The sequence below is a fragment of the Erpetoichthys calabaricus genome, chromosome 1, assembly GCF_900747795.2.
Source record: "Erpetoichthys calabaricus chromosome 1, fErpCal1.3, whole genome shotgun sequence".
In the NCBI taxonomy this organism is placed as follows: Eukaryota; Metazoa; Chordata; class Cladistia; order Polypteriformes; family Polypteridae; genus Erpetoichthys; species Erpetoichthys calabaricus.
Window position 1 is genome coordinate 102,127,046 of NC_041394.2, and position 64,639 is coordinate 102,191,684.

General features: G+C 38.3%; 1 protein-coding gene across 1 annotated transcript; it reads left to right on the top strand.

Annotated features, from left to right (window-relative positions):
• Positions 1-21,903: 21,903 nt before the first annotated feature.
• Positions 21,904-47,265, top strand: prdx5 (peroxiredoxin 5). Its single transcript, XM_028804478.2, has 6 exons — positions 21,904-22,144; positions 27,761-27,895; positions 33,861-33,992; positions 38,396-38,434; positions 40,791-40,855; positions 47,110-47,265. Exons 1-6 carry the CDS (start codon positions 22,052-22,054, stop codon positions 47,213-47,215), a joined length of 570 nt encoding a protein of 189 aa, XP_028660311.1. The 5' UTR covers positions 21,904-22,051; the 3' UTR covers positions 47,216-47,265.
• Positions 47,266-64,639: the final 17,374 nt, after the last annotated feature.

The following is a 64,639-nucleotide window of genomic DNA, read 5'->3' on the forward strand; positions in this document are numbered from 1 at the left end:
GTGTTTTATTATGTTCCTTGTGTTTTGTGGATGGTTCCCTAAGAAGCAGAGCCACCTGTCCAACTTCATTTAGGAGTTGTCCCCAGTTCTATAAAGGCAGTGGAGACTAGTAATTCAGTGGGAAGACTAAAGACTGAATGTCAGTGAAGTGGAAGCATTATTGCATCTTCAGTGGAGTGGATCGCATTAGCTGTATTGTGACTGAAGTTTGAATATGGTTGGTAACTCAGATGAGGTGGGTGATGATGGGATCGAATGGAAACTGGTAGTAGTAAAAGGAAAAAGTGCTATGAGGGCTCAGGATCAGAAGCAGATGGGTGTCCGATAAGGCATCCCATACTTAATCAGATGGAGAGCCTGTGTTAAAGGTAATGATTTATTTTTTAAATAGTACTGATAAGAATTTTAATCTGATAAAACTGACCAAAGCAATTCATAAAGAAATTGGCAAAGTAATATCAGCAATGTGCCCCAGTAACAAAAAAAGTATTGATAATGTGTATCAATGAAAAACAAAGAGAGCAAATATTAAGACTGAAGACTCTTAATGGGAGCAAGGTCATGTGTCCAGCACCTGGAGAGGTGACTACAACAGCTAGAGGGGTTATTTTCAGTGTTCCACCATGTGGGTCTAAGGAAGAACTTGCAGATAGTTTAAAGGGTACAAAAATAGTTTAATCTAAACATCAACAAACTTGGAGGGATGGGACAAAATGTGATAGACCCTCTGTGCTACTAAATTTTGTGGGACAAGTATTCCCATCAAAAGTTTATTTAGGATGTGTATGCTTTTCTGTGTGACAGTATAAGCCATCTCCTCTGAGGTGTTTTACATTTCAGCATGTAGGACGTGCAGTGGCATACTGGAAAGATAAACTAAGGTTCAAAATGTGGAGGGAATTATGATCATGAGAATTGTAAAATGGGAGCAATGACGAAATGTTGCAATTTTGGGGGTGTCTGTAGTGCAGCTTATTTTGGTTGTCCTGTTTTGCAAAAGGCTTGAAAAATCCAAAATCTGAAAAGATCTTAAAATATTACATACCAGTAGTGGCATACTGCACGATAATGTGCAGTGAATACACTTGACTTGTGTATTCCTATTTTTCAAACTCTTTCTCTGTACGTTTAGCATTCGTTTGCTCAGAGGTTGATGTGCTTGCTGCTTCCTGAGCAGCTCTTCTTTTCTCCACCCTAGAGGCCCGCTTCTTCTCTTCTTTTCGCGTTAAAACTGATTAAGTCAGTGTTTGTGTTGCAATTACTTAGTACGTTTTCCTTAATTTTTCACTTAAGCTGACACTTAAGTGTTCAATCTGCCTCAAGAAAAATTTAAGATATGAAGGGGAAGTGACTGCGAAGGTGGTAGGGATGAGAACAGCACATGCAGGGGAAGTGACTGCGAAGGTGGTAGGGATGAGAACAGCGCCCGTACACATACGCTGTACAGCCGCCCTGCTGATAGCTGCCAGGAGTTGATTCTACAATAAAATAAAAATAAAAAGAGGAATAACCTTGGAGGTCAATCATCACCCCGAAAGTGGAAAGTAGACGTCACGTACTATATGTGTACGAAATTTCAGGTCAATAGTTCAAACGGTTTGCAAGCTACAGGTGATTTAAAATCCTGGACAGACAAACGAACAGCCACAGAAGCGTATTATATAAGAAGATACAGAGGCCATGTGCAGACTTGCTCCATAAATGGATATCAGAATAAGTCAGACAACTCAATAAATAAAGATATTTTGACAGGAAATCATGAATTGACTGACAAACTAGTGGTTAAAAACTGGATGTCTTGGCATTTATGTGTACAGTGCTAAATGAACTGCTCAAGTTAAACAAAAAACTGAAAAGATAAAAATAAAAGTGGTACAAATTCTTAAGAAAAGGAGATAGCTAGCAATGATAAAAGGATGGTTGTTGGTGTCTAGCAATAGTAAGGGGATCATTAATGGATGAAGACTGAGTTGTAAGGAAGTGAATAGACTTAAACAACAATTTTCAGTCTAACAATGGAATGAAAGGAGTTTATTGGCGAATGGACAAGAGTTTAAAAAATATGTTTTAAGTGTAGTGGATTCCGCAGAAATTATATGTGTTCAGGATTATGAGTTATGAAACAGTGAGATGTTTGTAACAATGCGAAGATTGTAAACAGTTGTTGGTTCTTTTATTGTTCCTTTGAATGTTTGATTGAAAGAAAAGAGGAATAAATATCTTGATTGCTTGATTGCTACACAGCGAACAGCCCATGCGGTTCTAATTCTCCTGCCTGGAAAAGGACATTAAAATATTCTTATGTGTATATATGTTGAAATGAAGAGGATGATTGGAATATTTATGTTCATGCAGTGAAGATGTATCCACTCTTGTATATCATTATAGCACAACTGAATGTACAAAGAAACATTAGCCTGATGCAAGAGTATCTGGCACTCCAAAACTGACATGGAGCTCCACACTTTACAGTGGCTATGGCCTGCAATACAGTCTAGCTACAGAGCTCCAAAGCTGCACTCCCTTGAGGTGGTTGTTGCTGTGTATTAAAATGTGTGATTCTATTGGCTGTGATGCGGCCAGACCTTCCTTAAATCATGAGAGATATAGGCACGCATGTTGATCAGGTAACCATGCTATGTGCTGATATGTTTCGCCAATACTTTTTTTTTTATTATCTGTACTACTAACATACAATTTTTTCAAAAATTATTTAATGTGCAGGACGGATTGCTCATAACTCTTCTATCGTATTGTGTAAGTGCATTAGTAGATGAAATATAATGTGTAATGATGATGACAATGGCAGGTAAGATTAAAGTTGTGAATTTTTTTTTTTTTTGACCATATCGGGTACTATGTGTGGAGGGATTGGGGAAACTGATTGGTATTATCAAGCACAAAGTCATTATATATGGCGACTTTAATGCTCATTATGACTTATGGTGTAGTGCAGATACAGATGCTAGTGGAACTACTGGAGAAGAATTTACTGAAAAGTATGATTTAGTTTGATTAGTTTAGTTTGAATAATGAACAAATGACTAGAGCTGATGTTGGTAGAAAATGTATGTTCTGCTTGAATTTGACTTTAGCAGTAAGCACCGGAAATACTCAAGGTAGAGTTGTAAGCCCCATTTTATTACATTTAATGATAAATGGTATTTATGAGGGAACTTGACTAGGTTTTAGTTTGGCATTGTATGCTAAAGATGGAGTAATATGGAAAATGGTGATTCAGTCAATGCAAAGAGCTTGAAAGTTGTGAAAGAATGGTCTTTAAGTAAGGGTTACACATTTTCCATTTCTAAATCAAAATGTGTTTTTTTTACAGTATATGGAAAAAGAAAATGGCTGCTGATTCTCTTGTTTTATATGGACAATCATTATCTAGAGTTCCAGTATTCAAATACTTGGGATAGCGGATGGATGAAAGCCTGACTTGGAGGACACCTGTTAAATATGTGGAAGATAAATGTAAAAAGGTCATTAATTTTATGTCCCTTAGCTGGATATGACTGTGTGTTTCTAATGGTAGCTTGTTGATGGTATGTAAGACTTTACAGCAATTTACTCTGGATTATGGGTTTATAGTTTATGGTGAAGCTGCTAGCTCAGTATTAAACCAATTAGAAATCCAGTGCTTTGAGAATTTGTTATGGAGCATCCAGGACTACACCAGTGGAGGCATTAGGGGTTGAAATGGAGGAAATGCCTTTAAACTTAAGGAGAAAAAATGTAGTCTAACATATTGGATTTAAAAGGGTGAAATTATCAGCATTGAACTAAAGCTGTTTTAGAGGATCATTGGGAATATGCATGGTATGCATGAGGGAGTTTTGGAGTATTTGTGGCAAAATTATTTCTCATCTTTATATATACAGATTGTTCTTAGGACCCATTAACTAATCCTGTGAATTTGCTGGTCTTTGTTCCACCTTATAATATTAAACTTGGAAAGAGAATGTCAGATGTTTGTCTGTTTTTTCAGATAAATTTGTAGTGGTTTGTAGTGGGTTAAAGAAGTATCATTATAAGTAAAATCCTTTTAAAATCTTTTTGATCTTGTAGGCAGGATTTACTAATGGAAATATATTCTAAACCGTATGAGTATGTAAGATTGGGAATGGAGATTCAGTTTTGCTGGATCCCATTTCATGTGGTGGTATATGGAAATGAAGGGGCTGATGCAGCTGCAAATGAAGATCTTAAAAATTTGGAAGTGGACAAAACATTGGACATTGGTAAAGAAAAGGTAAAATTCATAATTAAGAAGGTAGGAATTATAAAATGGCAGGAGGTGTAGAACAGATGCACACTTGGCATTAGATATTATAGGCTATGCAAATCTGTTCTGGTTAGACACTTTACAGGAAAATCCAGAAAGGAGTGGATGGCACGATTCCGGTTTGGTCACACTAATTTAAACTCTACCTTGTGTAATCAGTAAGTGGTGTCACCAACCCCCAAACTCCAGACACAATAATGCTCAGCCTAGTCACAGGTTCAAATACTGGATTTTTTAAATCCTCCAAGCACCTTGTACAATAAAGTGCAGCCAATTACCATACAAAATCAATGAAGCTCTTTCCTCTCCTTCCGCCTTCAGTTTAGTGTTTAGTCCTTTTATGTCTGAGCCTGGTGATCTGGTATGACTTGTGTGGAGCACTTTTGGTTTGTTTGGGAACCAGGGCAGTCCTCCCCCAACAGCAATCCCTTGCAAGCACCCAGGGAGCCCAACAGGGCTTCACTTTCCCATGAACCCCTGCGGGTGTCCAAGCTAGGATGTCTCCAGTGGTCCACTCCCACCTGCTCCTGACCTCCGGCTTCTGCTCATTCTTCCCCTGGATGATGGTATCTGCAAACAGTGAATGGTTCTAGAAATAGTAGAATGTGATAATGGAATGTAGTAAATATTCTGCAGAGTGAGAGAGGTTGTTCAGGAAAATAACAGGAAGACAAGGAGACGTCAATATTAGGGATATTCTAGAAGCAAAGGAGGGAAGGTGAAATTGTGTGTAACATTAGTAGAATTTTTAATTAGTACAGGTTTAAATAGAAGTGCCTGTTCAGCCTCACACACCCATACAGTAGGTGGCGATAATGCACCTTCAAGTTAGGTGCGATCCACTATAAAATCAAAGAGGAGGTTCAATAGGAATCATTTGTGATTGTGAGTTAGAGTTGTCAGTATTACTGTTTATTGCTGGATTTCTGATTATTTTTGCTTTGTCTTAGGTTACTGATTACTGGACTGTGTATTATGAGACTTCTCGCTGTGGATTGCGTTTTTCCCAACTCCTTTAATGCCTCTGTTTGCTCTGTGGAGCTTTTGCTCTATTTTTGGTATTTCAGAAACACATCTTCTTTTCATAAGGATTTTTTCATTTGGCCATTTGTGCAAAAGCCAAGGTTAATGGTCACCTTTGTGGTGTTTTTGTGATATTTACTGACAGTCAAGGTTATTTTGGGACTAACATCCCTTTCAGGCCTGCAAATTCTAAGGCAGGCCACTTGAGTTGGGATTGGCCCAGCAGGGTAACATATGTTTCAGACAGGCAGTAAAGGTCTGGCCTGGCCAGTGAGGCCTCTTGTAGAGCATTATAGAGGCCCTTTTTACATTCATGGATGTTCCAAGTCATAATAAGGTGGTGTTGCAGGCAGAGAAGAAGTGACAAATCCATGGTCACCTTCGGGGGTTTTCTTCTAAGAAGGTTGAAGCAGAAAATGAGTTAGCTATTGTGTAATATCCATTCCTTTACCCTTTGCACTGAATAAAATTAGTCCCCATATGAGACTTGCCAAGCCCAAACATGTAACACCTTGATAGATTTTAATTGTTGAATTAATTTCTTCACCACTCTATGCCAAAAATAAAGGCTCACACCAAAGACAGATGAATTAGAAAATAGGTCACATTGCTGAAATGTGAGAATTATTGGAATAACTGAGGGTGCTACGTGGAGGAGTCTGATAACATTTTTTCATCCTTCTTCACTGGTTTTTGGAGAAGGCTCCTTCGACGACTAACCTCAGAAATAGACTGGGAAAATTGTCCTCTTGTTCCAAAGTAATGAAATAGCAGCACACTGAAGCCCACTAGGACAACTAAATAATTTCCAGATTAAGGAGCGAATTCATTGTCTCTCTTGCCAAAAGAGAAACTGCTTTTTTGAAACTTGCAGATTTTAATTTTTTTAGATTTTAGTGCAGAATTATTCATTGTACAAACAGCTAGCATTAAATATGTTTTGGTAGGTCTCATGTACCTCTATGTTACATTTAGTGGAACCGACTTTTCTCTCTATTATAAAAGAAAATCCTGCAACGAGACATGATCTTGAAGTGAGACAGAGAGACACTTCAGAGAGGCAGAGACACTTTAACTTCCCGCTACACGGTCAAGGCACGTCATACTGACATCCATGGGAAACATGTTCCCGTCAAACAAGATCACGGTCATGTATCCTCTCAGTTGTTGCCCCGCCCTACTTACAACCATTTGCCCTACTTACAACCATTTTTAAACAAGATCACGGTCATCTAAAAAGCAAAGAAGAAAGAGCAGCATCGCAAAGGACAGTAATAATCAGCCCGGAACAAGTGGGATTGAAAACCTTGCAGGTCCAATCAGGGTCAGAAATAAAAGACAAAGAGTACAAGACACAGTAGAACTTCATAAAGACGTTCAAAAACGTTGGCTCCATACACATGCAGAGCATGTTACAGATTATGACAGCAGTGGAATTCGAAAGACTCAAAAAAAAAAAAAACGTTGCCGCCATACACACACAGAGTATGCTCAGAAAAACGTGTAACACCCAAAAAATATTTCGGGTCAAAATTAATGATATGTTCCCATGTATTTAACCCACTTCTATCATCTCAACATCTATCGCAACATTACATTATTAATGCGTATCGAAGCTAATCATCTTTTATTAAATCGAATCAAGCTAAACTTAGAATGGAACATATGCAAGGGCTTATTGATCACATTCAAAATTCAAATATCAATAGTTCACACAAATTCAAAATAGGTAAAGCAGTAATATTACCTTCATCATATAAAGGTAGTCCAAGAGCATTGCAACATTTAGATAATGATGCAATGGCAATATCCAGAACTATTGGTCGGCCAGATTTATTTATTACAATGAAGTGCAATTCACAATGGGCAGAAATCCAGAGATTCTTGAGAACAATGCCACCGGCTACATCAGCTCTGGATATTATGACTTTCATAAGTAGATTGTTTTATCAGAAAGTCTTATTTTTATTGAATGAACTCTAAACGGTGTTCGGGCAAATCAAAGCATACATTTACATCATCGAATTTCAAACACGAGGTTTGCCTCGTTGGTTACTTTGCAAACTACATTATTAACTGCTGATGATGTAGATCGGTTTGTCTATACTGAGATTCCAAACAGAGAAACCTGTTCTGAATTATGGTACAAAGTCATTAAGCACATGTCTCATGGACCTCATTTAAAACATACAGTATGTTGGAACTCAAAAGAACAAAAGTGTTTAAAGACATTTTTATGGAAGTTTTAAAATAAAAAGTGAACATAATGCATATGTAACAATTCCCATGAAAACAAAATAAATAAATAATTGTATTTCCATTGGACCAAACTGTGGGGCTGACGAGCAAAGTGAGCAGGGGGCAGAGCCCCCTAGTTTGATATAATAAAAGAAGCTGCCTTCTATGAAAAGAAGATGCTTTCTATCTTAAATCCTTGTTTTTTAACTACTGAGCAGATGAATTGTTTAATCCCTAGTGCTTTATTTATTTATGGCCAACTAGTCATTTCTAAATCCATTGATATGTATTTGTATGTTTCTGGTTCTTGCTTCTTATTTTAGTTACAGGTTTTAGACAGTATTACTACTGTTTTTAAGCATTATATACTGTAGCACTGAACATTTAGCATTGTGTGAAACATATTCATTGATAGAGTTTATTCTATTATCTGGTTGTTTTTATCATTGTGAATTAATTTTTATTATGTATATGATCCCCATTCATGCAAATATGTTTTTGTAATTGGAGTTTACAATTTAATAACCACTTAATTGTTTATGATAAATATAACATTTAATTAGGACCTGTTTGATTGTTGAATAACCTGAGATTGACCTTTTATATTAATACTCATCTGTTGCTTGTGCTTTCATACTTGTTTGCAGAGTCATGTAGGTTTAAGTAGCTGTGTATGGATTCTTTTCAAATTCCTATTTTTTGTTTTTCTTATGTAGGGAGATAAAGAGGACCTGAATGAGACATATTGTGTATGCTGTGTATTGTGAGTTATCCCCCATTATATGATTCTGTTCCATTGCTCAAAATGGGTCAGACAATGAAAAAACTAATATTTAAAAACAAATTTACCTTTATTTCAAGTAAAAGAAATAATATTTTCCCCACACATTAGAAAACCTGTAACCAATCTCCCCAAATATCACTAAAACACTCTTATACTCCTTATAAAACCATCACCCCTTGATTCCTCCATGATATAAACAGTTCATTCATAAGTTACCTGATTAAAAAACTATTTAATAAGAATGTTTCTGCACGTTAACTTGTGTAATAGATGAGAGGGAGAGAGAAAGAAACCCTGTCTTCACTGCTCTAGTGCAGAGGCTCCTGCTGGCACGGTGGACTTGACTCACAGCAATATATTGAAGCAATTCCACTTTTGGGTTCTTTTTACTGTTGTGACATTTCATAATTTGTTAAACAATTGACAGTTGGTTCCCTTACCTTCATATCTTTTCTGTAAAGATGTTAGAAACAAGCTTCTCCATCTTCACATCTAATATGGGTTTGGGGTGTCACAGTTGTCCTTAATCTTAAGAAAATCAGATTCTCTGTGCTGAGCAATTTGAAGAAATTCTATTTTATATGGCAGTCTTTTCTGATTTTTTTTTCAATAGCTATTACTACCTCTTAGTGCTCTTTTTCTATTATTTAAACCTTGCTGTTCTTCCTTCTCTTTTTCTTCTTCATGCTCTTCCTAGGGCGGCACGGTGGTGCAGTGGTAGTGCTGCTGCCTCGCAGTTAGGAGACCCGGGTTCACTTACCGGGTCCTCCCTGTGTGGAGTTTGCATGTTCTCCCCGTGATGCGTGGGTTTCCTCCAGGTGCTCCAGTTTCCTCCCACAGTCCAAAGACATGCAGGTTAGGTGGATTGGCGACTCTAAATTGGCCCTAGTGTGTGCTTTGTGTGTGGGTGTGTTTGTGTGTGTCCTGTGGTGGGTTGGCACCCTGCCCAGGATTGGTTCTTGCCTTGTGCCCTGTGTTGGCTGGGATTGGCTCCAGCAGACCCCCGTGACCCTATGTTCGGATTCAGCGGGTTGGAAAATGGATGGATGGATGTTCTTCCTATTTAATTGGAGAGAACCATTGCCAAAATATGTGTTCATATATGTATATATCAAATTAATAAATCTATAAATAAAGTTAAAAAGTATCAATGCCCTACTGAACTTTAAACTTTTGACAATGGAGAATTGGAAAATACAGGTCTCAGTAGTAGAGAGCAACTCACTTGTTTATCAAAATCTACAAGACTTAGAGTCTCTGAAGATATACTGTGGTAAGATAGCCACTGTAAAATCATTGCTCTGGGATGTTTCCATCAAAATATAAGGGTTTCTTAGTCATTGCAACCTTGATATATTTCTAATTTGACTTAAATACAGCATTGACACATGTAACAAATAAGAACCTTATTTCACTACACATAATAGGGAAGTGTGGTTAAGTGATAGATAGATAGATAGATAGATAGATAGATAGATAGATAGATAGATAGATAGATAGATAGATAGATAGATAGATAGATAGATAGATAGATAGATAGATAGATAGATAGATAGAAGGAATAAACATCATTTGACCCCAGGAGAAATGTACCCTTTTCAGAAGGCTATTCAATAAATACATAGATAGATACACACACTCATACACCCACACACCCTATGGTCTGAACACACACCAGAATAACTAAAAAGCAAGGAAAAAAAACTTCTGACTTGGCTGTCACAGTGAGCAGATGTATTGCTGTTGGTATAAAGGAGCCCCAGTAGCATTTCTTGACACACTTTTGCTGAATAATTTGTTGGCTGAAAGTCCTCAGTGTTAGTGTGTCAGAGAGAGGATGTGCAGCATTGTTCATAATGGCACTCAGTTTTGCTGTATCTCTCTCCTTTGCTACTACCTCTAGTCCAGAGTGCATCCCATAACTGAGCCTGCCCTTGTAATTAGTTTGCTAATTCGGTGGGCCTCTCTTGAAGTGATGTTACCAGCCCAGCACAGCACAGCATAGAAAATCCTCACAGTGCTGCCAGCTTTGTCCAGGTGAGAATAAGCCTTGTGGAGTAGATAAAGACATCCTCCTCCCCAGTCTTTGTCCAATAAGCAAACTGCAGTGGGTCCAGGTGGTCTTCCACAAGAGGACTCATATAGTCCAAGACCAGCCTCTCAAAGGTGAGTACAGTATCTTACAAGCTTTGTGTGTACTTTGTTACTTTTATATAGAGCCTTCTTTTGATTTGATTTTTATACTGTGGCAGATGGCCAGGGCCCATGCCCGACCGGGACACCTCCACTCTGGGAGGATCAGGGGAGCAAGTGTGGCCAGAGCATTACCTCCCTCGGAGCACTAGATGGCAGCCCCCCTGGGTTGCAGTGGTGCCTAGGTCTCTCGCAGGGCTCCATGGGAGTTGGAGTTTGGTACAGCCCTGTTGGGGTCCATGGGCGCCGCCAGAGGGTGCTGCAGCAACTGCTGAGCCCTCATGGACAGTTCTTCCGCCACACCCGGAAGTAAGTCATCAAACACCTGGAGCACTTCTGGGTGCCTTATATAAGGGGCCAGCAGACACTACTTTGTGAACCCGAGTTGAGAGGAGGGAGACGAAGCTTGCCAGGAGGAGTGGAGAAGAAGAGAAGAAAGAAAGAGATAGAGAAAGAAGAAAAATTGTGTATTGTGCTGTGCTTGAAACTTGTTATATTTGTGGGGAACAGGGAAGGCGTTTTCCACAACGGAAAGAGAAAATAAAAAGCCCTGTGTGCTTTGGAGTTAGTTGTGCCTCCATGTCAGTCTGTGCCTGGTTGGGGCAGCAGTGCCCACCTTGGAGGTCCACAATACCCATACTTTATGTGTTACACGTAATGCTACTGGTAAGCCTTCCCAACTGTTTAAATATAATAAATGGGTTTAGGAAATTAATGGATGATTGGATTAAAATGCTTAAGCAAAATGCTGCACACTGCAAATTACTTAGAAAATGGGAGTGAGGGATAAAATTAATTGTTTCTGGAGTTTTGTACATTACAGTGGTAATCATGGCAATAGAGAGTGGTGATGTGTAGCATTATGATTTGCACATAAAAGTAAGGGTTTCACTGTACTCTATAAACCTGTTAGCTATCAGGTTACCTGTAGCAGCTTGCAACTTGCTAGGTTTTCATTTCAATTAAAAATGTGTACAATGAGTATGTTTAACAAAAGAAATGTCTTCATGTTCCCATTGTTCCCTGACACTACAGCCCATCCATTATGCCCTGCCTGCCCTGCATGTCATTAACCTTACCAGTACTCCCTAGTTTTATTACTGGAAATGCATTGTCTTTTTCTGTGGTTCTGTAATTTAAAACCTGTTTAATGTACATTAGTAAATGAAATGTCACACCTTTAAAATTCACTGATGTGCACTTGTGCATATTTGTGGCCAGTAAAGTTATTCCAGTAATTGTTACCTGTTCTTTGAATTCATAAAACGTCCTTCTTTGACAAATGCCAAAAGTAAGGAGGTCTTTTTCCTCATTGTTTCTTTGTTTTTGCAAATCACCATGATTTTAACATATTCCTGGTAATCCCCAAATAGACATGTAAGCACAAGATAGTGACTCAGTCTTACAGTTCAGCAGCTTAATAATAATAATCTAACTTCCTTAAAGATAAAAAAAAGAAATGAAAAAACCTTGCTGCTATGTATGACAGCTCTAATTCATGTCATAATATTCTACAAGTGTTTTTAGTGATGTCCCAAGGTCTTTTGGTAATTGAGACTACTTGCTACGACCTTTGGGACCATAAACATTGCTTATGGTACATTTGATTTACCACACTTCTTTTGTGTAACTTTAAAGGTATAGATTCTCAAAACAGTCTATATTACCATGTATCTTAGTTTTCTTTTTTTTTGTTTTTTGCAAATCATCAGTAGTAAATGATATTGGACATTTTACTGCTGTAGTACTCTTATTAATCTGAACAGACATTAAAGCACCTCTACTCACCAAGTCAGACGTTTTCTTTCATTTTAACATTCTTGCTTTATAGTCATTCTGGTGTGTGTTCAGACCCAAGTGTGTGTGTATATTTATTTATTTTCCTATTTATTTATTTAAAGAGCTTCTGTAAAAAGCCAAATTTCCCACCTGGGGGACAAATAAAGTTCTATCTATCTATTTATCTATCTATCTATTTATTGATCGATCGATTGATTGATCAAACAAATGTGTCATAAAAAGGAGGTGAAACATGAAGTGGTTTTAGGTAATTTGACAGCGAGCATATGGACTTATCATTCCACCTAACAAACAGGAGTTCAATAGCCATTTGGCATGGTGCTTTTTAGTACTTTGCGTCATCCCTTGTTAGAGTTATTTTTGTAACACACAAATCATATTTGTGAGTCTTTCTGTTGTGGTATGGGTGGCTGTCATGAGGCTCTGGGGTATAATGCTACTCTAGATATTCAGTTTTAAAGTGATCTACCAAAGATCCAGTGCTGGAAGAGCTGGAAAATCCAAGTTTCCCCCGATTCCTTAACTAACTTTTTCCTGAGTACCTCTTTGTAAGAGGTGAATTGACATTAAATAAACACATAATTTACATGAAAAAAATTAAGTGTTCACTTGCCTCAAAATATTATTACCCCCATACTTTAGAATAGCCTCAAAATACAATAAAATCAATTGAATTAAGGTCTCTGGATTATTGGGGACCAAACTTTATGTTCATTTGAAAACAAAATTGATCCAGAAGGCAAAAATTCTTGTTTAGCTTTATAAAAAAGGCGAAGAACCCAACTTTAACCCAAGTTTAATCTATTAATTTTACATAAAGTTAACGTACAGTACATAAAAATCAGAATTTGATTTATTAACTTTTACCAGGTATTGTACCTTTAAAACTTATTTTTAATGTATTTAATATGAAGAGCATTGCATAAAATATAGACAAGACTGCCTAATGAGTTGTGAATTTCCCCTTGGGATTAATAAAGTATCTATCTATCTATCTATCTATCTATCTATCTATCTATCTATCTATCTATCTATCTATCTATCTATCTATCTATCTATCTATCTATCTATCTATCTATCTATCTGTGTAATGGATGGAATAGTGGCTAAATCGTTAATACTGCCAGGTCAGAGCACTCAGACACTAATTTGATTCTTGGCTATTGTTCCTTCTTGGAAAGTGGGCATGTTTCCATATGTTTTCACCACCACAGTCTAAAGACTATGCATGGACTGGCAAATCAAGAAATATAAATTCAGAATGAACTGATATCAAGATTTTATAATGTCTTTCATCCACTGCTAGCAAAACAGACCTCATCCCTTTACAACCATCTACTACATTCAGAAAATGGATGTCTGGATGAAAGATTCCATAATTGGTCAAAAGCAACCAAATAACTTGTATGTCTAAGTCAGGTTGCAACATGATGATTTTATATAGAATGTGCAAGTGATTGTGTTTATTTGTAAGCCTTTTTTTAATGTAAATGTTTATGTACTGTGATTTTGGACCTTTAAGGCATGATTGCTGTTAACGCTTTGGATAGGACTATTATTTAAAACTTATTTTCTGCTGAAGAATCCTTGTTGCAGTACTCACCACTGGCACCTGGGAGACAACTTGCATTTATTCATCTTTTTTATAACCTGGACTTGCAGAGATTGAATAGCTGTGGAACTTTCTCAACATGCTGCTGAGAAAGCAGTGCTACTTATCCTCTGTTGTCTCAGGAGTGTAAAGTGTTTAATATAGGAACATGTGCATATGCCACTGGGACTTTGCCATTTTAAAGGGTCAGTTGATGTAGACAGAGGACAGTAGAAACAGCAGTCTTCATCTACAAGTTCCAGGGGAATGGAGCCAGACACTTAATGTGATTGCTGGTGAAGATATAAAACAATACAGTAGACTGTTGAATATTTGCCGGCTAGAAGGCAAGTGTGTTCTAGGAAAAAAATGTATGTTTGTATTTAATTATAAGTTTGTAATGGGAGAATATTTTATGTGTGTTGCTATGGTTACACTACATTATAAAATATAAATGATTTAAATAAGCCAATTCCTATTTCCTGTTGTTTGCTTGTGGGGTGGGAGTTGTGATAAGACAGCAATGGAACCCTAAAAATAAAGTCATTGAGTTGTAGTTCAGCCTTTGACTCCTGTGTGCAGTACCAGTAGTTTGGGTAACATGGGGTGTTCTTGCAAGGTTCTGGGTCCAGTGAAATTATTAGTATAGTGTTTAGTAATGGGATTCATTATTAAAGTATTAAGTGTTACTGTAGTTAGCATTATTTAAAAGACCTTTTCTTGGTTTCTGCGATTTACGTAATGAGGAGCCTTTATCAGCAAAATGCTGAAGACAAGAACAATTTTTTATTTCTGTTATTGTTATTACTATTGATGCACTTTTTTATGCTCTGCGGAGAACATGGCATTGCAGTGGGTAATGCTGCTGTCTCACCATTACAGAAAGCTTATTTTGATTCCAAGCCCTGGCATTACCTGTGTTGAAGGCACATGTGTTGAGTATGTATATTAGTGCCCTATGTTATGAACTTCCCGTCAAAAGCTGGCTCAAAAAAATTGCTCATTTTCTAAAACCGAGTCTCCCATTACAGATCTACAGTATAGTTTGGAAAAGGGATCTCAGGTCAGGCAGCAGTTTGCAATACATAAAATATACCCTGGATTCAAAAAATAATCAATAAGATATTTGTTGAAGGGAATGGTAAACTAAAAAAAAAATATTTGGAAGTATCATTTGATATTTGTATTACTGGTAACCTCAAACATGCTACAACTGTCTGATTTTTCATTGTGGTGTCTGAGACGTCTATATAGCCACATTTGTTAACAAACTTTAATAAACTTTTTTTAAACTTAAACTTTAACAAACTACACAGGTAAAAGACTACATTAATAGAAACTGTTTAATTTTGCTTTCATTTTGCTACTATTTTAATCAATATAAAATTTTTAAAATGTAAATTCTTGACAAGGCATACAATCTAGCTTTTTGGAGGTGCTGGCACCGTGAAAAGATAAAGTTTTGATGTTGGTTTGTTAGCAGAAAAATAAGTGGGACTTCAAGGTTACATACACAGTATTTGTCCCGGGTGGCACCTCATTAGTCTTTCAAAACAGTTGTAATATCTTCTTGAATGCTCCCGGTTGGCTGTGATGACGCATGAAGGCAATGTTTTCCAGCTGTTTACCACGCATGTTATAAAAAATACAGTACTTATATCTGGCCTTTCTGTGTTTTTGCTATACTCCATATTATTAAGTCCCTTATATCTCTTAAATCCAACATACAATTAGTGGGTTAATGCAGTTTGGTGAAACTGCAGGAAGAAAAAACTATTTGAAAGACTTTTATTTTATTATGAGTTATTTGTTTCTTATCAATAAGTAAGATTGTAATTACTAGTCTTTAATAATATTTATAAACTATTAACACTTCAATTAAAACTTACTTTGTATTTTTTAAACAGAAAAGTAGGTGCAAATTGAAAAGTAAAGTAAAAGTACAGTGAAAAGTACAATGAAAAATTATGTTTTTGAATGAAAATTTGCAGCTAAATCTATTTAAAGTGAGCACTGAAATACATTAAATGGTTCTCTTTCAAGTTTTAATGAGGAAATTCTGAAGTGAAAAATCTAATCTACAATTCACTTTTGATGTTGTTGTATTTTGTTTTGAATGCTTGAGCTTTTGGGTGCTATAGTTGCTATTTATAACTGCTAATCTTGGGTGACAAAGCAGCACATTCTGAATTATTCAAAATTTTCCAACTATTATTCCCCTTACTATCACATTACTGTCAAAGTGGTTGATGTTATTTTAAAGCCCTTTGTATGATTCTCTTAGGATTGTGCTCTTATTTTTGCTTTAACTCCTCTTAGTAATATGTTACCTGGACATAAGTGCTCCTGCAACAGTCCAGAAAAAGGACAATACATAACAATACTTAACTTGACCTCATGAATTTTCACATTAAATCAAACAGAACCTTGTCCAGAAAGGGGATGCCAGGACCTACAGGTAGCTCTTGCCATTATTTATGTCTAAATTTATAAGTCTACCATTAGAAAGAGGCTGCACCAGTAAGATCTAAGTGGGAGGTTTGCCAGGAGGAAACATTTGCTGTCCAGAAAGAACATCTAGGCAAAACTAAAGTTTCCCCATGAACACCTAGGCAAAGGCCAAGACTTCTAGAATAATGTGCTCTGGACAAACACAGAAAAGATATTTATCTTAGAGAGTTATTTGGTTACAGTACTAGAAGACATGATTAGTAAAACCCAAAGACAGCATTTGATCAGAAGATCTTGATACCATCCATAAAGCATGGTGGTGAAAATGTTATGGTTTGGGGCTGCTTTGCAGCATCAGGGCCTGGGCAGCTCGCCATTAAAGAATCCACTATGAACTCTTCATTGTACCAGAGGGTCCTTGAGGATAATGTGAGACTGAAGCTGAACCAAAAAGGGAACTTACAGAATTGCAACGACACTAAACATACCAGTAAATCCACTAAGGAATGGCTAAAGAGAAAGATGGAGGGTTCTAGAATGGCCTAGTCAAAGCCTGGATGCCATGGGGTAATTTGAAACGGATTTTGCACACAAGACACATCTCAAACATCATACATCTGAAGGATATCTGCATGGAGGAGTGGGAAAAGGTTTCTTGTACTAGATGTCAGAGACTGGTTGACAGTTATAGCAAACATCTACCTGAGGGAGTAATACCAGCTGTTAGAGCCCTTTATTTACAGATGGAAATTGCATATTTGTTCATTTTTCATTGAATAAATTATTGCAAAGTCAAGAATTTATTTTAAATTACATTACTTTAATCTTAAGATACTGTTTAAATGAAGACTAAACCTTGATATGTCTAAATATCTCTCTATTATAAAAAAAAATCTTGGAAGGCTTGGAAGGAGACGATACGTGATCTTCTCGGAAGGCAATCTGACGTCCCACAAGAGACGCTCTAATGTCACGCGAGACAAGGCAGTGAGATATATAAATACAGCTGTTGTACAGGCTTTTAAATGACCAACGCGCAGCGCAACAAGCAGAACACGCAGCTCAGCAGCAGAAAGACAGCAGTTCAGATCAGACTGCATTTCCTCAGCGTGGGTTCAGCCCACACACCCCCCCCCCCCCCCCGAAAACACGAGCGGCAGAGACACAAATTGGCTGGAGGGAACCGTGCCCGGTGATGGGAGGGGGTGGACGAACAAAGCGAGCAGGGGGCAAAGCTCCCTAGTGATAAAAAAGAAAAAAACATTTCATGGGGTACTTACTTTTTCACATGACTGTACTTTAAGTAGGTCTTGGCTGGCCCTACCAGTGGCAATTTCCCCAGCCAACATAGCTCCTAGTATTACTCAAATACACAAACCCCTCCACCACAATAAGGTGGTAATTCATAGAGAGGCAAATTGGTCCCAGGAGATGCACTAGAAGAAGTGTAGTTCACAAGATCACTATAAGAAAAATGAACAACAACTTAGGAACCTCACACAGAAAAGGGAAACTGGGACCCCATCCTGAAAACAAGTCTAAAAGGATAGCTTGTCGGGGAGCACATGATAGTTGGACCTTTGCCCATGGGACCCAGCTGGGAATAGCCCAAAGAAGCAACATGGGTTCATCCTCCAGTGGCCCCACCACCTGCAGGAGGAGCCATAAAGATTCACTGCTTTGTGGCTTGGGTGGTAGTCAAAAGCAAGTGCCTTAGCAGTCTGATATCAGGCTACCAAAACTGACTCCAGAGTCATGCAATTTGATCGCTCTGGTGGGGAAGAAACCTGAGCTAGTACAGGAGATAGAGAGGTACCATCTAGATATAGGCTCACATTAACACACAGCACAGGCTCTGGATCTAAAGTCCTGGAGAGGAGCTGAACTTTATTACACTCTGGAGTTGCCTAGGTGAATAGGCGTCAGGTGGGGCTGGGCTCACTTATAGTCCCCAAGCTCAGTATATGTAAGATGGAGTTTACCTCAGTGGACAAAAGGGTTGTCTCCCTGCAACTTCGATTCATAAGAAGGGCTCTGATGGTTGTCTGTGCTTATACAGTATACTGACAATTAGATGACAGTATATGGCCTTCTTGTGACTTTGGGGTGAGTGCTTGTAGGTGCTGCCACTTGAAACTTTATCATTCTACTGGGGGACTTTAACACTCTTGTGAGCAACAAAAGTGAAACCTGGAAGAATATGATTGGGAAGAACAGCATAGATGATCTGAACCCAATTGCTTTTAGACTTCTGTGCTAGCTACAATTTGTTCATAATGAACACCATATTTGAGCACAGGGTTGTTCATAAGTGCACTTGGTGCACAAGTGCTCTAGGCCATTGGTCGATGATCAGTTTCCTAGTCACATGATCAAATCTATGCCCGTATGTTTTAGACACTTGGGTGAAGAGAGTGGCTGAGCTGTTAACTGATCACTACCTGCTTATGAGTTGGATCAAATGGTGGGGTAAGATGCTGGACAGACCAGGAAGACCCAAACAAAGTGAGGGTGTGCTCGAATCTTTTAGCAGACACCCCCATAAGGTAGATGTTCAACTCACGCTCTCAGACAAATGTCTCTTACATTGTACATTTAACCTGAAAGGGGCATGTCCCCTGACTCCATTGCTAAGGCAGCTGTACTGTCATTCGTGTCTATCATGACAGTAATACCCAAACTCTGTTAGAATGTAAAAGGAGGTCTTCCGAGCTTGGTTAGCTTGTGGGTTTTCTGAAACAGCTCACAAGTACTGATAGGCCAAGCAGAGTGCAGCAATGGCAGTTGCAGAAGCAAAAATTTCGAATTGTGTGGACTTCAGTGAGGTCATAAAAAACTACTTTCTGTCTACTTCAAAGCGATTCTGACAAACTGTCAGGCAACTCAGGACAGAGAAACAGTGTTTCAACTGTGTGGTTTATAGGAGGGATGGTGTGATGCTGACCTCATCTGGGGACATACTATAATTAGGCACTTTGAGGACCTTCTAAATACCACCAACACACCTTTTTTGTGGAAGCAGAGTCAAGGAACTTGGAGGAGAACTCACCCATCACTAGAGCTGAGGTTGCTGAGGCAGTTATAAAACTCCTCAGTGTCAGGGCTCTGGGGGGTGGACGATATTTCCTCTGAGTTCATAAAAGCTCAGGATGCTGTTGGGCTGTCTTGGTTGACATGCCTCTTCAACACTGTGTGAAGGTCAGGGACAGTGTCTCTCTATGGGCAAACTGGGGTTGTGGTCCCGTCTTTAAAAAAAGAGACCGAAGGCTGTTCCAACTTTAGAGAGATCACACTCCTTAGCCTCATTGGGAAGGCCTATGCCAGGGTTCTAGAAAGGAGGGTTCAGCTGTTGGTCGAACTTCAGATTTAAGAGGAACAAAAGAGATTTTGTCCCAGTTGCAGGACACTGGACCAGCTTTTTACCCACACAAGGATTCTGGAGGGTTCATGGGAGTAGGCCCAAGCAGTCTACATATGTTTTGTGGACTTGAAAAAGGTATATGACCTCTTCACTTGGGGTGTCCTTTGGTGGGCACTTTTGGACTATGGGGTATCAGGTGTGCTGTTGTGGGCTATTCAGTCCTTGTCTAACTGGAGTGAAAGCTTGGTTTGCATTGTAAGTCAGTAAGTCTGACTCTTTCTTGGTGGGAATGAGACAGGGCTGCCCTTTGTCTCATGATTCCATTATTATTTCAGTTTTCATGGACACAGGTGGCACAGTGGTAGTGCTGCTGCTTTGCAATAAGGAGACTGTGGAAAATTGTGGGTTCACTTCCTGGTTCCTCCCTGTGTGGTTAGCACTTTGAGTACTGAGAAAAGCACTATATAAATGTAATGAATGAATTATTATTATTAAGTGCAGCCAAGGAGTTAAGGGTGTCCAGTTTGGTGACCTTAGAATCTCATCTCTGTTTTTTGTAGATGATGTGGTTCTGCTGGTTTCATTTGGTAGTAATGTTAGACACGTACTAGGGCAGTTTGCAGCCTAGTGTGAAGATATGGATCAGCACCTTCAATTCTGAGGTCATGATTCTCAGCTGGAAAAGGGTGGAATGCCCTCTCCAAGTTGGGGATGAGGTGTTGCCTCAAGCGGAGGAGTTTAAAAATCTCAGCATCTTGTTCAGGTACAAAGGAAGAAGGGAGTGGGAGATCAACAGGTGGAGAGGGGGTCCACAGTCATGTAGACGTTGCACAAGTCAATCATGGTGAAGTGAGAGAAAAGACAAAGCTCTTGATTTACTGGTCGATCTATGTTCCTACCCTCATCTTTGGTCACACACAGTGGGTAGTGACCGAAAGAACTAGATCACAGATGCAAGCAGAAGAAATGAATTTCCTCTGGGTCTCAGCCTTAGACATAAGTTGAAACAATTGCTCTTTCACATTGAGTCAGTTGATGTGGTCCGGGCATCTGATTAGGAGGCCTTCTGTTTTGGGCATGTCCAACTGGGAGGAGACTTTGGGGCAGACCTAGGATATGCTGAAGAGATTGTATCTCTTTGCTGGCCTGGGAACTTCTCAGTATCCGCCTGGAGGAGTCAGAGAAGGTGCCGGGCAAAAGGGATGTATGGAGATCTTTGCCTAGATGCTGCTCCTGTGACTTGGACGTAAATATGGGTCAGAAAATGAATGGTCACTGTCAGATTTGAAAATCTGTTTCATTCCAATGAGCTAACTGGAAAAGAAGCAGATATTTTGTAGTTGTCTGTGTATATTCATTGTAATGAGCCTTGGCTATTTGAAAAAAAATGACTTTCCTTTTCCATTTAGCCAGGCTCATTGACTAGATATTGTTAATGTAAATACAGAACCATACAAGCAAAGAGAAATAAATCTATAGAAATTGCATCATACATTTATGGCCTCAACACAACAACATATGCTCAACACTTGATACAATTCAAGGAAAAAGATAATCACTGTCAGTGCACTTATCAAATTTTACTCTTCATGAGATCAGTTATATCAATCACAAGGGTTCAGGAGGAAATTCATAATGTGAAATCAGATAAAGTACAAAAGTAGAGGCTGGTAAAAAGCAAAAAAAGGTAAAAATGCTAAATAATGATTTATCATTTGGCATATCATACAGTGGCACCCTTTTTATGACGTCCACTTTTTATGTTGACATCAACTGTCGTTAATGTTCTCGATTTATATGCAGGTCGCACACAATTCACAAAGTAGGCATTAATTATACACGTTAGGTTGTTGGTAAAATATAGGCCAACGACGTGAAAATTCTGGCACAGCTATTTCATGTCACGCTTACCGCACTTTCAGGCTTGTTATCTGATCTAAGTTACCTGTTTTTGTGTTACGGCGTCTTAGTAACCTTAAGGGAGTAAAAGTGTATCCTTGCAGAAAAACACGTGGATGATAGACTCGACCTCCAAGTTGAAGCCACGCCCACATACACGGGCCGCATACGAAACCACGCCCAACGCGGGGGCTGCAATTCAAAGACGTTACTGGCTACACCATTACGACTTTACTATTTTTTAGTCTGTTAAACAATGCAGGAACAGAAATGGCTCAAGTTTCAGTGCGGAAAGGCGGTGCTTCCTAGGTAGGAGGAACTTGAGCCGCTTGGGCTTGCTTAGTTTCAGAACGCCCATCTGTGGCGCAGTTCGTCTCGATACCCCCCCGGGACTGTCTGCAGTATTTAAACATCGTAGAAAAGATGACGCTCTCAATATTGACAAGCAAGGGTGGGCGGATACTGTCTGCGTCTAGGCTCCTGCACACCACAGCTTTTGCAAGCATGCCCATTAAGGTAAAGATTAGCGATTCTGTCCTTCGCGAAACTTCACGCTTTCTTTCTCCCTGCCATGTTGCCTTGAAAGACCTTCGCCGTTTGGCATTTTTCCGCAGCAGCGCATTCAGGCTCTTAGAAAAGGCGTATTACCGGGGTTAGGCTTAAATAAACACTTGAGAACAATAATGTTGGAAGCAGCCAGCCTCTGGGGTTTTGATTAGATAACATTTGCAGATCCATCCACTGAAATGCAGGACTTAGTTACAGAAGGCAAGCTTTTGATTTTTCATAATTAAGCAAAGTTGGTATTTTAATATTGAGGGAGATACTTTATGACAACTGTTCTTTAATGTTTTCAGTACCAATGTAATCTATAATTCATATTGCTGAAAAGTATTTTTTGAGGATGTCTGCCAAAATTGGTGGCAGTGATGTTTTGACAGCTGCGTCCAAGTTATCTGGCCATTTTTGTTGCCATAATTTTGAAGTTGAGCCAGCAATTTTCATAGCCCAGATTAAATTCGTGTAATGTGGAATCATTACCAGTGAGCGTCCAGTGCAGTATCAGTGGTGCTTGGCTTGCAATTTTCGTACATTAGTATCACCCTGTGTCAGCAACGGAGGTTTCCGCCAAACTTTATGATAGGGCATTATTTTTAAATGTGTCTGTCCGTCCAACGCCAGAAAGAAATATCAAATTTATTTTCCAATGTTTTATATCTCAGGATTAAAGTAAATTCCAAAGCGTGAATGGATGGATTGACAAAATGAAATATCAAATCATTATATATATTAGTATAATTCTGGAATTATGCATAAAGTTTACATACTCCCAGTGTGTAATGATTTCCATTCTTCACTAGAATTAGTTGTTTTGTAGTTGACATTGTAGTCTGGAAAGAGCACTGTATGAACTTTTACAACTTGTGACCAGCTTTAAATTCAACAGCAACACTAGAAAACATTACTAATGGTAAATGGAATGCTAAATATTAGTTCAAACATTAAGATCCAATTTTATAATTGGAAAATACACAACCAAATATAATAAAGATCAAATAAACAAGATTTCAAGGACCAGGAGGAATTATTTGTAATCATCTATTAATATTAATGTATTTTACTGTATGCTGTGTTTATGTAACAGGATGCACAGTAGCACACATTAAAGACCGTTTCAGTTGTCTACTACTGTAAGATAATTTTTACATAACTGATGTATAATGAAGGAAAATTCAGCGTTCCTAGAGGGCTATAGTTTTCTGGAAAAAGCAGCCAAGATTCATTTGGTCCAAACCCTGACTCTCCTCCTCCCACTGAGAGTTCTACAGTACAACATGACACCCCAATGTTTGAAGTTTCCTGAAATGATGCTTGTGTCATTAGCGCAAGCTTCCCAACCATTCTGAAGTCCCAAGCCTAGGAGTATTAGCAGGGTCAACAGGTGGCATCCACTATCTGAAAATCTATGTAAACAAAGCTCTCTTAGTCTTGATCACACATCACAAGTAATTGAAAACCATTCCTTTGTCATATTTTACTATTAATTTTACAGTTAAACTTACATATATGTTAGCATTTCTCAATGTTTTTAACTGCTATTCTATTGACTTTGCTATCTGTGCCAATGTTTATTTAGTACCTTCCTGAATTACCCTTTAATGTAATTTTGATGATCAATTTGTTAGACTCATTTTTACATTTCCTAATATTAAATTGTGATCTATAATAAAGGTTTGTTAATTGACTGGTTTAAGATTATTCTTGTGCCAACTGAAATAGGGTTTGACTCCCAACAAGTCCAGTAGCAGCAACTCTGAAATTAAGTGAATATATTTTGATATTTTGAACACTGGATTGGCAACTGGAAATGAAGCAATGCTTTTGTTCTTACAAAATGTAAAAAAAAGCCGTCTTTTCAATTAAGTGTTTTTTATTGGATCACAAAGCTACCTATTCCCGTGAGTTATTGAATGATGATCAGTCTTAAAGTCTTAAGATGTCTTTCCTGTCTCCTCCCTGAAAGCACACAAAGTCAAAGTGGTTATTCTAACCTTCAGTTCTCTTTCTTATAGAACTGGTCATTGTACCACTGAGTAAAGGATCAACTAACACACCTCACATGTTCTATCAAAACCAATTTAATTTTGGGAGGAATGACCATTTAAACCCCATCAGGTGTTTTGTTACTGGCTCAGTTAGGAATCATTTTTGGCCACGAATAGCCCAATAAAATACTGAACCCACAAGTTCCTACCCCATCCAGCAAACTCTAGTGAACCTGTAACCCTGATATGTGAAACATGTTTAAATCCCCAGGCACTTGTAGTGGGGCATGAATTACTGATCCTTACCGGTAAACACCAGGCCCCTAGTAATTTCCTGTTTTAGTCAAGCAGCTTGGGCTTTATCCTAGTCTCACAAGATTCCCCAGTGCCATCCTAATGGGGTATTTCCCCAAAACTCTAAGCTCTATCGCACTAGTTTGGAACCAGTCCAAGGCTGGTTCCCACTCTGTGCCAGTGTTGCCGGATTAATTTTTGACTTCCTGTGACCGTGAAACTGGATTGGATTAATTCAGCAACTGAATGAATGATAGTACCTATTAAAACTGTTGAAAAGCAGGACAATGTCTGATCCTCACTCTGGCCTAATAAAATTCTCTTATTTCTTTTTCATCTTATATGTATATGCAATAAGTGTTCAATAGCATAACATAAGAAAGATGATTACACCCTGGAAGAAAATTCTATTCTTCTAATAAACCTTTTTTTCTTTTAAAATTTAGCATCTTCTTCCTTGTGAGAGAAAAAATGGGAATTTCCTTGATATTATAACAACAATGAATTCTTTTCATGACTTATAGTCATTGTATAGAGATTCCTAAATACATAATACTAGACATATTTGCAGGTCATGAACTCCTTAATAAAACTTCTAACAAGAATAAGTTGCCACATTTCCTGGTTAGTAATGTGCACAGAAGATTTCAGTAGATCTGACATGAGAAGCGCTTGTCTAATGTATTATAATTATACTGCTCAAATAAAATTAAAGGATAAGTTTTTAATCAAAGTATAGCATCAAGTCATTGAAACGTCTGGGATATTGGTCTGGTCGGTTAAGTAGCAGAGGGTGTTGTAAATCAATTTCAGCTGCTTTGGTGTTAATGAAATTAACAACAGGTGTACTAGAGGGGCAACAGTGAGACGACCCCCAAAACAGGAATGGCTTAACAGGTGGAGGCCACTGACATTTTTCCCTCCATCTTTTCTGACTGTTTTTTCACTAGTTTTGCATTTGGCTATGGTCAGTGTCACTACTGGCAGCATGAGCAGATACCAGGACCCTACAGACGTTGCACAGGTAGTCCAACTTCTCCAGGATGGCACATCAATATGTGCCCTTGCCAGAAGGTTTGCTGTGTCTCCCAGCACAGTCTCAGGGCATGGAGGAAATTCCAGGAGACAGGCAGTTACTCCAAGAGAGCTGGACAGGGCCATAGAAGGTCCTTAACCCATCAGCAGGACCGGTATCTGCTCCTTTGGGCAAAGAGGAACAGGATGAGCACTGCCAGAGCATACAAAATGACCTCCAGTAGGTCACTGTTGTGAAAGTCTCTGACCATACAATCAGAAACAGACTTTAAGAGGGTGGCCTGAGGGCCTACCGTCCTTTAGTGGGCCCTGTGCTCACTGCCCAGCACAGTGAAGCTCAATTGGCATTTGCCATAGAATATAAAACAAAATACCAGTTATTATTATAATTGATCAGCATTTTCCTAACCTTGTGAGATTAATGCTAATAACATCCTCCGCTAGATTGACCAGGCTTCTGTATCCCCAACAATGTCCTGTAGCCCTTGCTGAGGAATAGGCCAGGGAGCATCTGGTTATTGGGAGATATAATTTTTATTCTGTGTTTTGTGTGTACACTGGGTCCTTTTTTCAGTAGGCCATTCCTTGCACACCATTTGTGGGAAGCACCCAAGAGATATCCTAACTACTTCAACTGGTTCTCTTGATCAGGAGAAGCAGTGGTTCCACTCTAAAGTACTCCCATACTGCTAAGCTGTTTTATCCTGTCAGGGAGAGAGTAATGAGCAGCCCTGCACAGGAACCTTATTTCAGTCACTTGCACCAGATACACTGTGTATATATATATATATATATATATATATATATATATATATATATATATATATATATATATATATATAAATGTATGTATGTGTGTGTGTGTGTGTGTGTGTGTTTTTCTACACAGTATATGCAATCCGTTTTGTGACATTTACTTTTATTTTCAAATATTTTGGAAAGTGGTGTGACTGTGATCCTGACTTTTATTGAGTGGTTAAAGGAACATGAAGTTATTGTAGATGGCTCCAGGGTGTGCCTGTTTGTTTTATTTTTAATTGCTTATAACTGATTTTTTGTTTACCATCTTTTTACATCTTTTCCAGCTTTTTATAATATATAGTTAAATTCAGTTTGATGATGTTACACGTTTTGGATGATCTGACACAAGTAAGAATGTAAGCTTATTTGCTTTTTGCAGTTTTATTTTTTAATATTTCATATAATTTAGTTGTAAAGTGACACCAATGATCCAAGTCCAACAAAGATACTGAGTGGTGCTGTAATATAAATCTTCATACACTACATAGTAATGTCGGTCTGTAGTATTGCAACTTATAAAACTCAAATATCCAGGTTTACAACACAGAAATGTGTAGGTAGCTTAATTTAAAAGAGTGTCTAGGACTGTAGTTGGCCTCCCCTTGTTTCTTCACCAAACTTTTATGAAGAATGTCCATCTGTGTAGCTCAATCAAACTGATTTAATCAAATTCATTGTTATGGGTACTGTAGCCTAACACAACTGCTTTAGGTGCAGGGCAGAGCTAACCTTGATCAGGTTACAACTCCATTTCATATACCATGTAAAAGAAATGTATGGACTGGCATCCCATCCAAGGTGGATAATGTGTCTCTTACCCAGCTACAAGGTCTTTATAGTGGGTGGTTCAAGGGGATTGATGACTGTCCCAACCAGGATAGATGCTGTTTTCTTTCCATGTTGTGAGGGTGCCATATTGGAAGGACAGAGTGACACTGTCCCCTGGGGCCATTTGTTCAAGTAATATGCTAAGTTATAGTATTTCTTTTCTGGGAGTTTTGTTTGTACTCCTGCAGAGTAGCTTGGGATATGTAGCCTGGATGGGCAGCCATTTTGGGATAGTTGGGTGACACCAGGGGGAGCTACCAGTAGGAGGCTTTCTTGTTCTAGGGAAATCTTCCCTGACCCGGAAATGCTTTTTGGTGGCACTGGAAGTACTTATGGGTCAGGGTTGAAAAAGAACAGCTGTGTCTCAACCAAGTGAGTTGTAGTCAGTGGAGGAGGACAAAACCTGCCCGGTGAGAATTAGAGGAGAAAGAAAAGAAATAAGAAGATTGTTTACTGTGAAAAAAGAAGTTGTGAAGTTTGTCTGAAGGTGTTTTACTAAATATATTTTGTGTGTTAATGTTATGTGTGTATCTGTGTGTTATTTTCTTGTATAATTAAAACATTTTCCATCTATTGTTATTGAATGGCTATAACATATCACTTTTTGCACGTTATTGTTTCTTTACAGGTTGGAGAAAAGTTACCTGCAATTAAAGTATGTGAAGGGGACCCCGGTACTGAGGTTTGCATGGCAGAATTGTTTAAGGGTAAAAAAGGGATCCTTTTTGCTGTTCCAGGAGCCTTCACTCCTGGGTGCTCAAAGGTACTGCTTTTGACAAATAATCTCTGTTTCTGCATGATATATTAGCTTATTGCTTTTGCTGTGCTATTGCATTCAACTATACATCCATCCCTTTCTTGACCTTCTTAATCTAAATTCCAGGGTGCATAAAGGTAGAACATATCTTAACATCACTGAGTTCAACACATAACCAGCCCTGATACGCCACAATCCACAACCTCACATACACTCTTACTTTCATTCAGTTTAGGGTTGTCAGTTAGCCTAACAAACATGTCTTGGAAATGTGGGAAGGAAATGGAGTACCAGGTGAAAAACCCAGTTTGTTCCAGTGAAAACTACAAACATACTAGTCTGTGGTTTGAAACGTGTCTACAGCTAGCTGTGAAGCAACTGTCATATGCTCATAAGTATTACTGTTGTCTAAAATGCTTCTTTTGTGATTCCTACATGTTCTTTCTCTGTTTTAAAGTAATTTTACATTTTGACCGTCATTCTCTCCAAATTATCTCAAAATCATCTTTCATATCACCTCCTAATTTTTGAGTTTGCTGCTGAACGTTGTCTAGGTGTAGGCAATAATAAGTTCACAAGGACTGTTTCTGTGAACTATTGATCTAACTGAGAACCCACAGCAGACTGCATTGTTTAGAGATTCTAAGAGAAAATCAGACGAATCCATAAACAATGAAGTTTAGAAGGAGTTAGTGGTCTCACCACAGCAGACTGCATTGTTTAAGGATTTTGGAGATGTTCCAAAGGAGTTAGTGGTCTGACCTGCTTTTAATTATATTGATTAAGAAGTAAAGATAATAAAGTGTAGGCTATAACATTAACCGAAAAAAATCATCAACTGTAAAACGTAGAATAAAATGTACTTCAACAGAAGGTCATGTGTTTTGAAAGTCAGTTATTTTAATAAATTTCCTTATATACATTGGAGCTGAGAATATAACTACGGACGTTCACAAAGTTGCCGCACTTTTTTTAAAACTATTAAGTTGTTTCAAAAACAAATTACAATACTTTCTTACATAGTCACCTTCCTTTGTGATGCAATTTTCCCAGCGTCATACCAACTTTTTAATTCCATCATCAAAAAATGTTTTTGGTTGAGAGCGTATCCACTGATGCACCACTGCTTTCACATTATTCCTCGTGGTCGTGGCTGTAACTGGATGTCTGGAGTGCTGTGCCTCCATCACACTAGTATGGACATTTTTGGACATTTCAATCCACTCCTAGACGACTCTATGAGAGAGAACTTTATCCCCATACTGAGCACACATGCAGAGATGAATGTGTGCTCCCGGCACACCTTCTGCCCACAAAAAGCGTATGACAGAACACTGTTCCTCTTTGGTGCAATTTATAAGTTTCACAGCCATCTTCACCACAGGGTGACAACTCTTACACTAAACTGCAAGGGCAGCCAGCTTGCCAGACAGAACTAGTCACATAACACTCTTGGACAATTACTACTCCTCCCACCTTCACCATTTCCAACAAAAATATAAAAGTGCAGAAACTTTTTGAAAGTCCCTTGTATTTTGCTTATATTATTAGGGAGATGATACTTGACAGTGGTACTTCACAAAACTATTTTGTTTTCAGCTTTACATATTGGGAGGGTAGACAAGAACACTATGCATCAAACAAAATAACTTTTTTTGTAAGAGCATATTCTATCATAGATTAGTATATGGTATACCTTTTGTACAGCAGTTTGGAGTTAGGTCTTGGTAGCTTTTGGTAGTCAGTCTAAGAGTGCCAGAGCTTTGTATTTTTTGAGCTTTATCAAGCTTTCTCTTTCCATTTCAAAACATGATCACATCTCTTTCTTTTCCTGTCTTGGAAACTAACCTGTTTTTCTTACAGGTCATCTGATGTTCTGTTCTGTGTATTGTATTGTATTGAACCCCTTCTTTTTGACGCCCTCTGCACTCCCAACCTACCTGGAAAGGGGTCTCTTTTTGAACTGCCTTTCCCAAGGTTTCTTCCATTTTTTCCCTCCAAGGGTTTTTTTGGGAGTTTTTCCTTGTCTTCTTAGAGAGTCAAAGCTGGGGGGCTGTCAAGTGGCAGGGTCTGTTAAAGCCCGTTGCGGCACTTCTTGTGTGATTTTGGGCTATACAAAAATAAATTGTATTGTAATGTGATTTTTTTTCTCATACATTCCCATGGCAGCATGGTCCATTAAAGTCCATTACAGTGCAGCTTCACTGGACTTTTGTGGCACTTCAGAATATGATTGGTTTTCAGTGCAGCAAAGCTAGATGTTTATTAGACAAATGCTTCAAAATGTCATTTCCAAAGAAGTTCAGTGTCTCTAGGAGTAAGGCTGACCAGGACACTGGCCTGCTGCATGGTTATTGGAGGAACTGTCAAACTCACTGGACCTCGTTTTGATTGACAACATTTTGGCATCGGAGCATTTAAAAGTTTAGTCCCGTGCAGATTTTTGGCGAGTGAAACTATTGCTCGTTGTCTGTTATTTGTTAGTGATATAGCCTCCACTATACAAGCTATTGTCTTTATTGGCAAAAATTGGAGCTACATCAGCAGGTGTAGAGAGGATACTGTCCTGCTTAAAACTAGTACAGCCACAACACAATGGGTCAAAACCGTTTAAGCAACCTTGCTCTACTGGCCATTAATAGAAAATTGGTCAAATCTTTTGCAAAGACCCCCAGTTGGTATTACAAGGTCACAGACCATTTTCTTCAAAAAGAAAGGAGGGCAAAATTTACATATAAATAACATGATGCACTAATTGATTAATTTTATGATGTAGGCCTAAATGTGCTTCCCCTGTTTGAAAGATCACCAGCCACCACTGGTATACAAAACATAAATAAAAATATATATGGCGGACGGCCGGGACTCTAATCAGGCTCGGATATCTTGACAATTGATGGACTTGGGGAGAGAGCCTGTCTAGGACATTATCTCCTCTGAAACGCTACAGGGCAGCTTCCCTGGCTTGCAGTGGGGCCATGGTTTTGGAGCATGGAAGCTCAACCCGGCTGTGGCCCATGGCCACCACCAAGGGGGTGCCTGGATGTTTGCTGAGCCCTGTTTGGTAGCACTTCCACCACACCTGGAAGTGCTACCAGAAGAAGGTCGTTGGACACCTGGACACCTGTCTCTGCCTTTCTGTGTCAGGTTAAGGGATTTGTACGCACCTCTAGAGAGAAAGAGAGAGAGATCGTGATTGTTAAAATCTATGTGGCTCTCAATACATAAAATAAGGGTTTGCTTCTAAGATCTACCCACCAACTTAAAATAAAGGCTAAGATATCAAAAATAGTTCATGTCCTAAATTCAGGAAGCAGGCTTTTGCAGCCTATACAAGCCCATAAAGGTCTAATAAGCTTTATACCTCTGGCCCACAATAATGGAAACAATGTTCCTTAATTTTTAAATACTTAACTCTATTTACAAACAAGGAATTAATAAAACCAGAGAAGAGTGGAAAAAAAAACTTCAAAAACGTTTCCCTTAAAAACGTAAACCAAAGAAATACAAAAAGAGTCCGCAATCCAAAAGCAAAGTAAAAACAGAATCAGAAAGGAAGGCAAACCAGAAAAATCTAACAAGTACTTATTATAAGGATCCACAAAAAACAGATGTTTTATCAATTTCAAGGCTAGGCAATCAAGTGTTTGTAGGCTTATAAAGCCCTAGGGGTAATCCCTCAGCTGCAGCACCAAGGGAGCTCTGACCCCAGATCCTCAATATTAAAACAATGACGCGGATAAGACAGGAGTTCATAATTAACAAAATAAAATAATTCAAAAACATTACAAACCCAAAATAAAATTTGATAAGAAGTAATAAAATACAAATAGAAAGAAACAAAGAAATGACAAAGAAAAGAATACATAAAAGGAAAGACACTTAAGCTAGGGATTAAACACTGGCCACACCATAACAATGATCAGTGCAAGTTATCCTAGTTTTAATTTAATAATTAAGTATATCAAATATTTACTGGAACTCCACCTGCTGAATTCCAGGTTTTTATGTTTCCTATAGTTTAAGCAGAAGAATGATGCAAGCTTATGACTGTGTCTTTATTTAATATTCATTCAAAACTAGATGAAGCATTGCAAGATGGATTATCATAGATTAATGGTTGCTTAGAAAGAATATTTCTAAATGTGTCATCCTCTCATTTACTTAAGTCTTCATGCTGTTTTCTATAACTCTGTTCTTTAAAACCCAGACCAAATTACCCTTGAAAGGCATGAATTAACTTTTGCACTTTGTATGTGCCCTAGAACCTGTCCAGGAAAGAGAATGTGTAGTATTGAGTAATTCATGTAATTAGGTTATGATTATATTCATTGGGTCAGTTCAATACTTTAGGTATATGTCACATGAAAAAGATAACAATTTTTTTAGCTTAGATAGTGAGGCTTTTCTGCAACATGGAAGAAAATGGTTTAGACGCTGAAGTCGTGTCTGGCAATTAATACAAGATTTTGAAGAGTGAAAGAATTTAAAAATTGCTACATTCTTAAAAATTGCAAAATGTGCTTTCACTTTGTAGCTTTTACCTTTTGAGGCTACTAGCTATTTCCCTCCATTTTCTACATGTACATGCCATGGTTAGGATTATAGGAAACGAAAACTTTTCCTGGAATCACCAGTTATAAGATATAAATGTATCATTTGTTGGTTTGACAGTCCTTTGGATATCATGCAGATGCACTCTTACCTTGACAATTTATCCTTACTGCTTTTTTTTTTGCATCTGTACAGGAAATTGACATGGCAGTAAAATTAAAATACTACAGAACTTAATCTTCTGCATTTTTCTTTTATCTGTGCCTGACACTCTCTGAAAGATATCACTGTTTTGTGTGAACTTGGGTCCTGTCCATACTGACATTTGAATGGAGTGTTTTTTGTGCTGTCTGTAGCATTGGGTGAGCGCAGATTGAACGGCAAGCATTTTTCTGCTCATTGCAGGAAATCAGACTGTCCACAAGGACACGGATGGCACTGAAAAAACGTCACATGGAGCTTTTTCTTGGTGTCAGTTTCTGCCAAAATACAGATGAGCACAAAGAAAACGTTTTTATTGCGTTTCCATGTTGTTCATTTAACATTCTGGAAGACCAGATACCCAGGGCTTCAAGACAATTGGGGATCTGGGATCTCTGGCACAGTCCTTCAGCAATGTCAGTCCATAGCTGTTCTGTTTGCTCTGGCATGACAAGAGGCTGGAGACATTTGCATCGCACACGACATGTTTCATGCACAATTTTATGAATGGTGGACTTTCCCGGTAGGTACTGGAAATATAAGAAGTTACCAAAAACCTTATGAAAAAAATAGAAATTGGGAATGATATACATTATAAATATATACTGTGTATATGTATATTTAGCTTCTCTTCAGGGATAACACAATTGTTTGACCAGCATGTAAGGGTGCTGTACCAGCTGCAGCAGGCATTCAAAACTCAAAACTGACATCCGACAGAATTCAAAGAAATTGTTGAATTTCTTCATAAATTACACAAAAGCTTCCTTTCTTCACATGCTGTGCAGTCAGAGGGTGAACCCAGTAGCGAAGGTGATGTTTTCTCCACCTGTATTGCTGTATTGGGAGGATTTTAACACAAAGAGTTCAATGTTCAGGTCTAATAAAGTCAACTGACCCATATTTCGTGAATCCAATAAAGAATGACCTACAATTGCCACAGGTTAAAAACACTCAGGACTGCTGATAACTGCCCCACACAGGTAAGCACACAAAAGTACAATCTGGGCTGCAGGTTGGCTTTTAACAGAGGCAAACGAACGTGAATGTAAAATCATATTGAAGTCAATTAAGCACCACCTTAGGACTCTAGGACACAGAGCACATTCAAGCAAGATTTGAACGCCCGTGTGGACAGGGCCTTATGTGTGTGCATTTTCTTACCTCTACTATAACCCAATTGATTTGAAGTGTTGCACATTCCTTTTTCCCTTAGACTCACCTCCCAGGATTTGTGGAGAAGGCTTCTGAACTCCAGGCTAAAGGCATTCAAGAAATTGCCTGCGTCTCTGTCAATGATGTGTTTGTAATGTCTGCTTGGGGCAAAGAGCATGGTGCAGATGGAAAGGTAATTTGTTTTTATAAATGGAAAAGACCGAAACAATCTATTATTTTTAATTTTAACTAACATTTGTGAATGGACTGTTTGTACTAATAACATTCTTCATTGGAAATTCTATGTCTATACACAAGCAAGCAGTGTTTTGTAAGCATTTTCTGACTAGACAAAGCCTGTTGGATTGTTGTTAGGTAGATGTTTTTTTTGTTGTTCCTTGTATTTTGTGTCAGGATTGAAAATGGCATCTAAATTCATTGTTTCTGTAGCCTTCAGGTTAAACATTCATGTGTCATAATGCTAAAATACAGTATATAGAGAAAGGTAAATAGCAGCTGTAGACATGTTCCTTTATAGCTCATTAACTGTTTAAATGACAGTTAACTGTAAATTATGTTAAAACCTACTGCATTCAAAACTAGAACTTCTGATGTTTAAACTTTGTGGTAAACTACTTTTTTGGTTGAGGGGGGTGAGTTAGCGAGTTACATCTGTGCACCATATTTACCAGTGCAACATGTGGGAAAAATAAGTCCTTTATTCCTCCTTTGCATGACTTTTGCATTAATAATAAGGGGAGAACACAAAAATTGAATAATAACATATAGAAAACTATAAAACATTTTGCCCTTTTCTAGTCTTATTACACAACTATTTAATCAGGTGAGTGGCTGATCAGCTTGTCTACTATCCGAAATATAGTAGCACTAGTAGCATAAACTAATTCTTCTGCTCATCTCCCAAACTCCCTTTCCTACAATTTTTCCACCAGTTCTGGGCATACTACCCCCTGCCATTGCAAGCACTTGAACTGCTTGCCTCCAGATTCTAAGCTGAAATGGCCTAAGACCAAATGGCAATTTTAAACTTCTCTTGGAGGCTGCTTCCAAGGCAATCCCTGGACCCTCTTCTGTGGTCTGGGAAAAATAGCAAAAAAAATTCTGTGGCTTTACTCCAGAGCTCCCTCTGGTGGTTGCAGATTTCCCTGCATCTCTTATCACCAATACGCAGTTAAAAAGGCCAGACACTTTGGATTGGCTTGATACTGACTGTTCACAGAAGTGGGGTACAGGGCTATACTTGTGCAAAAGAGGCACTTTATGTTGCCACCTAACAGTGTGAGGAACACTCCTGACCTTCCACCTAACCTCTACGACTTTACCTTTAAATTAGCTTCTAGAACAGCTTCTTTGGGGCTACCTTCCCACACTACAGAATCCCCTCCCCATAGTACCATATGCTTACTCTTTTGTCCCTGGAATTCTTGTCACACAATCAAGAGGAGCTGGGGAAGTGTGATGAAGACACAAGTTATTTATAGTGTTATGCCCAAGTATAGCAGTTTATCACTTGTTTAGTTTGTTCAATTTAAATGTATGTACCCTGTTTTTGAGGCATATTATTCAGACCTATCTAGTCACAAACTAGTAATAATCATGATTGAAAGTTAAGACCAAAATTAAATGCACACTTTGAGCATGACCGTGTGCTATGCAGATGTTTTATGAAGACATTAATAAATAATTCTAGGCATGAAGGAATGAACACATAGTATGAAGATTAAATGCAAAGCCCTGCTATGAAGGCATTTTAGATAAAAGCTACAATTTTGGAGTGCTATGAAGACATACACTGATACATATTCATATGCATTTCTTCACAGAATGTTCTTAGGTTATGAATACGCATTAACTTTGGTCTTAATCCCCTTTATAATAGATGAATAAGTATTCTTCCCCTGCTGAATTCCCCCACCCAAATAACCAAACACCCAAGGTAAAAAATGCAAAAACATGGTTCCTTAATAAAATAAAATTCCCAAAGGGGAGATGCTCAAAAAGAATAACAAAGTATAAATTAACAAAAGAGATAAAAAACCCTGCCGCTTCCATGGATCTTTCTAAACCATTCCTATTCTTGTCCACTGCAGTACCACTATTCAGACCGTAGCCACTTTTTTTAGAACAGTCTACACCACTGTCCTCCCAACTCTGCACTCAACAAGCCAATGGCCATCCTTTGGCACAGAAATCACTTCCAGGGTTTGGTTATCCCTACATTTGTTCCAGGTGACATCCTCTACCACACTCTGGCATCCCTGAACCTTCTGATGACTTTAAAGACCTGTGAAGCTCCAGAAGGTTTTGCCATCTCTACATTTTCCTCCCTAGACTCACTTCCTTTGGTGAGAGGGCTAAGTATGCCTGCGAACCAGGCTTCACATTACCTACTTCTGTTCAATCCATCTCTTTCTGTCACACACTAGTGCTGGTGGTTCAGTCTTGTGACATTCTGCAGCACAGCAGATGTACTGCCACCTAGCGGCCCATGTATTTCCACAATAGCATTTTCTTCTGTCAGTCTCACTATCTCTGTTTCTGTCTCGTAAAGGCGCCTATCGGACCTACCCCTGCCATGTACCATCCTGATGTGCGCTTTCTCCTAGCAACCTCCTCCTAGCAGCAAATCACAATGTTAAAAGAAAAACAAAAATACTTACTGCAGAGAAGTAGTAGTTAATATGGCAAGATATAACTTTGAACTGATAAGCAGTCCTGACATAGTGGATGAATGTGGAAGCAGTATTAATACATATTGACAAGCATTTTCACAGTAGTTCTTTGAATTAGAGTAGTACACAAATTAAACATAAGTTTAACAAGATTATTTCAGGATTAATTACTTAACTATTGATAACCAATAGCACATTGCCGTTTTCTGAAAGTTAAAAATCTTGTTATTCTGTGTAGTTTTTTCTCGGGTCCAGATTTGTGACTATTTTCTCACTGTGCAAACTCACACCTTCATGCTGTCAGTTCAGCAGGATACCCGGAAGGAACCGTCTAGTACTCATCACTCTTGTGACAGTTTCTTACCTCAGTCTCTTACACTGTAACTTTTGCCAGTGTTACACCTAGCTGGAGATGCATATAATGTATTTAGATAAGACTTTCCAAATTGTACCTGTTCTTTGACAAAGGCTATAGATCTGTGCTGGTATCCCGAAGGTTGCCGGTTCAAATCCCCATCACTGCCAAAAACGGATCCTACTCTGCTGGGCCCTTGAGCAAGACCCTTAACCTGTAATTGCTCCAGGGGCGCTGTACAATGGCTGACCCTGCGCTCTGACCCCAAGGGGTATGCGAAAACTAACAAATTCCTAATACAAGTAATTGTATAAGGCGAAATAAAGAACAAAAAAAAAATCCAGCCATCCATACTGGGTTTATTCTAATTTAAAGTGAATTCCAGTTTGGAGGAATTGGGGTATTTCGTAGATTGTGATCTATAAGGTACCAACACGTCACATCAACTTTAATCAACATTTGGGTAATTTAAGAGGGTTGGATTTTTGGTGTGTGGGCATCTATATTACTTTGTTATGCTTGATTATGCTACTGTTCACTTTAACAGATCCTTGACTTTGCATCAATATGTTTTATAGGACATAACAGGATAATGCTGCACATTGTTTATACTATGTGAATAGATTTTCATTGCTTCTCAGTGTTAGACGTTATATAGATTTTTTTGTAGAGTATTGAGTGTAATTAGCACAGCCCATTTTAAATCCCTTAACCCAATAACAATATAATAATATAAATTTTTTTTTTTGAGTGACTCATGCTTATTATGGAGGATAAGGTTCAGGGCATTACACTGGTGTAGTGGTTAGCACTGTTGCCTCACAGCTTCAGAGGCCTGTATTTGAATCCTGTCCTTGTTTATGTGATGTTTACATGCACTTCCTGTATCTGCATAGGGTTTCCTCTCAGATTCCAAAGTTAATTGAAAGACTCTAAACTGGCTCAGTTTGAATTAGTTTGGATGTTTGTGTAAGAATTTGTTCACCAATGGACTAGGCTCCATGTCCAGGGTTGGTTACTATCTTCTGCTCACTGATACTGGGGATAGTGACCCCAAGTTAAAGCAACAGTGATTGGGTAATCAGAAGATTAAAAGTCATATAAAATAAAACACAGAAAGCTGACATAAATGGAGACCCTGTGTGGTTAGCTCCTATTTTGCATGTTTTGCTACTTTGTAATGAAAAAAAAGTTTGTTTGTTGGGTAAATGCAAGTTGAAATAGTATCAAAATAGGTAATGTAATAAAATTGTGTTTGATGAAGTTATTGATGCTATTGAAGCCTGACTTTTCACAACCATCTTGTACCGTACATCTATCTGATTATGTAGTTCTCATATGGTTCTTCACGGAATTCCATTTTTGTTAAACATGATTTTTATTTTTAAAAATGTTTTAATGAGAGCAGGTGATGGTGACTAATAGGACTAAACAGAACACTCTATACTTATAGCATACCTCTTAAACCCAACTATAATATATCATATTAATGTGTTTCAGTTTCTTGTTTCTTTTATCTACTTACTTTTCATTTTTGTTTTGGCTCAGGTGAGAATGCTGGCTGATGCAACTGGAGCATTCACCAAGGTTTGTTGCTTTCTCGGTTTCACTCAAAGCTTAATTATATGTGACACTAGGAAACAAGAATAATACATGTGAGGTAGAAAGTAGCCTGCAACTGATGTCTTGAGTGATACTTGATATTAAAATGTCTTGGCCAGAATTTTTTTTTTTATCTGGGTAAGTCTGCTGTCAAACACCAGAGGTCATTGTGTTTAAAATTGTAATTTAGAATATTCTGGAACAAACAGTATTTATATGTGCTGAAGAAGTATTATAATGCACTGTTTCAAATGGCAAAATCTTTTGCCTAGTATGGCATTCCGATGTTAGACACAGTAAAAAGACATTCAAGTTTTTAACGTTTTGTTTCAATAATATTTAGAAGACTGTGAATTTTGTGTCGGATTAAATATGATTTGTATATCATATGAAAAAGTTCGGGAACCCCTCTCAGCCTGCATAATAATTTACTCTACTTTCAACAAAAAAGATAACAGTGGTATGTCTTTCATTTTCTAGGAACATCTGAGTACTGGGGTGTTTTCCGAACAAAGATTTTTAGTGAAGCAGTATTTAGTTGTATGAAATTAAATCAAATGTGAAAAACTAGCTGTGCAAAAATTTGGGTACCCTTGGAATTTTGTATGATTTAAATGCATGTAACTGCTCAACAATACTGATTACTTGCAACAGCAAATTGATTGGATTAGCTCGTTAAGCCTTGAACTTCATAGACAGGTGTGTCCAATCATGAGAAAAGGTATTTAAGGTGGTCAATTGCAAGTTGTGCTTCCCTTTGACTCTCCTCTGAAGAGTGACAGCATGGGATCCTCAAAGCAACTCTCAAAAGATCTGAAAACAAAGATTGTTCAGTATCATGGTTTAGGGGAAGGCTACAAAAAGCTATCTCAGAGGTTTAAACTGTCAGTTTCAACTGTAAGGAATGTAATCAGGAAATGGAAGGCCACAGGCACAGTTGCTGTTAAACACATGTGTGGCAGGCCAAGAAAAATACAGGAGCGGGATATGCGCAGGATTGTGAGAATGGTTACAGACAACCCACAGATCACCTCCAAAGACCTGCAAGAACATCTTGCTGCAGATGGTGTATCTGTACATTGTTCTACAATTCAGCGCAATTTTGCAACAAAGAACATCTGTATGGCAGGGTGATGAGAAAGAAGCCCTTTCTGCACTCACGCCACAAATAGAGTCGCTTGTTTCAGCACAATTTTGCACAAAGAACATCTGTATGGCAGGGTGATGAGAAAGAAGCCCTTTCTGCACTCACGCCACAAATAGAGTCGCTTGTTTCAGCACAATTTTGCACAAAGAACATCTGTATGGCAGGGTGATGAGAAAGAAGCCCTTTCTGCACTCACGCCACAAATAGAGTCGCTTGTTGTATGCAAATGCTCATTTAGACAGGCCAGATTCATTTTGGAACAAAGTGCTTTGGACTGATGAGACAAAAATTGAGTTATTTGGTCGTAACAAAAAGCGCTTTGCATGGCGGAAGAAGAACACCTGCTACCTACTGTCAAATTTAGTGGAGGTTCCATCATGCTGTGGGGCTGTGTGGCTTGTTCAGGGACTGGGGCCCTTGTTAAAGTCAAGGGTCAGATGAATTCAACCCAATATCAACAAATTCTTCAGGATAATGTTCAAGCATCAGTCACAAAGTTGAAGTTACGCAGGGGTTGGATATTCCAACAAGACAATGACCCAAAACACAGTTCGAAATCTACAAAGGCATTCATGCAGAGGTAGAAGCACAATGTTCTGGAATGGCCATCACAGTCCCCTGACTTGAATATCATAGAAAATCTATGGGATGATTTGAAGCAGGCTGTCCATGCTCGGCAGCCATCAAATTTAACTGAACTGGAGAGATTTTGTATGGAAGAATGGTCAAAAATACCTCCATCCAGAATCCAGACACTCATCAAAGGCTATAGGAGGCATCTAGAGGCTGTTATATTTGCAAAAGGAGGCTCAACTAATTATTGATGTAATATCTTTATTGGGGTGCCCAGATTTATGCACCTAATTTTGTTGTGATGCATATTGCATATTTTCTGTTAATCCAATAAACTTAATGTCACTGCTGAAATACTACTGTTTCCATAAGGCATGTCATATATTAAAAGGAAGTTGCTACTTTGAAAGCTCAGCCAATGATAAGCAAAAATTCAAAGTATTAAGAGGGGTTCCCAAACTTTTTCATATGACTGTATGTGTATCTTGCATCCACAGTGTAATAATTCTCAATTGAAACTTTCTGCTTTCTGTACTTAATGTGTATTTTTGTATAGCTTGTCATTATAAACTGCACATAAGTTGATTAAAAATGTCTTTTCTTTTTTGTTTATTTTAAAAGGCGGTAGACCTGATGTTAGACAATGAACATCTCTTACAAGTTTTAGGGAATAAGAGATCTCAACGGTAAGAGGATCTGAATACTGTAGGTGTTTTTGTGTTCTCTTATTTATTTTCGTGCTTAAATACACTTTAGGGTCTTAACATTGGAGACTTTGTTACTGGTCTGGTTTTCTTTAACAAAATATTCTCTTGCTGTTGTCAGTTAAATGACAGAATATAAGAAAATTAGCAATGCAATAATTTGAATTCTTGTAAAACTTACAGTTCGAGGAAATAAAGTCCACCCTCAACTAGTGGGAGCCACTTTGAAGTGCAGTGCTGCACTTTGTTCAGAAAGTTTGCTAACTAATAAGTGTTCAATACATTGCATAAAAATCCCTTAATTCAATGACTGTAATGCAGGTAGTTGAAAATATACATGTATCTGTTTGTATCTACCTGCATTCAAAAATAGCTCAAGTGCCATTAAGCAAAGCACGATTTGTCTAATACTGTGTAATAAGCTATAAAAAGAAAACAAAAACACAGAGAAAAGAGAAAATGGGGACCATGGGCACCTACTGGTACTGTTTGCAGTACTCTTAATTTTAGGTCACTTTTATATTTGACTTCTATGGGGCATAAAAGACCCATTATTAAACTTTTATTTCTCATTCACAGCAAGGTTGGTGGTGGTATTTCAATGCAGATCTAGAACTACTGTATATCTATGGGCCTATAAGCTGTGTCTACTCATGATAGAGCTCATTAATGTGTCCCAGAGTTCTCTTCCCACTCTCCCCTTTTCTGCTGTTAAACTGAGATCTCAATCTTCAAAAATGAGTCCTTCAATTTCCTATGCGCTAGGTCCACGGTTTTCAAACTTTTTTGAGCAAGTACCACTCCGCGAGGACCAGTAAACTGAAGTACCACTTTCAATGAATCATTAAGTTACGTCCGTGTTGTTTTGAAGAAAAGGTCACTAAAATCACTATAATGACTATAATTATGACGTTAAAGTGATATTAAACTAATTAAAGAAATGGGTGCCTGTGCTAATAAAAGCCGGCTTGGAGTCTTCCACGCATTTACAGTAGTATACTTATATATGATTATATGCAACATATTGGCATTCTAGCAACATCGATTCGTGGAAAATAAAGGACCACACGAGTACCACTTGGCATGACTTGAAGTACCACCAGTGGTACGCGTACCACAGTTTGAAAACCGTGGCGCTAGGTTATGGTGCAAAGTGGAGAGGCTTCTTGATAAACTGAGGGAAAGCTCTAAGAAGCTATTACCTATATCCTTCAGGGTGGCCTAATGAAGTTGCTGCAGCGTTCTTGTAAAAATCCATTCTTAAATCCTGTTAAGTAATTATTTTTCTCATTTTCTTCTAATTAAAACTGTAGTTAAGTTCTAGATATAACGTTTTAGCCTGGAAATAACCAAACTCAAAGGTCTCTCAGTAAATAACCATGTTGTTTAGAATAAAGAAACATCCATCCATCCATTTTCCAACCCGCTGAATCCAAACACAGGGTCACGGGGGTCTGCTGGAGCCAATCCCAGCCAACACAGGGCACAAGGCAGGGAACCAATCCTGGGCAGGGAGCCAACCCACCACAGGACACACACAAACACACCCACACACCAAGCACACACTAGGGCCAATTTAGAATCGCCAATCCACCTAACCTGCATGTCTTTGGACTGTGGGAGGAAACCGGAGCGCCCGGAGGAAACCCACGCAGACACAGGGAGAACATGCAAACTCCACGCAGGGAGGACCCGGGAAGCGAACCCAGGTCCCCAGATCTCCCAACTGCGAGACAGCAGCGCTACCCACTGCGCCACTGTGCCGCCCATAAAGAAACACATCTTTATATATTAAAAACAAATGGTTACTTATAGCAAGTTTAAAGTGGAAACAAAAGACATAACCTCTTTAGTGCTATATACATCCATCCATCCATCCATTGTCCAACCCGCTGAATCCGAACACAGGGTCACGGGGGTCTGCTGGAGCCAATCCCAGCCAACACAGGGCACAAGGCAGGGAACCAATCCTGGGCAGGGTGCCAACCCTCCGCAGGACACACACAAACACACCCACACACCAAGCACACACTAGGGCCAATTTAGAATCGCCAAGTGCTATATACAGTGGTGTGAAAAACTATTTGCCCCCTTCCTGATTTCTTATTCTTTTGCATGTTTGTCACACAAAATGTTTCTGATCATCAAACACATTTAACCATTAGTCAAATATAACACAAGTAAACACAAAATGCAGTTTGTAAATGGTGGTTTTTATTATTTAGGGAGAAAAAAAAATCCAAACCTACATGGCCCTGTGTGAAAAAGTAATTGCCCCCTGAACCTAATAACTGGTTGGGCCACCCTTAGCAGCAATAACTGCTATCAAGCGTTTGCGATAACTTGCAATGAGTCTTTTACAGTGCTCTGGAGGAATTTTGGCCCACTCATCTTTGCAAAATTGTTGTAATTCAGCTTTATTTGAGGGTTTTCTAGCATGAACCGCCTTTTTAAGGTCATGCCATAGCATCTCAATTGGATTCAGGTCAGGACTTTGACTAGGCCACTCCAAAGTCTTCATTTTGTTTTTCTTCAGCCATTCAGAGGTGGATTTGCTGGTGTGTTTTGGGTCATTGTCCTGTTGCAGCACCCAAGATCGCTTCAGCTTGAGTTGACGAACAGATGGCCGGACATTCTCCTTCAGGATTTTTTGGTAGACAGTAGAATTCATGGTTCCATCTATCACAGCAAGCCTTCCAGGTCCTGAAGCAGCAAAACAACCCCAGACCATCACACTACCACCACCATATTTTACTGTTGGTATGAAGTTCTTTTTCTGAAATGCTGTGTTCCTTTTACGCCAGATGTAACGGGACATTTGCCTCCCAAAAAGTTCAACTTTTGTCTAATCAGTCCACAAGGTATTTTCCCAAAAGTCTTGGCAATCATTGAGATGTTTCTTAGCAAAATTGAGACGAGCCCTGATGTTCTTTTTGCTTAACAGTGGTTTGCGTCTTGGAAATCTGCCATGCAGGCAGTTTTTGCCCAGTCTCTTTCTTATGGTGGAATCGTGAACACTGACCTTAATTGAGGCAAGTGAGGCCTGCAGTTCTTTAGACGTTGTCCTGGGGTCTTTTGTGACCTCTCGGATGAGTCGTCTCTGCGCTCTTGGGGTAATTTTGGTCGGCCGGCCACTCCTGGGAAGGTTCACCACTGTTCCATGTTTTTGCCATTTGTGGATAATGGCTCTCACTGTGGTTTGCTGGAGTCCCAAAGCTTTAGAAATGGCTTTATAACCTTTACCAGACTGTTAGATCTCAATTACTTCTGTTCTCATTTGTTCCTGAATTTCTTTGGATCTTGGCATGATGTCTAGCTTTTGAGGTGCTTTTGGTCTACTTCTCTGTGTCAGGCAGCTCCTATTTAAGTGATTTCTTGATTGAAACAGGTGTGGCAGTAATCAGGCCTGGGGGTGGCTACGGAAATTGAACTCAGGTGTGATACACCACAGTTAGGTTATTTTTTAACAAGGGGGCAATTACTTTTTCACACAGGGCCATGTAGGTTTGGATTTTTTTTCTCCCTAAATAATAAAAACCATCATTTAAAAACTGCATTTTGTGTTTACTTGTGTTATATTTGACTAATGGTTAAATGTGTTTGATGATCAGAAACATTTTGTGTGACAAACATGCAAAAGAATAGGAAATCAGGAAGGGGGCAAATAGTTTGTCACACCACTGTAGACCTACAAGTGTGACATGCTGCTGAAATACTCTGTAGAAGCCATGTTGTGTGCATGCAGCTCCCTCTGCTGGTTATGTTTTGATAACACTATTTCCTGTTTTTTTTTAATGAAGTAAGATTGATTCCCTTGCTGTGTATGTAGTGAAGATTATATTTTCCTTTAGACCATTTTAATTTGTGCCTGTTATTAAGCCTGATATCATTTGAAATGTTTGCCACATTATAATGCATAGATGTTTTAAAAAAAAAAAACCTTGGTGAATTAGTAAATATCTGTCAAAGGTGACATGTAGGTAATTATACTTTATGTTGTATTTTATAATACTTTATATAGCTATCTTTTATATAATATTTTTGTATATAGGAACATAAATAATACATGTAAAAATGCAATTTTAGGAAGACAGTTTTATGTTGTTTTCTAACAATGTTAATGTAATTTAATGTTACTGTTAAGCATTCCTAAAAATGTTTAACTGCAAGAGGCCAATGGTCAGATCCCTACTGACAGACAAGGTTTTACTACATCTTAGTGGTATTATATACATTATGCCTGTTCACCCAATTAATTAACTTTAGTTACAGGCAAGCTGGAAAGTTCTGTTAAACATTTGGTTGTAATGTAAATATGAAGCTACTATGTTGTGAAAGGTGTTTATTTGGTTAATGAGCTACAGCTTTTATAAAGACAACTGAAATGAAACCTTGTCCAGCAGAAGTACCCCTTTCAAACATGCACTTCAGTCTGTGTATTAACCCTTCATTTTGTAGCCCTAGTTATAACTTTGTGCAGTTTGAAAGTACATATCTAGTTTAAGTGTTGACTCAAGTGGTACTCTTTCATGGGCTATTACATATGAACAATATTTAATTTTTTCACCAGGCATTTGTTTTGTAGTTTATCTTCCAATAATCAAAAAAATTATTTGCAGCACATTACCGTAAGAAGTCTTAAAAATTTGTTAAATACAAACAGTGACTGTTTATGTCAAAAGGAAATGTGCATTATTTATGGATGGTTTCCTGGGTTCTGTTTTGTTTGGAGACTGTGAAGTATATTAAATTGATGTGTAGAAAAGAAACTACTGTACTTTATGAATGTATTAAATGAAACTTTCACTCTCATGTAGATGTTGGTTGATAAAAGTCACTACTTAGGTTAGTGGTGGGAAAAACACCTTAATTTCATCCATTATATTTATAAATATATATTTTTAACATCAATAAATGCAAATTTTACTGACTCACACATTCACTCACTGTTTCCCATTTAATTAAAACCCTGAAATTTGGTTGGATATACAGCTAAGCCAGTGGATATCTGCTACAAAAGGTTATTTTACACGGCATATTCCATGGCCATGACAGAGATAAGGTGATTCTTCTAAAACAACAGCCGTGGATTACCCATCTATCCATCCATCCATTTTTTAAAGCCACTTTGTCCTGAGTAGGATTGCAGGGAAGCTGGCACCTACCCTAGCAAGCAAATGGCACAAGACATGCCTTGGAGCATTCATCCATCCATCCATCCATGCATTTTCCAACCCGCTGAATCCAAACACAGGGTCACGGGGGTCTGCTGGAGCCAATCCCAGCCAACACAGGGCGCGAGGCAGGAACCAATTCCGGGCAGAACACACACACACACACCAAGCACACACCAGGGCCAATTTAGAATTGCCAGTCCACCTAACCTGCATGTCTTTGGACTTTGGGAGGAAACCGGAGCGCCCGGAGGAAACCCACGCAGACATGGGGAGAACATGCAAACTCCATACAGGGAGGACCCGGGAAGCGAACCCAGGTCTCCTTTCTGCAAGGCAGCAGCGCTACCACTGCGCCACCGTGCCACCCTGGAGCATTCAGTGTTAAATAAATGTGCCAGATTTCTGGATTAACTCTTTCTATCTTGGTCTTCGGGACAGTATTATTTTTGATGTTTTGGCGAATTGGCAACAATTACATGGATCTTACTATAACATCCTACCTCATTATGTTTTCCTTCTTCTACTACTTTGATTAACATTATTATTGTTATCCTTGTGATACAGCACTAGTCTTAGTATCAGAAAACTACAAAACATCATCATGAGTCCCAATTTGTGGCTCCAGGTGTCTTGGGGCCTCTCAGATGTTATTCATTCATTCTCAAATGTAAACTCCCACTTCTAGCTGGAAGTAAGTGTAGGACACTTTGTAAACACTTCTTAAGTGCTACTGTGAGGTATGACAAATTCTTATACTAATGTGACTTTTACTGCAATTTCCTAAGAATAATTTTGAGATATTTCATAAATGTGGGCCCTGATGCTTTTTAAAACTAAAAAATGTCAAATAAAAGGAAGTAAACTAAAGTGTGCAAGCAGCTCTTATTTAATTCAATATTTAAAAGGAAAATGGAAATTGTATCGATGATCACTTTTATTTCTTTTCCATATAGCTTCAAAATATTCTTTTTTAACAAAAGTAGAAATAAGGTTTGGAAGACACAATTATGTTGCCATTGCAAAAAAATATCAGCTGACAGTGTTTCTGTTTTTTTATAGGTATGCAATGCTTGTGGAAGATGGTGTCATCAAAAAGCTAAACGTTGAGCCAGATGGCACTGGCCTTACATGCAGTTTGGCCAGTAACATTCTATCACTGGTATAACCTGGCTATGGCGATTTGTTTATTTTTACATTTGATCATAAATCTGTTTTCTCCAGTTGGAAAAATAATATCCTCCATAGCACATCATTTGAGTGTTACACTCCTGATATAATATGGAATTCTTTACTATATCCATGAAACTGGCAGTGTCCTAGATACTTTATGTTTCTTGGCAACTGTACAACAGAATATGTATTCTGCAGACTTCATTTTAAAAAATTCTAAGCTTACAAAAATTAAACCAGTTTTAAAAAAGTTTTTTTTCATTGATCATTTTGATACATTTGATTCTCAGAGTTGGTCATATAACAAATCGTATACACTATTAATATACTGTAGATCTACTGAAAAAGAAATGGTCTGATTCCATGTTGATACTACAACAGTCAAGATGTGTCCTCGAAGGGAGGAATAATAAATCAATGCATGATCTGTTGTGCTGAAATTTTGAAAACCAATGAGGGTTACGTAGTGCATTAGCAGAATACATTTTCACACTGACTGCAGGATGATTAGTCTTGGCATTTTTACGTTTTCAACAGAGGAAATCCTTTTGGTCAATCACTAATTGTATTGATTAGATCTGTTAATCTGTTGATTTCAGATTCACTTGACTGAAAACCTGTTGGTATGCTGCATCATACTATTCCCAAAAGTAACACTCTTAAGTAGAGGTTATTTTATGCCAGCAAATTAATCCCTAATAAGCCTTCTTATTCATTTGTTATTATTATTTGTTCATCGATTTAATACTCCTTCATACCTTCAGTCAGTTCTGAATGTGAGGGCTGACTTCCTGTCTGTCTTGCTTTCTGATGTTTAGAGTCTAGGGTGCTTGATCAAATGTAGTCATCACTGAACATTTGGTTAGAGTCCTTTATTCAGTTACTCCCAATATAAAAGTATGAGCTAACTTTAAAAGCAAAGCACATACATCTGTAATTTAGCAAAATTTCACAAGCTTTTAATTGCCACACTGCATATACAACACCCTTTTTATTCTACTAATAGAACACAAAAAAAACAAAACAAATAAGTATGTAAGTAACATGATATACAGTCTCCTCCATATTGTTGGAGACAAAGACACATTCTTCCACTGATTTATCCCTCTCCTCCATGTTTTAAAATTATAAATTAAATAATTCAGACATGGTTAAAGTGCACATTGTAGACTTTCATTTAAGTATATTTGCATACATGTCAGTCACACCATGTAGAAATGACAACACTTTTTCTACCTGGTCCCCCCATTTCAGGGCATTATAATGTTTGGGACAACTGGCATCACAGGTTTCATTAGTGCAGACATAAGATACTTAGGCCTGATTCTACACTTTGGAGTCTGTAGTTGCCAATGAAAGTCAAAGAAGTCATCATGAGGCTGAAAAACAGGAATAAAACCATTAGAGATAATTGATAAAACCTTAGGATTACCTAAATCAACTGCCTGGAATGTCATTAAGAAGAAAAACCTCTGGTGAGCTCAGTAATTGCAAAGCAATTGGTAGGCCAAGGAAGACCGCCACTGCTGATGACAGAAGAGTCCTCACTATGGTAAAGTAAGAGCCCCTAATGCCTGTGTGACAGATCAGAAACAGTCTTCAGAAGACAGATGTGGATGTATACTATCCGCAGAAGACTTCATAAACAGAAATACAGAGGCCACAGTGCAAGATGCAAACCACTAGTTAGCCACAAAAACAGGATGGCCAGATTACAGTTTGTGAAAAGGTACTTAAAAGAGCCTGCAGAATTCTACCAAAAGGTCTTGTGGGCAGACAAGGCAAAGATGAAACTGTATATAATGATGGCAATAGCAAAGTGTGACAACAAAAAGGAACTGCCTAAGATCCAAAGCATTCCACCTCATCTGTTAAACACAGTGGTGGGGGTGCAGGTACTGGCACACTTATCTGCAGTGATGATGTAACCATTGATGGCAGTTGCACAATGAATTCTGAGGTGTACAGAAACATCTGCTTAAGTTCCAGTAAATACCTACAAACTCCTAGAACAGCGCTTTATTGTACAACAAGATAATGAACCCAAACGTACTGCTAAGGCAATACAGGAGTTTTTCAAAGTTAAAAAATGGAAAATTCTTGAATTGCCAAGCCAGCCACCTGATTTAAATACAAATGAGCATACCTTTTATATGCTGAAGAGAAAATGTAAGGGACAACCCCCAAAAAACAAGCAGAACTTGAATATGGCTGCATTAGAGGCTTGGCAAAGCATCACCAGAGAAGATACTCGGTACCTGGTAATGTCTATGAATCACGGACTACAAGCAGTCATAGCATGCAAGGGATATGCAATGAAGTAGTAAATATGACTGCTTTAATATACCTGCCATTGCTATGTCCCAAACATTATGGTGCCCTGAAATGGGGGGACTGTGTAGAAGAATTGTTGTTTCTACATGTATGCAAAGACCGTTAAAGTCTGCAATGTGCACTTTAATCACATCTGAATTGTTTGATTTGTAATCTTAAACTGTGGAGCAGAGAGGTAAATCCAGGAGAAAATTGGTCTTTGTCCCAAACATTATGGAGGGCACTGTATAGTTAGATTATATACTTAAAGAGATACTTTACTCACTTTCGATCTAATTCTCAGAACAGCAGTTTACCTCTAGTGGAGCTGTTAGGCTCTGCAGTGTCCATGAGCTTCATCCTCAAAGCTTTGTTTGCTTTTTATGTTGCACTTTCTTCTTTTCATTACACTGTGTTTTGCAGCTTCTTAATTCAGAAAGCTCTGTGTACGTGCTCAGTTTGCAATAGTGTTGCTCATTGAAGTTATTACAATATAAACATAAATAATTATTTTACCATTTTGTGATATGTATGAATTTATAAACACAGATCAATTTTCAAAAAGATACTGCATCATTGTGACATGAAGCAGAATTATACTATATCTGATTTCATGCAGAACAACATATTTCTACAACTCATTTCTATCTGGTTCCAGTAGCTTTCTGCAAAAATGTTCAGTTGCTATTTTGTAAAAAGTCATTCCTCATTTTTATGCTACACTAGCAAGGTTTCTGGAATCTACATTTACATGTCTGATTCAGGAAAATGCTGAACTTGAAATAACACATGAAGTGGTACTAGCCAAACAGAAAATCAATTCACTTCTCACTTGTTCTTAGCTACATATGTGTAGTTCAATTACTGATTGGTTCAGCATTACAGTTCACCAGTTCACTTACTGGTTTTTAAACTGTGTAATGTAAACCATTCTTAACTTTATTTTTTAATGGATTCCAAGCCAAGATACACCTCCCAGATGGCTGTACTTCTATTATTATTGTGTATTTTATTGGAAAACCCTAATAAATCCCTGCAAGCCTTTACTGAATAGTTGGGTTATAAGTGGATGGGCCTATAGCAAGGTGAATGAACATGTACAGATATCTCAGAATGCATCTTAACATATTTTTAAATGCATGTCTATTTTAAGACATCATAAATGCATTTTCAGATTTCTCAGAATGACATCCTGATCCCTTTGAAATATTTCCAGTCCAGTAAATTTGAGGTGTCCTGAAATTAATTTCAGATCTCTTAAAAACTATGCAAGGTTGGTTATTTCTTCATCAGTAATAATTTATTGTCCACTGTCAAATCTTGTAAGTACGACACTTTTGTTTTCTTTGATTATGCCCCTCTGATCTTGAAGCTTGAATCACTATGCCTTACACACTTATCTTATAAATGGCATCTTAAACCCCCTTAGCAGATGTGAACTTTACAGAGTCATATCCAAACAAATTGATTATTTTTAGAGACTAACACATGCTTAGAGTTTTGCAAAGGAATACTTTGGGAAAGTTTGAAGGCATTTTTAAGAGAACAGATTATTTCATATCTCTCTCATAAAAATAAACAGGAGACCAAAGAAGGTGTCAAAGTTAATCAGTAAGATTTCCAGTACAAAATATGAATACACCAGGGGCCTCATATATAAATAGTGCATTCGCACAAAAATGTTGCGTACAGCCGTTTCCATGCTCAAATCGCGATGTATAAAAACTAAACTTGCCATAAAGCCATGCACATTTTCACGCTAGTTCAATCCATGGCATACGCAAGTTCTCCACTCGGTTTTGCAAACTGGCGGCACCAAGCACCAAAGCAGTGCTACTGTTCCCGAGTGGTTTTCCTTTCTTTTTTAGATCCACATGACTGCCGCGGGTTTATCAGATACACTGAAATTAACCGCATATCGTTTAAGGCATCTGATTGTAATCAACCAGTAAATATATAACGGTGGACAGAATGGACAAACTATTTTAAATATCATCACTGCTTTAGTGTTGTAACTCTCATTGCACCACTCAGAGAATTTAACCCACTGTATCTGAGTGTAGAATCACACCTCTACAGCAGTTGATCAGAAAGAGGGTTATCGGTATACAACATCAAGCACATGCTGCCTCAGCCATGTGCACAGTCTATTGAATGGCTCTCATACGACAAACGCTTTAGAGCCTTTCCTGTAGGGACATCGTGGTTCAGAAACAGTTTCATCCCAAGAGCTCCAAATTCACTCAATCAAGTGCTTCTGGTAGAACTGTTTGTAATTATAAGTACAATTACCCCACTGTAAACTTGCACTACAGTTCTAATATTGCACAACCTGAGCCACTTTATAAAGCGCGTAGTTACATATGATGACGACTGGCTTCTAAGTCGATTTAGATTTCCAAGCTCTCTTCTTGGAGCTGTTGATATCATTTTTAAGATGAAATGCAGCAAAGTATGTTTATTACATTATACAGATAAAATTTTAACATCATTTAAATAATCTGTATTGTAAATAATTAAACATGTGAGGACCCGGTGTTGCAGCGGTAGTGATGAGCTGGTTCCCTGTTCAGGGAGTGTTCCTGCCTCGTGCTGTATTCTTGCCGGGGCTGGCGCAACCCTGGATGGATAGATGGATGGAATAATTAAATATTAAGAATAAACATTCATATGTGGGAAAAGGCTGGCTTTCCTATGCTCTTGACTCTCCTGTCTTTACCTCGGGTAAAGGGGTTGAATTCTTTTGTTAGATTTTATTTTTTCCTGTTCTCTTTTTGTTTTTCAGATTCTGTTGTTTTTTCTGGATTGATTTTTAAGTAGTTGTTCAAGTCCTGCAAATTTTATCTGCTTGATTGTATGCTATGCAACCTTCTTGATTATTTAAAAAAACTGCAAGATTTATTTGAGAATAAGTAGCAGATATTTTAAAATGCTAATAACATATGTTGAGATAATGTGAACTGAGTTTCAGATTTCAAAATAGCTGAACTGCATTTTTACACCTGGCATTAGATTGATTTTGTATGTTAATTACAGCAGTGCGATTTCTTAAAAGTTAATATTGTCATTCTAAAACATCGACGATATACCATAATGGGTTTGATGGACGACAGGGTTAGTGGTGTGTGCGTTATAGCTCAGGATGCACCTTTACTTTCTCACAGATGGCCGCAAACCTGTACATGTAACGGTATTCGGTAACGTCAGTATGATGATTCAAAGGTGACTTGCACCAAGTTCATTTAAAAGTGCTACAACTACGACGCCATATTGGCACGAACTTTTCACATTTGATTTGCCTAACCATTAAATGGATTTGAGTAAATGTCTAACAGAAAAGTTTTTTTAGGAAGATCCGGGGAACTACTAATTACTTTTACTCACTCAAACTCAAACGAGGATTGTCTCATAACACAGTTCTCCTCTTTCTACCATATTCTGAACAAAAAAGCAAATCGCCTTTTTATTATAGGAAAAATGGTACGTGCAGCAAACGACATGTCGCATAGCGTGATGATTGGTACTGCCAGCTCCCGATACACGACAGGCACGCAGGAGTACAATGGTACTGGTTTTAAAAAATGTTAGGCACTGCTTGTGTAGTGGCTGGAAGCGCGGCGCCTCTAAAGACACAATTCACACGCACTGCAGTTAGGGAGGAGGCAGGGTGATGAGGGAATAGGCAACAGTTGTATATAGTTAAAACACGTTCAATAAACATTCAGTAGTTTTTGACTGTATTAAGAAAACGTTGTCTGGCATGTTCTCTTTCCTCGCAGGGTACACAGTACAATTACATTCCAATTGTCGTGAGGCCCAAAAAGAAGAATGACTGACAACATGGATTATAGAAATAACAACAAAATGAAAATGTTTATTTCTCTTTAAGGGTGCAATAAAAAAAGAAAACAATAATGGTGTATTTAATCAACGTTACAGTAAGAAAAGAAAGAAGTTTAACTTTGTTATGGCCATGAAGAAGGCTCCGACTGGTGTTCTGGTGTTTCATTAGGCCTGAAAAGCATGCCGTCTCACTATCGTCACTTGCACATTTTTGCTTCTTTCAGTCCCGTTTGTTAGTCTCTGACCCTTCCACCTCCAGCTGCCTGCTCCGGCTGTCGTCTTTAAACCTTCCGCCTTTGTGCATAGAAAGCTGCACAGAGCTTTTTCATGTAAACGTCATTTTTTGTTTGGAGTCTGGTGATCTAGCTTCAATTTCTTTCATCGAGTTTAATTTAAATGGTCTGGCTGGTGCTAAAAACAAATGCCTGGTTTATTTACATCAACGATATGCCCAGCCAATCGTCGATGGACGATATCATTGACCTTCGGCTCAGACCTAATCTGGATCAAATTTAACTAGATTATATTTACGCAGCATTAAAATGCAAATCTGGGGTCCAGGTCAAGTCTGGTTAGAAATCTCCTTCCCCATGCAAAATTTACACCAGTTGCTGCTTATGTGGTTATGATATTCAGATAGAAAATGCATTTGCACTTGCACTTCTGTTGAATGTGTTCACTCTCTGTTTCTGATTACTTCCAAGTGTAATCCAATTATCTAGTGCTACCCAGTTGTGGGCAGATTAACCAAGGAAGATGTAAAGTGGACCTAAATGTTACTTTGGTTTTCCAAACAGGTGGAAACCAAATTAATTATCAATGTGTTTTCTGGGCTGATTCCATTAGACTGAAATGTTGCTAATTTTAAATTTTAAATGAAAATCAATTAGTTATAAAAGAGTACCAACATTTAACTGAGTTTAATTCAGACATTATCGGAACTCCTCAAATGATGACAGATAACTTGTGGTGAGCTATGTAATCATTGATACAGACTACTAGACCCAATTGCGCATTACAAAACATTTGACATTTCAAAGATAAAATTCAAGCACTAACTACTAAATAGTATATAGTTGCCAATATCTGTTTGTGGTCATTCATTTTTACAGGCTGATTATTTAATTTGATGAAAAATTGCATGAAGCTGCTGTTATAATTTTCTCACTGTTTAATTCTGACACCATATTTTCATTGTTAGACTGTTTCAGTTTAATTACAGTAAAACAACATTTGAAAATGCCCAATACTTAACAGAGGTGAGGTGGTGAATGCAAAAACAAAGTATTATCTATCTATCTATCTATCTATGGGTATATGAGCTTTTTTTGATATGACCTGAAAATTTTAAATTTCATCATTATGACCAAAACATATATTGGCTAATTGGTGAGTGAATCAGCAAGTCTTTGCTTTGGCAAGTCAGGGAGTGAGTCAAAGTCATAATTAACTGAATGAATTACTGAGCCATGACTTCCTGGGTCAGATTTGATCACTGAGTTACTACATCTGTCACAGATATATGGTTTACCATTTTATTCACTACCTCGGTGAAAAACATAAGCTTGCAAGTTACTTCTTGTGGTGGAAGATTTTATACTTAGGACTTCTCATAGTTTAAACACTTTTTGCTTGTTTTGACAAATATATTTCATTAATAATTGAGATACTTTGTTCTGAATGATTCAGTACATTCAATTCCTCAAAATTATATGTTGAAAAAGATATATGCATTGAGGAACTGCACATCAAAACACTACCTCACTGTCTAATGGCAATCTTCGCTGTGTTGCTCAGCCCTTGGGATCAATTAAACAGCTCATTCTATGGTTTCCCATTCTTTCTAAAAAACTTAATCTGGGTTGGATATATGCATTTTCTTTTAATTTTTCATTAGTTTATGGTAAATGATGTCTCTTAATTTAGAATGAAATATATCAAAATTACAAAATATGGTGCAGATGTTATATTGGCACTTGTATTATGTACTTCTCCAGTAATAAGAAGAAAATAAGAAACATGGACCATCACAGCATGTTTTTACTTCATTTCATGTATTGAAAATAATATCAAGTCTAGATCTGAAGATCCTCAAGATACTACTTTCACAAAGACAACTTATTCTACCTGCAATTTTCTGTGCGTTTAGAAATTTCTCTCTATATATAGAATATGTATCTCTATATATATAAAATCCAGCGTCTGTCTGTCCGTCTGTCCGCTTTTCACAAGAGAACTACTTAATGGATTTAGATTGGGTTCTTTCTATGATTTGCTTGAACATTACGGTTGATTTTGCGACCTCTCTCATCACGCTAAGTATCATAGTTCGCTTGTGGTACCAATTTATTTGCACAAATCCAAGAGAGACGCAGCAGACCAAGGGGAGGAGGTGGGACCCTCCTCACTCACGCGCCAGCCTCTGGGCGTATCTTATTACATCTGCTTAGCTAGCAAACGAGAGAACTACTTAACGGATTTAGATTGGGATTTTTTCTAGAATGTGCTTCAACATTCCGGTTGATTTAGTGACTTCTCTCATCACGCTAAGAACCATAGTCTGCTTGCAGGAGAGATATATTCACTCTAATCCGAGACAGAGGCTGCAGGCTGACAGGAGGGGGGAGTCAGTCTACCTGTGTGTTTTGGAGCATAACTTGCCTCTGCTTAGCTAGTGATACCTTTTTGTTTATTGATTTTTAAAGTTTGTTCTGTTTCACTACTATGTGGGCAGAGCCGTGGGGAACAGCTAGTATGTAATAAAATGGTGACTGACTGACTGACTCACTTACTCACTCACTCATCAACAAAAACACAGTTTCACATTTAGGTAAAAGCTGAAATTTGGCAGGATAGTACATCTAGATGAGTAGGTATCCACCAAGAAAGGACAATTCAATATGTCAATATTTAGGGTTAACCCCCCCCCCCCCCCCCCAAGAAAAGCAAAATACCTCAAAGTCTCAAATACACTTTGACTGATTTGATTGCAATTTGGTCACTTTATACTAAAAAGAAATGAAGTGAAACATGTTCTTTATTTGTTGATACATTTTTTTAGTTAACAAAATTTATTAATATTATGCTAACATACATGCTCTGAACTTACAGGGGGCATTATGTAAATGAAGCACACAGCAGAAGCAACTGTCAGGCCAAGCGAATAGCCCCATTAACCAATAGTTTATATGGACCACTGTAGATGGGTCAGTGTTTGGGACAGGAAAAAAAAAAGTGATCATGTTGTGAAGTGGAAAGTGAAACTTTGGTGAAGCTAAAGGTAGACACAAAGCACAATGGTTAACAACCACTGTTTTTTTGCTGTTTTATACTGGTGCACTTAGATGTGCACCAGCTCTCATCTTGCTTATCTGTTCCTTTCTATTGATCTCTAGTCCACACTTGTGCGGCTGAAAACCACAAGTGGGACTAACATCCCCTGACTACCCCCCAACTCCCCCCCCATTAAGGCAACTTCATGACATGCCCAACTCCCCCCCACCCCCCCCACTCAAACATCCTACCAGGTCTTTGGTTGAAGGTCTACAGACTCCCAAGGGGAACTAAGAGTGCCACCCCCGATGCTCTACAATCGTGGAGTTTAAATCAAGCAAAATCCCAGCATCAGTCTTATGTAGTGGCTTTTAAATTTATAATAAAGAACCCACAGAAAATGTTTTGCAAAGCTCAGAACTACTGCTCCATGCTCCTTGCTCTAGATACTAATTCATCAATGTAACATGTAAGATTATGTACATCCACTTCAAGCACTACTTTGCATAAACTAAACATTCACATCTGCAAACTTTAAAAGGGGACTACATACAACTTATTAAAAACACAAAAATAAATACTGTACTTTAGTGAATGGCATGAATAAATGAAATTGTAAATATCTAATAATTATAACAATTGTACAAGCTGCTGCTTCTGACAAGAGAGTCAAAACAGGGATCATAAACAGGCAGCAAAATCAGACAGAAAACATTACTATTGATGAGTGGAGAGCCATACATTCACAAATACAGAGATCATTATCAAACCAGCAGACAAAGTGGGTGCCTTAGTTATCATGAACACAGGACACACAAAGACAATTGTCCAATACATTATTACAAACTACAGGAAGACCCCACAGGAAGGACCTAAAAAAGATAGTAAGTAGCCTCTTGACATCAGGGATCATGTAAGAAATTTACTTCCTGAGAGCCCCAAAATGGATTACTTCTAGGCCCTTTACCTGAGGGAACCTTACTGGCCACAATGGATGAATACACAAACATTCCCCGTGATGATGGCATATTGGCATATGAACCATACCTCAGACAACATGATTTACCCACAGAGTCAGTTATACAAATGATAAAATTCACTCTGACACACAATTTATTCTCATTTGGACAAGACTTCTACTTGCAACAAATGGGGACTGCAATGGGCTGTCAGTTTGCACCTCACTATGCAAACCTATTTATTGCAAAATTGGAGGAAGGTTTTATGTCAACATGTGTCTTAAATCCAATGTTGTATCTCTGTTACATAGATGAAATCTTCATAATCTGGACTGCCAGTGAGAAGGACCTCCTCCATATTCATAACGAATATAATTCTTTCCACCCCAACATAAAGCTGAAGCTTAATTTCTTAAAAACAAAAGTCAGCTTCCTTGACACCACTGTTCAACTGAAAGATAACACCCTTGTAACATCTGTTTTTCACAAACCGATGGACAGACGGACTTACCTGAGAAGTGATAGCTTCCAACCCATGTGTATAAAGCGTTCCATTATTTTCAGCCAAGCAATATGTTACAACCGTATTTACTCAGACCTGACAGACCGGGATAAACAACTACAGGAGCTTAGACAAAATTTCATCAGACAAGGTTATGCCTCCAAAACAACAGACATTCAAATAAGTAGAATTGCTGTCATACCCAGAGAAAACCTTCTGGAATATACAAACAAAGCCAACAAGAACTGCATTGTCCTTGTCACCTATACCCTACATCTTGAATCACTTCGAAAAATTATAAAAGAACTTCAGCCAATGTTAAACAATGACAAAATACTGAAAAATGTATTTCCAGAACCACCCCTCCTGGCATACAGACAACCAACAAACCTGCAGCAACTAATTGTCCGAAGTTCCTTAAGTGAAACAACAGAAAATCGCACATCTCCCTGCCTACAGAAAAGATGTCAAACATGTCCTTACGTTTTTGGTACAGATTGTGTAGTTATACCGCACTGCCAACTAGAACATCGCATAAAGGGATCATTTTCCTGCAGATCATCAAATGTGGTCTACCTAATTTTCTGTATGAAATGACCCAACACTGCACTGCACTGTGGAAGGAACTGGACAAACACTCTGCCAGAGAATGAACTTGCCCAGGTTCCACGTCAAGCATGGCAACAGAGATGTTCCTGTAGCAGCTCAGTTCAACAGCCATGGACACTGTGAGAGGAACTTTAAAGTCACAGTGCTTATACGCAACCTCAGAACACAGCAAGATAGAAAAGAATGGGACGTTAAACTCATAATAAAATTTAACACAATGCAACATGGTTTAAATAGAGACAAGAGTTTTATGGCCAGATATGAGGATTGTTTGCATCCCTCTGACTGTCCCAGACAGCCTGATTACAGATCCACATTGTTTTGAAAAACTCATCAGAAATTTCAAAAGGCTCTGTTGAACAGTTATCTTATCAAAAGATCTTGACTATACATTGTTCTCCCTTCTTGCTAAATGAATCTTAGTCTGGAAAGGTCTATTAATTTTTTTATATCTAAGATGTCTCACTTAAAAGGTTTTCCAATGTTGTATCTGTACTAGTGTCTACATAAGCACATGGAACTCCAGTTTCTGTATTACATATTGCCTGAAGAAGAATCCTGAGTTGCCATGAAAGCTTGCATATTGTAATCTTTCTAGTTAGCCAATAAAAGGTGTCATTTTGCTTAACTTCTCACTGCATAACATTTGGGAGAAATATACAAGAACATAAGAAATGCTTAGATGGCCTTTCAAATCAATATGGCTTGCCAATGATTATTAATTTCACCTTTGAAAAAATAGCATCACATCTGTCTCTTAAACGGTTTGTGGTTCATAACCAGCTTGTGTAATTTTACTCATTCTTCAGGCATCTACACGATACACATTGTGCAGGGTCATCTGCAAACTTAACTTGTTTGTAAAAATGAAAAAGTATTGGCCCCAACTCTGAACCCAGAGGGACCATACTTTTTACAATCTGTATAATTTGGAAGGTTTTTATGGGTTAGATCCAATTTGTTTCAGTGTTTAAATCAATTTTGCACCAATTTGCACACTTTACTTTGAATTCTTACTTCTTGTACATTATTCTTTAGCAACCTTCATCCTTCACTAACCATGTTATTGCTGAACAATTAATACCATGAGGACTGCAGCTTTTATATCCTTTTACAATAGTTGTATGGGTGCTCTCAATACAAACCTTGTTCCACCATTCTGGTCAGAAATGCCCTGTTTGAAAGGCACTACCTGCTCAGGGGACAAAGCTCAGCAGTGTGGGTTAGTTGTTAGGGGGTCACATTTTAGAGCTTTAATATGTAATTTTGAACAAGTCACCAAACACTCCATGTCTTCAAGCTATTTGTATATGTACATAAAAAAAAAAAAAAAAAAAAAAAAAAAAATATATATATATATATATATATATATATATATTGTGATGGATGGCCGGCCGCAGATTCCGGCCGCCACCCCCAGGCCGCCAGGAGGAGCTCTCCGGACAGCACGAACGTGCCCCGAGTTCCAGCAGGGCCTCATGGACTTTGTAGTTTCTACACACAGCCCTGCTGGATACCTTGGGGGCCACCGGGAGTCGCTGTAGGGGGGCTCGTGGGCTCTTATGTGCCCTATAACCTGTTAGTACGTCATGGTCACATGACAGGAAGAAACAACATGCTCCCGGGGTGAAGAAAAGGACTGTTTACCCTGACCCGGAAGGAATAAGGAACTGTGGACTGTTGGGCAGGAACACCTCCGGGTCAGGGTGTATAAAGGACTCTGGGAAAGCCATGTACACTGAGCTGAGCTGGGAGGTAGGGTGGCGAAGTGTCTGGGCGAGGAGGAAAGAGTATTGTTAGTGATTGTGAATTATATGAGTAGTGTGGAGTGGAGGGTGCTTTGTGCACGTGATTACAGTACAATAAAGAAGTATTGTGCTTATACCTGGTGTTTGGAGTGGTACCTGAGGGTTCAAGAGGTGGACAAAAGCCTTATCTGCTACAATATATATATATATCTATCTATCTATATATATATATATATATATATATATATATATATATATATATATACATACACATATGAAGGGGAGTCAAGTAAAAATTAGATAATGGGATTTATTAGAAAATGGGACGAACCTTAACAAAACTGATAATGTCATTTCTCAATGTAGTCTCAACCATTCTCAATGCGCTTGCACCACCTGCCTGAAATGTTTTGTCTTGTCCTCACAACTGCTCCTGCACCTGAGTTATTATTGAATGCTACATCCCGAGGGATACTACAGTCACTAGTGCAAGTTACTGTGACTTGCTGGAGACCGATGTGAAGCCTTCTATTCGACCCAAGCGGCAGGGACTGCTGTCTCAAGGAGTCCTTTTGCTGCAAGAAAATGCCCGTCCACACACTGCTAAGAACAGCAAGGCTTGTCTGGAGAAACTGAAGTTTGAGGTATTGCCACATCTTACTTATTCACCAGATTTGGCACAGTGTGATTTCCATTTGTTTGAGCCACTGAAAAACCATCTGGGTGGCTGTCGATTCAAGACAGATGACGACGTGAAGAAAGCGGTGCACAAGTGGTTGCGAGGACAAGAGAAAACCTTTTATTCTGCCGGAATCCATCTTCGTCTTCACTCATAAACCTTTTACTGTGGGTAGTGTTTTTGAGGGCCCCAATGAGGTTGACACCTGAGTGAGGTAGACTTGTGCTGTACATCTGTGTGGAACAGTATGTCCTGGAGCCATGGCAAAATGGTGGGTGCAATTTTTAAGAACAGATTTGTGAGTGTAGGTGTGTAAGTAGTGAAGATATGTGGCCATAAACTGCTTAACGGGGGAATGAGCTGATTAATTATTCATGTGTGAGTGACAGATCAGCGCAGTCATCCATCATTAGCAGATCTGTGGGTTAATTAGTGCCACATATACACTCGGTACAAAAAACTGAAAAGGGGGATGTTGCAACTGAGGGCTCTAGGGATCTCACTAAAGTCATCAATGGTAGATGGCAGATGGTAGGGCTCTGGGATTTACTGTGGGTAAGTATGTGGTCAACAAGGAACAATGAGACTGGATTCATTGGCATCTTGTACCAGCTGAACAGACTTAGACCGAAAGCTGAGGAGATGACACTGAAGTACAAAACTGTGAGATGACTCTAAAGAATATTTATTGAAGATCTTTTATATTAGTGCACAATAACACTGTTGTTTTTGCTCTTACAAAATACATACTGTTTGCACTTTACACTAAAAATGTGTTATTGTCTGCTCACTTGCCCTAGTCCATCTCAGATCATGAGCTACAAGATGCTCCAAAAGCAGATCATGCCCATTGGCTAAGGGCATAGCACATCAAAAATGGATATAAAATAATAGTTCACATGAGTTTTATGATGGCTCTCTTTGTTTTTAAACATGAATTTGAGTGTGCAATGAGCTACTGAATTGGATTTTAGCAACATTTCTTTGAGGTCAACTGTATATTGGGCCCTCCCCCAAACTGTTTCCACTGCAACTTTTAAGGTTTAGATGGTACAGATGTAAGTTTATGATTTGACCGCAGGGTGTGATGTCCACATTCTAAAAAACAGTGGTCTTGACATTGTCTGGTGAAGTGGTAACAGAAATTCCATTTTTAAAGGATAAGTTGAACAATGCGATTCCATTGATTTGTTTTTGGTCTCTGATTCAAAATGATGGTTCTATGTGTTAACCACAGTGATGATCATGACAAAAAGCTTTCATCTCTCTCTCACATGTCTCTTTCAGCAAAGTAATATGGAACCCAATGTTTGCACACTTTTGAACACCGTGAGGCTTCAATAAAGTTATTCACACTTCCATTGCATACTAAAAGTTCACTTACAAGCTTTCTGATCAAATTCTTTTTTGTCCTTTTGTTCGTCATTACATTGAAGGAAGTTGAAACTCAGGTCACCCTTTCTCTGGCCACAATTCATGAAGCCCATTAAATAACAGTGGTTTAATCAATAGCAGTATATTTTTAAACTTATGTAAATGTTTGTTACTGATTATTTTCCTGCCAAAAAAAAAAAAAAAAATCAATACAAGCCCATTATTTAAAATTCACATCACTACACGATGCCAATTTGAGGGCCAAGTGCACATGCAGTTGGAAACAGATTGCTCCCTTGTGCTGCAGTAGCAAGAAACTTCTGACATTTTCTGTTAATTTTGACTGAAGTATAGAAAGTGTACAGTATTTTGCAAAACACATAAGACATTATATATAGTATGCAAAAATATTTGTCTTGGACAGTTATTTTATGTCTTCTGGATTTATGTGACAGTAGAAAAAAGTGCATTTTTCTGTTTCAAACATTCCTTTAGCAAAAAGTGAGTCAATACAATAAGATATTTGAATTCTCTTTATGAAATAAGTTAACATAGTACTAGACTACTTACCAGTTAAAAAACATTAGATCTTTATAGGTATATGGCCTAATGCTTGACTAATGAAATATAACAAACAGGTTCTAATGATCAATGACATAATATGTAGGTTGGATCAAAGTGATTAAATGAAACAGAAACAGCTGTCGTGAGAAAATAAAATTGGACAAGAAACAACCACACTGAACAGATGAGGTTTCAGTAGATATGGTGGTTTACTTTCAAATCTTACACCTTGGCAAGAGTGAGTATAGCGACAGAACACAGGGTGGTAATCATCAAAGTATCCCCAAGCAGACATTTTGTGGTCAGACTGGGGCTTCTAGATGTGCTTGTCCAAGCTCTTCTGCAGGGGCACAAACAAATGGGCATAGCTGAGGACAGGACATATGTGGTCAACCATTGAATCTCAGTGAAGCAAACAAGAACTGCATCAAGCTTACTTCCCTTCAAAATCAGAAGATGTACAGCACCACCATTAGCTCAGAACTAGCGGAAACCACCAGGACTCTGGTATACCCATCTACAGTGTGAAGTAGTCTTATTAAAAGTAGTTTTCATGGACCAGTTAGTGCTAAAAAGCCATTCCTCTGAGATCAAAATAAAACCAAATGACTCACCCAGACATGAAAATAAAAGGGCTACAGTATGTGCTCTGCACTGATGATTCAAAACTTTACATTTTTGGATCTAACAGACAGCAGTTTATCCACTGAAGGGCTGGAGAACAGTACATGGATGAATATCAGCAGGCAACAGTAAAGCACAGTGGAGTTGCTGCATTACCACGTAAGGAGTTGATGATTTGATGAAAATTGAGGACCAGTGCTGAGAGGTACAAACAGACTCTTATACCTATAGGGAGGTATTTGATCAGTCCCAAATTCATTCTGCAGCACAACAATGACCCCAAACATAAGGTTAAAGTCATATAACGCAATCTGTAGTGAAAGGAACAGGGAATCCTACAACAGATGAGATAGAGATGGTATGGTCCTCACAGAACCCGGATCTCAACATCATTGAGATACAGTTAGGTCCATAAATATTTGGACAGAGATGACTTTTTTCTAATTTTGGTTCTGTACATTACCACAATGAATTTTAAATGAAACAACTCAGATGCAGTTGAAGTGCAGACTTTCAGCTTTAATTCAGTGGGGTGAACAAAACAATTGCATAAAAATGTGAGGCAACTAAAGCATTTTTTAACACAATCCCTTCATTTCAGGGGCTCAAAAGTAATTGGACAATTGACTCAAAGGCTATTTCATGGGCAGGTGTGGGCAAGTCCGTCGTTATGTCATCAATTAAGCAGATAAAAGGCTTGGAGTTGATCTGAGGTGTGGTGCTTGCATGTGGAAGATTTTGCTGTGAACAGACAACATGCGGTCAAAGGAGCTCTCCATGCAGGTGAAAGAAGCCATCCTTAAGCTGCGAAAACAGAAAAAACCCAACCGAGAAATTGCTACAATATTACGAGTGGCAAAATCTACAGATTTGTACATCCTGAGAAAGAAAGCAAGCACTGGTGAACTCAGCAACGCAAAAAGACCTGGAC

Coding starts and splice junctions, on each gene's coding strand:
- prdx5 (XM_028804478.2), top strand. CDS start 22,052: ATGACGCTCTCAATATTGACAAGCAAGGGTGGGCGGATACTGTCTGCG. Junction 27,896..33,860: donor TCACTCCTGGGTGCTCAAAG/GTACTGCTTTTG, acceptor TTTTTCCCTTAG/ACTCACCTCCCAGGATTTGT. Junction 33,993..38,395: donor AGCATGGTGCAGATGGAAAG/GTAATTTGTTTT, acceptor GTTTTGGCTCAG/GTGAGAATGCTGGCTGATGC.